Genomic DNA, 72089 nt, shown 5'->3' with positions numbered 1-72089 from the left:
ATTTCATTCACCTGGGTTCATTTCTTCTTACCTTTCGGAAGTCAAATTTCAAAATTTTGGGGTGGGTTCTTTTGCCCCCTAAAATAGATTTTTGGCCGAAAATAAAAAACTGTATTCCTTTACTTTTGCGTATTGTCTATACACAAAGTTTCGTTGGAATTCTTCATGTCCTTTACACACATCTGACATACTGTTAATAGCACTTTTGATTTTTCGTAATCAGAGATTTGGAGGGTTCGGTGCCTCACCCAACCGTTTTCTGAAAGAAAATTAGAAAAAACGTATCCTTAGTTTACGTCTGCATTATCTGTGCACTATTTCATTCACTTCGGTTCACTTCTTCCTTCCTCTCGGGAGTCAACGTTGAAAATTTTCACTTCGGTTTTTCCCCCTAAAACCGTTTTTCCGCGCAACATTAAAAAACCGTATTCCTTTATTTTTGCGTATTGTTCATACAAAAATTACGTTACAGTTCTTCATGTCCTTTACACACATCTGACATACTGTTACTAGCACCTTTGATATTTGGGGATCAAAAGTTTGGAAAGGTCCGTGCCCCACCCAACCGTTTTTTCCAGGTAAAATACGAAACCCGTATACCCTCATTTGATGTCTACAATTTCGTACACTTCGGTTGACTTTTTCTTGCCTTTCGGGCAGCAACTTTCAAAATTTTGGGTGGGGGCTTTTGAAAGCTAAAACCGTATTTACGGAGAACATAAAAGACCTGTATTCGTTTATTTCTTGGGTATTGTCCATACGCAAAGTTATGTTGCAATTCTTCATGTCCTGTACACACATCTGACATCCTGTTACTAGCACTTTCATATTTCGTGATCAAAGATTTGAAGGGTCAGTGCCCCACACAACCCTTTATTTCAGGAAAATACGAAACTCGTACTCCCTCATTTTATGTCTACAGTATCTGTGAACAATTTCATTCACTTCGATTCAATTCTTCTTCTTGCCTGGCGTCAACCTCAAAATTTTGGATGGGGGCTTTTGAAACCTAAAACCGTTTTTATGCAGAACAGAAAACCCGTATTTTTATATTTCTTGGGTAATGTCCATACGCTAATTTATGTTGCAATTCTTCATCTCCTTTACACACATTTGACATCCTGTTACTAGCACTTTTGATATTTCGTAATCAAAGGTTTGGAGGGGTCCGTGCCCCACCCAACCGTTTTTTTTAGGAAAATACGAAATCCGTATACACTCATTTGATGTCTACATTATTTATGCACAATTCCATACACTTCGGTTGACTTCTTCTTGCCTTTCGGGCGTCAACTTTCAGAACTTTGGGTTTGGATTTGAAACCTAAAACCGTTTTTACGCAGAACATAAAAAAACCGTATTCGTTTATTTCTTGGGTATTGTCCTCACGTAAAGTTATGTTGCAATTCTTAATGTCCATTACACACATGTGACATACTGTTACTAGCACTTTCGTTGTTTCTTAATCAAAGTTTGGAGGTGACGGTGCCCCACCCAACCCTTTTTCCAAAAATAAAACGAAACCCTATACCCTCGATTGGTCTACAATATCTGTGCGCAATTTCATTCACTTTGGTTCACTTCTTTTTGCCTTTCGGGTGTCAAATTTCAAAATTTTGGATGGGGGATTTTGTCCCCCAAAAACCCTTATTCCGCAGAAAATAAAAAAACAGTATTCGTTTATTTTTTGCGTATTGTCAATACACAAAGTTATGTTGCAATTCTTCGTCCTTTACGCACATCTGACATACTGTTACTAGCACTTTTGATTTTTCGTGGTCCAAAGTATGGAGGTTCGGTGCCCCACCCAACCGTTTTCTGAAGAAAAACTCGAAATGACATATCCCCACTTTACGTCTGCAATATCTTTGCACAATCTAATTCACTTCGGTTCACTTCTTCCTGTCTTTTTTGCGTCAAATTTCAAAATTTTTGATAAGGGCTTTTGTCCCTAAAACCGTTTTTCTGCAGAAAATAAAAATCTAGTATTTGTTTCTTTTTGCGTATTGTAAATACAGAAAGTTGTGTTGCAATTGTTCATGTCCTTACACACAACGGACATACTGTTACTAGCACTTTTGATTTTCCGTGATCAAAGGTTTGGAGGGGTCGATGCCCCACCCAACCATTTTCTTCTCGAAAATTCAAAAAACCGTACCCTCATTTTACGTCGGCAATATCTGTTCAAAATTTCATTCATTTCCGTTCATTTCTCCTTGCTATTGGGACGTCAATTTTCAAAAATTTAGGGTGGAGGATTTAGCACCTATAAACGTTTTTCCTCAAAACAAAAAAAAAGTGCTCCTTTAGTTTTCCGTGTTGTCCATACAAAAATTTATGTTGCAATTTTCACGTCCTTTACACACATCTGACATACTTCTATTAGCACTTTTGATATTCCGTGATCAAATGTTTGGAAAGTTCGGTGCCCCACCCAACCGTTCTCTGAAGGAAAATACGAAAAACCGTATCCTCAGTTTACGTCTGCAATATCTATGCACAATTTTGTTCACTTTGGTTCACTTCTTTTTGCCTTTCGGGTGTCAACTTTCAAAATTTTGGGTGGAAGTTTTGGCCCCCTAAAACCGTTTTCCCGTATAAAATAAAAGACAGTATTCGTTTATATTTTGCGTATTGTACATACAAAAAGTTATGTTGCAATTCTGCATGTCCTTTACACACATCTGACATACTATTACTAGCACTTTTGATATTTTGTGATCAAAGGTTTGGACGGGTTTGTGCCTCAGTTAACCGTTTTTTCCAGGAAAACACGAAACCCGTTTTTTTTTATTTTACCTATACAATATATGTGCACAATATCATTTACTTCGGTTCACTTCTTTTTGCCTTTTGGGAGTCAACTTTCAAAATTTTGGGTTGTGGCTTTTGCCCCCCTGAAACCGTTTTTCCACAGAAAATAATAAAACGTATTCGTTTGTTTTTTGCGTATTCTCCATACGTAAAATTTCGCTGCAATTCTTCATTTTCTTTACACACATCTGACATACTGTTAGCAGCACTTTTGATGTTTCGTGATCAAATGTTTGGAGGGGCCCTGCCCTACCCAAGAGTTTTTTCATTAAAATACGAAACCCGTATTCACTCATTTTACGTCTGCAATATCTGTGCACAATTTCACTCACTTCAGTTCAGTTGTTCTTGCCTTTCGGGTGTCAAATTTTAAAATTTTGAGTGGGTCTTTTATATTAAATCTTTACATTATATAACTCTTTTTCTTTTTTGTGAGATTCTTTTTTGGGGATGAAGCAGAGAAATTGTTTCCTCTGATATGTTTTTTGCCATTCATCTTGTTTGAACTGCTTAAGTAAGATCATTTTGTAACTTCTGATGTCATCCAACTCCGTCATGATAATAAAATTCTCATTATTAACAATTTGTTTCATTCTCTTATTTGCAGTTTGCCACACTGATATATTTGTTACAAAAATGGTGTTTTGTCCAACGCCTTTCGAATTCGCAACCAACCCAACCGCCCAGGTTTTTGGGTTGCCTGCTATTACAGGAAAAGGAGAATAGCAGGTGGTAATTCACTTTTGGAGTCGTGTATACATAATGATACTACGCAAGAGACGTGTTGCACGTAACATATTGCCAACACAACTATTGAATTATTAATTGCATCACTAGTTATGTTCTTCGGCTTTAGTTATGCCCAGTTCTTTGTCAATGACATCAGAACTGTTTTCTAGAAGTTTGTGTTCGGAATGCTACGTTTAGTTCTATGTATTAATACAACAGTTGAATAGTTTCCAATATTGAGATGTGGCAAATTCAAACGCATTTGAATGGCCAAGAACGGTATTTATGTACTGTTTTCGTAAATGTATAATGAACTGTTTTGTTAGTTGTAGGACTTTTAATTTTCATTCAATGGAACTGCTTTGTTAGTTAGTTGTAGGACTTTCCATTTGGGTCTTTGCTTCAATTCCAGCTCGCGCCGTGTGGACTTTGTGGTGGACAAACACCATGCTCGTGGGTTTTCTCGGGGTTCTTCCGTTTCCTTCCACTTTCTTCATTCCACCATTTTCACTCATCTCTCATCATCACCGTCTCCTTTAGCCTAACCGGCATACTCGTGGGACGTAAAACTAAAGATTTCATTTCATTAGATGCAATGAAAGATATAGCCATTTAACACAAACACACTTGCATTTACACACTTTCGAGTGACTAACTCAGTACTGATCAGGAACTTTTACTCATCATACACAGTGTGAAACTACTTGAGCAAGTACAGATCTTTAAATGTGACATCTAATCAGAAACCTGTTACCTGATTGACTCGTAATAATCAATCATCTTGCAGAAAAGAAAGTTACACAAAAATTCTAAAATCCCCTCCCTTTCCTGCTCTACCTTCGCAAATACATAGAAATAATCTAATTACATGAATATAAACATTATTTCTTATGCCCTTTCAATAATTTATCCTACTGACAAGAGCAGACTTGCCTACCTGGCTACCCGGCAATCATTTCTTTCAACTATTTTAACGTATTAGCATTCATTTTTTTAAAAAAAGTACTTCATTTCATACTACATTCTTCATTTGCTGTAGGCAGGGGGTGTGCTTGGGGATCCGAAAACCCCTCCCCGAAATCACGACTTTTCTTAAATTTTGTTTAATTTTAGGGGCGATATTACAAATTTTAATACAATTTGTTGTCATATTGAATTTGGAAACCTTCCCTCCGAAATGAATTCCTGCTCACTCACATTCCTGGCTGTATGTAAGTATTAAACAAGTTTAATTAATATATAACAAGCGAACCCTATTTGGTAGGATATGGTTTGAAGGTCCAGCTCCTCGTTCCACTCTCCGATTACCCTTCTGTGTTGTACTCCTATTGAAAGTTCTTTGTTTCATTTTTTTTAAATGTCAACTTTACCAAATAAACCTATCCTCCCTTTCGGTTGTGGAAGAGTTCATTTATATTTTTTTCTACCTAAGTATAGTCGTACACTTTTCGTTTGATATTTCTTGCATACTATGGAACGTTAGGTTCAGACCGTTTGATGTCTGGGAAGTTTTGTGAGTCGGAATTTGTGCAAAAATGTTTTCATTACGCAATAAATGAAACATGGTTATCAGAACTATCATTTTAATTTGTCTCTTTTCTTCACACATAAGTATTGAGCGTCGGTGAAGATCTTTTTCACTCTTCTAAAATTTTCTGCGTTCTGATCCGAGTTAAGTTGTTTTCGAGGAGTTACAATTCTATTTCTGTAGGCAGAATAAACGATTGATATTGAGGTAAAAGAAATAAAATACATGTAAGAATGTTAAAAGTGATTCTACTGCTTTACATACAAAAACAAACACTTAAGCACTCCAGAACTTGTAGAACTATGTTTATGCTGCTTTTCTTTTCTTTTTTCTTTTTTCTTTATTTTTTGTAATTAGGTATAACTTTGTTCCCGTGAATTGCAGTAGGCTGGCGAAAATCCGGATTCGTTTGCCATAATGGTCGGATTCATGGGTCAAAATTTTGATGAAGGGCCAAAGTTCGCCAGTCCACCCCTGCTCTGTGATCATTAATTCTAAGTTCTGATATCGAATCCATTACATTGTTACCTTCTTTTTCAATGAAACTTATTTCTTTGCAATTTTTCAGCATCCTTCTGATGAACATTTTAATTACATTTATATTTGCTAAAGCAGGGCTACCAATATATGAAAATTATTGTAAGGCGAAAGAGGAATTCCCGTTTGCCTTACCATAACAAGTCATTAAGTACCAATTTTTGGTTGACGTATCCTGTGATAGGAATCATAAGGCAAAACAGGAAAAGGCGAACAGTGAAGATACGATTGGGATCATTTCTCCATCAACTACTTGTGTCGCCAGGATTTTTTTGTGCTTACAAATCTAGTTGTGTGATATTTGTATCTACATACACACACACACACACGTTATATATATATATATATATATATATATATATATATATATATATATATATATATATATATATATATATATATATAATGTGTATGTGCATTTTGTATGTTTATTAATAATAAGTAACCTTAAATTCAAAATTTTCAGTCATCAAGAAATTAAGTAGGTACTATAATTTTAAACATATGTAGTAGCCAAACTATATTTTGGATTTCAAGTACAAACATTAAACATATTCTTCATCTCTATCGATCAATATTAAGAAATTCGCAAAGAAGGTCCCTTCAGAGCTTCCGTTACATTTCACAAAATATTTTTTACTGTAAAACAATCAAAATTAAAATCTTCTTTGTGTGGTCACATACAGAATAAAATTACAAAAGTTTACAATTATTACTGGAAATTGATGCTGTTACCCAGTTCGAACATTTTTTTTAAAGCACATGGTTTCAAACATATTAAAATTTCATTTCTTATAGATAGTATGAAACGTAAATATTGTAACTTTTCATATTTATTCTCAAAGTGGAATTGTGTACAGCCAGAGGCAGTTTTGTAAGTTCAGCAAAAAGTCCAAAATAACCCTCTTGAAAACAGCTTTTACTTGTAAAAGAATAGAGAATGATCACGTTTGGATTTTGCAATAGTCTTTGCAAGCAGCTTTATAAAGATTCAACGTAGCATAACAACAGCTGTTTCTCTTATTTGCCAAAAAAAAGAAAGAAAAAGAAAAGAAAAAGAGAGAAGAAAAATAGAAAGAAAAGAAAAAGAAAAAGGAAAAGCTTGATATGGTGAATGTAGGGTCGCCGAAATCTCTAGCTACGGCTCTCTTTTTTCATCCCCCTTCTAAACATTTGTCTAGTTTACTGGCACTTATCTATTCGACTGTGATATTCCTCATTGTTTTAAAAAAAATATAGAAAATGTTTCAAACTGTTAACATTCCCCTTCACCGGACGCAAATTCTTATTAATTAATACACTGAGAAAAGTCCGTTATCCGGACAGCGGTATATTGTACAAATGTACGGAATCATTATCTTTACTACAGAAATCTGCAAGGAACACACGTTATCCATATGCTACAGACTTTCCTCACTTAGATGTTACATCATGCTGTTTGAGGATGAATGACATCTAACAGTCTTCCATATATCACATACGTATACGTATGTTACATACCCCAGCTGTATGTTACATGCGTATATATCTGTGTGTGAGATCCTGACCATTTATATACAGCTCTTTCGTTCGTACAGAAGGTACGTTTATTCGAAACATTTATACGGAAAGTATGTTTTAGTTATACTTTTTTTAGTTATACGTTTTTTAGTTGTACCTTAAGTCCTAAAACTACAGGATTTACACATGTAACCTACGGTTTTACGCACGCCACATACATTTTTTCTGAGTGTATAATTTCACAATACGACCTATGTCCGCCTCTCATGTTATAAGAAATTTACAGCATTCAATGTAAGGTCTACTGAAAACCTTTTGACACAGTAAGCAGACACTTTTGATCGATGTAAACCAACTTATAAATTAAAAAATGATTGATTCAAATGACTGGAACAAATCACATGTTCAAATTAAATATAACAAATTTGGTGTTTTTTAAAAAATTAATTTAGTTAATTGTAAACAAATTATTTTAAGTTGTTGGCCAATGTAATGACTGTTAGTGAATGTTCTATGTTTAAACGCATCGTTGGATGACTAACAGTTAACGAAAATATAATGAAACTAATTGTAGATCTGAAGTGAAGTGATTCAAATAAAAGCCTATAGATATAATTAAATACTACTAAAGTTATTCCTCAACAATGTCTTAAAATTCAGTTAAATTGGGAATGTTATTAACAAGTGTGCTGTCCATCGGCGATTAGGGGCGTGGAGGTAATTGCTGCCCCCACTTTTTTCGATTTACACTATAACCTAATTACATGCCCCCTTTATATGAGTAATGTTTTTCCCCCTTTTTATTGTTCATACTCAATTGCCGTACTTTCCATTACAAGCGAATGGATCTGTGTTTTTGCGCAACTACAATTGATCACGGAAAGTAAGATAAATTTAACGCTTTATTAAAGTTGTTATAGTTATTTAATATGCTAAATATTGAAATTTTCTAAAAAAGAGAGGTTTGCACGTGTATGTTATATCGGAACAACATATAATAAAATGTAGGGTTGTTACAAATGATTGTAGCTGTTTCATGAATTTGGCGTAGCTATGATATTTGGCATATTATCACGAAGCTTTACCATAATATAGACTTTAATTTATTTAATTTCGAACTTATAGTAGTCAAACTCGGTCCAAACATTAGCTAATCACAACTTTCTATCCTCCAATTCAACTCAGATTAGGTTATTTTCGGCTTAAGTATAGAGTTGCCCCTCCAGTCTGAAGGTGCCCTTGGACTTTGCAACATACAAAAAACAGTGCTAAAAGTATTAAAAACTTTTACATTTCACTTGATTTCAGTATTCCGTGGGTTTCACAAAAATTTAAAAGGTTTTCTTCATTATTCTTGCGCATCCGTTACACCTGTTCGCCATATTCGCCATATTTTGCAACCACCATGCTGCTGAAACCTTCCGCGAATGCTTCCGCATCCGGCAAATAGCACATATCTTTTCTCGCATTAAACATAACTATCCTGCCGAAATTACATTCCTAAACACCAAATAAAAACTTCAAATTATCATTTCTTACCTCATTTCTCTTGTAAATTTTCCTGATTTTTATAAAAAGCGGAGGGGTAACTCTAAATTTAACCCTTATTTTCAAACAAAGTTAAACTATTCTGAACTACTAATTTGTTTAAATTTTACTACATGTTGATACAAACATCAAACTGCTTATTAAAATGAATTGAAAACTACCCAATCTTGGTTTAGATTTTTTTTCAAATGATTAAACCGTTATCTCATTAAAGACACTTTGAACCAAATCCATTCGTTCGTTTAAATTTATTTCTTTACTACATTTGTTTAACAACTTATGAACCAATGATTTCAAGCAATCTAAGTCGGAAGAGTTTCCATACTGGTTCAGAAAATAATCAGGTTTGTTTTTATTTTAAATTTTCATTTCTCTCAGTGTAAAGATCACGTCGAATTGTGTTTTTAATACTCATGGTTCTTATACTCATTACATAAGGCATATTTCACTGTAAGAAAGCGTAGTTATAAAGAATTAAGCAGAAAGTAAAAAGAAAAATGTAAATAAACTTGTATCTTATACGAAACTGAAAACAATTAAATGTCAATTAATTTCGAAGCTCCAGTAGTTAAAATACCACTAAAACAACACACTATTAAGTAGGAAGTTGCGTCAATTATTACATAAATTCTCCTGACAGTGATGAGCATGCTACTTATAAACAGAGTAAAAGGATATAACTAGAGTTGATTTTGAGTTTAACGTTCCTTTCATCAGCGAGGCTATATGAGACAAGACCTACTGATTAACGTGGAATCCGAACCACATGACTCTCACCGGTAGGCGGACTCGGATCTTCCACGCCAAAGACACGTAAACTAACCGTTTAGCCACAAAGCAGCTCAGTAAAACGATTGAGTCGTTCGTGAAATAAATTATTTAAGTGTCAGGTATTCATTGTTATTTAACATTTTGTGGTAATATACTTTAAGTTAACGTTTATTTGGATAAGATTGATAGTAACCACACCACAAACGTTGAAAAATGCTTTAATGGAATACTACAAGTTAACATGAACTATTATGGGTGTATTCCTATTTCCTGCAAATGGGCGTCATTTCAATTTTGGTGTTAGGTATGTTCTGTTTTGAACCTACATAAGTTTTCAAGTAAGTGTTGGTACAGTCCCCATCATGACGAGATATAATAAAATGTTGAAAAAGTATTCAACATAGCTGGTACCCTGAATTGAACTAGAACTCTTATGGCTGGAAAGCAAGCACACTAAAACTAACAGTACAATGCTATTGTGCTATTTAGACTTAGTATGTGAGCATCAATGGAGAAATACTATTATTAGGTCTATTAAATTTAAATATGTGTACAATCTGAGGTTTGAAATAATATACAAAGAAAGAAACATTAGGCTATGTATTGTGGTTTACCACATTTTTTTTCACGAGTAATGTTAGTCACGTGAAACAAATAATGACTTTCTGAACCCATTTTGCTACAAGTTCTTGTAAGATTGAGAAGGTACTTAAAATAACAAGTAGCAGGTGCTCGAAATAGCAAAACCTTTTCAGGAAATTTCGATACTCAAACGCAAAGAAGTTTCTTCGGAAGTTTCTTTTTTGTTTCTTTTTTAAAATTGAAACCGATTTTATAGATTGTGGCACTTGTGAATTATGTCATTCGAAATTCTGATCTATTTTAAAGGCAATAATGAACGTAATTAATGTGTAATGTAATTACTGTAATTAACGTGTGGATAGAATGATCCAACATGAAAGCTTATAATTTCATTTAAAACCCCGTTGTACAAAAATAAATAAATAAATAAAATGGTTTCAATTTTAACAGGTGTGTTCACGTTTTTCGGGGAAATAAAATAATTCCATTTTCTTCACGAACGTGTATCTAAACATTTAACCATATTCGTAATTACCTAAACAATTATTGAACTGATTTTGTATAAACATTTAGTGATGTTTTAAAACAAAAGAATAGCTTAAATAAGGTTTTAAGCTGACCATATTCTATGTAGATTATATTGTGAAAATGATATTTTATGCATTCAAATTCATTGTCAATTGTCTCTCTATCCGTGATATCATTCATAATAAAAATTTAGCTGATTAGTTCATAATAATTCAGAGAATGATTTACGCATAACATTTCTAACTTTTCGAAAGTATTTGAAATCGAATTAATAAGTTTTATCAATTTTCTACTAGGAATAATGACAAGCATAACAAAATTTTTACTTACATTTGACATGATCTCAAATGTTTCCGAATATTATTAAATTTTTCACTTTAAAAGATTTTTACTACTGTAAGTAAGTTTTTGTTTTACATTTTTTTATTTTTCTTGTTACATGTACAATGATAATTTTCTGTATATTAACCCTTAAAGGATCCTGGCTTTTTGGGCTATTTTTTAGACTTTCAGTCAAGCAGCTACTGTATCGATACTATTTATCCTAGGATCATGGCTCATACCTCATTCTCTTCAGAATAGAGCTGGCTTTCAAATGGTACCACTTGCATACTCATACCATATACCAGAAGCAGGAAAAAATGTCAAAATGAAAATTTCGAAGGGAAAATTTTTTTCTCTAACTTTGGCCCCCGTGGACCCCCCTGTACCATCGTAGTCATCTAAAAAAAATCCGATAAATAGTACTTGGTATACTGAATGTGTGTGCTAAATTTCAACTTTCTATCTTGAATAGTAAGGGCGGGAGAATTTTTATCAAAAATTCCCACAATGCCCCAAATTACCATAAAACACTATGATCTCAGGGGAAAAAATCCTGAGACATCCCTAATAACCCTAGGACTATAATCCGCCAATCATTCTCTTCAGAATAGAACTGTCTTTCAGGCGGTACCATTCACATGTCTCCATCATGTATCTAAGGCGGGAAATTCCTGAAAAAAGGGATTTTTGGGGGCAAAATTTCCCTTTTTTCAACTTTGCCCCTCTGGACTCCCCCTGTTTTTACGCAGAAATCGAAAAAAAACTTTTGGTAAATACTACTCGGTGGACTGAATGTTTGTGCAAAATTTCAATCTTCTACGTGGAAAAATAGACCTGCCAGAAATAATTTCCCTACCATGCCCCACTTTTACCCTATACAGAAGTATATTTGGATAAAAATTCACTGAGACGGCCCTAATTACCCTAGAATAATAATTCGATCGTCGTTCTCTTCAGAATGGAACTACCTTTCAGACGGTATGACTCCCGTGGTCCTATCATGTATGTGAGGCGGGAAAATGACGAAAAACGGGATTTTTGGGGTAAAGAATCCCTTTTTTAACCCTTTGCCCTTCTGGTTCCCCCCTGTTTTAACAGTGACATCGGAACAAAAATTCTGGTAAATACTACTCGGTGGACTGAATGTTTGTGCAAAATTTCAATCTTCTACGTGAAAAAATATGCCCGCCAGAAAAAATTTCCTTACCATGCCCCACTTTTACCCTATACAGAAGTATATTTGGATAAAAATTCACTGAGACGGCCCTAATTACCCTAGAATAATAATTCGACCGTCGTTCTCTTCAGAATGGAACTGCCTTTCAGACGGTATGACTCAAGTGGTCCTATCATGTATGTAAGGCGGGAAAATGACGAAAAACGGGATTTTGGTGGTAAAAAAATTCCTTTTTTCCCCTTTGCCCCTCTGGTTCCCCCCCCCCTGTTTAAGCACTGACATCGGAACAAAAAATCTGGTAAATACTACTCGGTGGACTGAATGTTTGTGCAAAATTTCAATCTTCCACGTAGAAAAATAAGCCCACCAAAAAATATTGAACATAGGCTTAGAAAATGAGAAAAGAAATTTTTGACTTTTGACGTCATCACCTGCTATGTCTGGACGCAGGACGGTCTGAAACCATACGTAATGTCTTCTACAAGGCCTCTGGACTTGGAAAACAAAAAAACCGGACGAAAAGGCTCAAATGGAAGAGAAATAACGCAATGTACCATGAAAAACGCGTATGGTACAAATTGTACCATAGGATCCCCAAAGGGTTAAAAATAATAGTGTAAGTGAGTGAAATATTTATGAATAGCTAATATATCGGATATAGCAAATAAAAGCAATACATTCCGTATACTTTTCAGGAAGTTTCAAAAATCTTACTGATGTGCTGATAATAATAATAAGAAAAAGAATAGTAAGTTCTATTGCTACTACTACTAATAATAATAATAATAATAATAATAATAATAATAATAATAATAATAATAATAATAATAATAATAATAATAATAATAATAATATGAATATGAATATGAATAGTAGTACAAAGTACTTATTTGCTAAGCTTATGAATAAAGTCGTAAATGTACGACCCTTCCACCGAAATAAGGTCCTGCGTACGTCTCACGTTTTAATGATATACCTGCTCAAGGAACCCTAAGAGCAACTTAAAGTCGGAAAAAATAACTACTGATAAAAATACCTCAAATATAAATATAATTATTTTCAGAAGATCAGGCAGAGCATGATTCGAAGATTACATTGAAAACTATAAAGTACTGGTGGACCGTTAGGCAGAACAGGAAGATATAGTTTTCAGATTAGAACTACTTTGGTCAGGATAAGGGATTAAAACAATATTATAAGACAAACTAAACCAGGAAATGATCTCAGACTTAAGATGTAACGTGATACCATATTTCATTTTCAAAACAATTAACAAACATCTCATTAAAACTTCTAAAATACTAATTTTCACTGATCGACAAATGTATTTTCTGGAAAACGTTATCATTTCTATAAAGAATTAGAAACCACCTTCCGCAGTAAACTGAAACTAAAGTTGAAACAGTATTCAATAATTCGTTCAACGCCTCTGCTGTTTTGAACATTAAACAGAACGTACAATGAAATTTTGCTTTTAAGTAAATTAATTGAAGCAAACATTTTAGCATGACCCTTCGGCCCACTTTACTTATTTAAATTAAACTTTTTAACTTTAGTTTCTCCAACAGCCACTGCAAATTCAACACTGTATTTATGAAAATATTTAGAAACTTCGTTATATAGGCAAGAGATAGCGGGGTAGCGACATATATTATTAGTATTATCTTGATTAACCGACTAAGACGTTTTCTAGCTATTATTAAGATTCTACTATCTACTTCGAGAACTTTAAAAAAATCGTTTGCAACCCTAGCTACACAAAACTTCTCGAATTTAGTGTTAACCTATTATTATTATTATTATTATTAATAATAATAATAATAATAATAATAATAATAATAATAAAGATTACATCAATGGAAAAGTTATTAGAGTAAACTTTTCGCTAATGTTATAAACATCAAGGTGCAGTATTCTTATATGAATACAGTTTGCTTCAAATTGTTGTAAGAGTTCCACCGAGAATTTACCAATAACTACATGGAAAGATGTGCATTTCGTTATCACTAAGAAATTGTCATTTTTTCTGGATAAACAATTGTTTCAAACTAATGGGAACCACTAATATGATTAATATTTAAGCATCCGACAAGTGTTTGAAACATAGAGTACATGTCGGTGTAGTTCACGCGATATATCAGTATTTATTAATCAAACACAAAATAAAAAGCAGAAGAAAAGTCCTGATTTAATTTTGAAAAAAAAAATAGTAATGTAGTTGCAATTTGTTTCACTTACCCTTGGTTCGGCTTATACAAAGACAGTATTCTGATAATGGGAAATGTTTACCCACCATTTAAAAGATTCACGATTTCACATATGTAGCAGTACCATATTGCCTTACGTTTAACAGCATTATGTCTGATATGCGATTAAGGGAATGCGAACAATGTCAGATACTTGGTAAAATGGTTCAAAAAGATGGAATTAATGAAAGAAAGAGTAAATATAATGTAAACTAACGGTCACGGAAAGTTCTTGCATGCAATATAATACTTTAAGAAATCAAGGTGATTTGGGTACTTCATTGGCTTATGTTAATTTTTGTGCCCATGAGTATTTTCAGCGTTCTTCTGTTTCTTCCCTTACTCTTATTTGACAAATCCTTTTATAATCATTGACTTCCATTGATTATCCGCTTCCTTTAGCCTAAAAACATAACCAGGGAACATAAAACTAGACATTTTATTGAAGTTATTTGTAGAATTATTAATATTAATTAGCGCCCTTCTCAATCGCGCCTAGTTGTTAGCGTTTATGGCTTTAGTGCACGAGATCTCAGGTTCGATTTGGGTAAACGTTGAACAAATTATGGTGATTTGAATCCCACCTTAAACTGAAGTTTAAAAACCCTTGATGACACTAAAATGCAGAAAACGAAAGAAAATGAATATTAATTCTCCAAGTGAAATAAAGTTCTGGTTAATTAACTATCTATGCTTATATTAAGATATGAGACATAGAGAATATGGATTATTGTCAATGTTGAAAATACCATATAATCTATATTCCACACACTCAGAAAATTAATTACTTGTAAAATGTTTCATAATATATTATATTTGAATCGTAAAAAAGTGATATTAGGTTCACTTTTGAAAGATTTAAAACCGAATCTAGAAAAAAACTATGTGCTGAAACTTAATCAGACATCCTTTGTTAAGACTTTACTTTGTGTGTTAAAATTAAAAATATTCGTAGTTTTCTGCTGAGACAGAATTGAAGTTCATATTCAGTAGAAATCAGATGTTTCTTTCTTTCTTTTTAATTTTGGTAACTGATTAAAATGGAGTAAGCCTAATTTATTTTTTAAAAAGCGAAAAACACACAAACAAGTGAATTAACATTAATTACGGCAATGATATAGTCATAATTCAATTTTATTTATGACTGTTATTGAATAGAGTTTCAAATATTCGCCAAGGATTCTAATGGCTTCTTCGAAAAATTTATACTTTTTAATAGCCAATTCCGTGTTGCTGAAATCGATTTTTAAAAAAGTCATAAAAGGGAGAGAGTTAACTTGAATCTAGAAGTTTGTAGGCACACTAATTCTAATAAAATATATATTTATCATTATAATGTCTATAAAAATCTACCCGATTTTGATTAAAAATTAGAAGCATTGTCTTTAAGAATAAAATAACTAACATTGCTTTGTGTTTGTATTGCTAAATAATGAAGGTAATAAAAGAGTAATCAACAGTAAATTAGCTGGTTCCGAATATGTATGAAAAATGTTACCAAGATAAATTGGTAAAATGTAGTTGATTTAGTTCAAATAAGGTTAAAATTTAATGCAACATTCACAATCATCATTATCGTTTATAGTTAAAATCTCTTCAGGGTAAGGGAATAATTTGTCGAGTCAGACAATAGTTCCACGACAAATTCCTTAGAAAATATCCGAATGTGACTAAACATAGTGACTCTACTACCTCTCTCGTACCTTTAATAAAGGTCTGATTAGAAGATTATGCATCCGAACCGAATTCCTATTAGTTGTCGCTTAAATGATTAGGGAAAATAGTATTTAAACTGTTTCTTTTGTGAACAGCACTACTAGATATTATATTGCCTCAAATGAGTGTTGATACAAGAACATTTTTAACATTGTTAGACTTCCCCTCTGTTACTGAAATGATCAATCAAACCTTGCATTTGTAGTAGCAGAGTAATAGAATATTTGATTGTATATATCTGCATGTAGACTAAATTTATAATATAAATTCAAATACGCGTAGATTCCAATGTTTGTATTATATCATCTCTAAAAACAATAGTTTTTAGAAACTTCAATATATTTTTCATAAATTAAATAACAAATACAGTAAGAAATAACTCAAAATTCAAAAGATGAAAAATATACTCTGTAAATATAACTTTACGTACTCTTAAGTCTGTATGGAATTTATCGTTATTCAGCTAATAACAATTAATACTCCTATATATAACAATTCAGCATATATTCAGACTTGCTACTGTCTGTAAAAGGTTTAAAAGTTAAACGACTAAAGACATTTCAAACAAATAATAACTAAGAAAAATGTGCATTGAAATATTTACTTATGTATTGTTTCAAAAATCTTTAAGAAAATCATCATATGCGAGTCTAGTTTTTACACTGGAATCATTTTTAGTCACACGGCACCCAGTGAATTTCAACAAATATCGTGATTGCAAGCAAATTGACATTAACTAGCATACACGCACTCGATGACTTTCAGCCGGACTGCGATGGCTCAGTGGTAGAGCATTCACCTCTGGTACATGCGGTCCCGGGTTCAATCGCAGTTCCCGACAAGTGAACTTTGTGGTGGACAAATACCGTGTGCGTGGGTCCAACTTCCTTTATTCAACCATTTCATTCATTTCTCATCTCCACCGTCTCCTATAGCCTAACCAGCATAATCGTGGGACGTAAAAGTTAAAGATTTCATTTATTTCATTTCGATGACTTTCAGCGCTTCTTCCCTATGCGAGGTTGAATCCTTGCTTTGAAGATTATTACTATAAAGTATTGTGTTTTCACTGCGCTGCACGAGGCTCCGTTTTTCAATTATAATTATTCATTTTTATATAAATTAAATTATCAGAAACTATCTTTCATTATCTGATTGAAAGTCACATGTTAACATCAAGGCAAAAATGAACTAATAACATGTTCTCTTTCAAAACAATGAAATAAAACTTAATTTGGATTTGACGAGCGAGCAAACATAGAACCAAGGGAAAAAGAAATGTACCTTCAGTTCTATATGTAAGAAGAAGAATGAATATGAAATAAATGAGATCTTTAAGTTTTACATCCAATGGTTATTCCGGCTAAGCTAAAGGAAACGGTGATGAATGAAATAAAGAAAGTGGAAGGACAAAGGAGAACCCCAAGAAAACCCACGCACACGGTGTTTGGCTACCACAAAGTACACTTGGCCCGAGCTGGGATAGAACCGGGGACCCTATTCACCAAAAGTAAACGGTCAACCACTGAGAAATCGCAGCCTCAAGAAAAGATAAGGGTAATAACAAGGAGAGTAATAATAATGAACGTAATAAGATCAATAAGAATAAGAAAGGAAATAATATATTTCATTTGTAATAACTTAAAGTTATTAGAAAATAAACATTTCTTACCTTTACAAGATTTCATTTTTCTTATTTTCCTTTACTTGACAATTCGTTGCACTTTAAGAACTTCAGTAGCAAATACCACAAGTGAAATATGGTAGAGCAGGCCAACACATTAACAGTACAAACTCAGATAAAAAAAAAAAATATATATGAACGTTATCGTTTGGGATTCTTTCTTTTATACTTTCTCTGAAAATTGAGCTTCGGGGTACATAAAAGGACTTGAAATCTGGAGATTTCCTGTCCCCGACGAACCTTAGCAGACCTAAGCTACATTACAGGTCATAAAAACATGAGGTGGTCGGTGGCCTGAGTTTCTCCCATGGGCGTCTCTGGCGGGGGGACGAGGGGGACGCGTCCCCCCAAAATTTTGAAGTACAAAATATTTAATATTTTATTCTAATGTAATTTATTTACTAACCACAAAATAACATATAAATAATAATAATAATATTTATTTGAAATACAGTATTCAGGCTGTGGAACGATTATAACAGAGTTCTTGATATAACTTAGGGGGACTGTAAAGGTAAGCAAAGGTAACAAATGGAATCAAAGGTAATAAACAAGTTGGGCTAGGTAGTACCATTTAAATAACTTTCTTTGATGCCCCCCCTTCCCCAAATTTTATATGCCAAAGACGGCAGTGGTTTCTCCAAACACTAATAATCCAAATACAAGCCAGTTCATGAGCATCCTTGGTAGGAAGCACATTTCTTTTTTTTCTCTCTCTTTCTTTTTTTAATTTTTTTTATTGAAAAATAAGAACTTTTAATATAAACTTATAACAAAATAATTGCGTCTTTAGTTTTCGCAAGTTTTAGTAATAATTGGAAACACCTATGTGCCCACGGGGTCAAGAGAGCTAGATCATTTGTCACAGTAAAAATAACACACGATTTTGCGAAAGGACTAAATATATTTTGCTTCCTTCCCAATCATATTAATTTTCAAAAAAAATGTGCCGTGTGGAACAATAACCAAAAACAAACTTCTCAACAAGCATATAGTATGATTCCTATATAGTAAAAAGTGTGATTTCTAATATAATTACTCACTTTTCATATAATCCAAGATTGTGCTGTTTCGAACCTTTGTCTCTTTGAATTTCCATATAAAATAAAAAACAAATACAAAAGTAGTGTATGTGTGTTTCTCGAAGTGTGGGTAAGGGCCGCGGTGGCTCAGTGGTAGAGCGTTCACCTCTGGTGCATGGTGTCCCGGGTTCAATCCCAGATCCTGCCAAGTCAACTTTGTGTGCGTGCTATTTCCTCGGGGTTCTTCCTTCCTCCCACTTTATCAATTTCATTGATTTTTCATCATCACCGTCTCCTCTAGCCTAACCGACATAACCATGGGACGTAAAACTCAAAGATTTTATTTCCTTTCATTTTCAAAGTGTGGGTCGCGGGCCGTTTTTTGGTGCGTCGCGAAAAGTTTTTCTTTTTAATTATGAAAATTTTATTTTGATGTAGAAACATATGTTGTAAAGTACTATTCTGAAAAAAAAAATGGAACTCAGAGTCTTGCCATGTTGTACAGTCAGTAATCAGTATAGGCTGGATTAGGATGGAAGTAGAGTGGGTGAGTCAAAATCTGTCACTGGGCTGGGCACTGCTCGGGAGTAGTGTTAGCTCTGTGTTACATTTCTATGGAAACACTTTAACCCTTTTTGCGCATGTGTACAATTTCATATGATACAGTTATTGAGAAAGAAAATTATATTACATTTGCTCGATCATCATCGACTGATATGCTCGTACCGGCAGGGTCACTATGTTCATATATTTACATTACAATTTAATTTGAAATTGAGATATTTACGATAGACATAAATGAAACCTATTAATTTTTATTTATTAAAATTTAAGCATCGAGCTGTATTTTGTAACATTCGTGGTCGCTCGCGGTGTTCAGAACATCCCAAAATAAACTTTATGGTAATCACTAATATGGACTATTATTGAACGAATTCGAATTAGATATGATTTACAAAATTGAATTGCTTTAAAATACACCACTGTTGCGTAGAATGTCAATGTGTATTTGAATTATAGTAGGTGGGCCACAAAATACTTTTTTTATTTAATGTGGGTCGCAGTAACAACAAGTTTGAGAGCCACTGTTCTATGTAGTAGCCAGTGGCGTATTTAGGGGGGACTTCCGGGCTTGAGCTCCCCGAAATCTTACTTACTATAGTAAAGTATATGAAATATCTTGCAGAATTTTCTCATTTTCAGACAAAGTCCCCCCCCTCGAAAGTTATCAAAAACCCCTCCGAAACAAAATCGCAAATACGCCACTGATAGTAGCAATTGACAGTATGTAGTGGTATCATTTCTGTGTAGTGGTATCATTTCATGTTTGAAGCTGTCAATAGTACTTAACTGGAATTCATTAGAAGTAGTAATATGAACTTAGAAAAAACATGAAAGAGCCGTAGATGGAAATATGAAGTAGGCCTAATACTAAATCTGATAATGAAATGGATTATTTATCTATAAAGGTAGAATTACTTTAAAGGATAAGTGAGATTGAATCTTCACATGGCTCTAAACCAACAATGATAAGCATTTACTCCTGTATGATATGAGGCGTTCGACTTACGACCTATTGAGAGTTCATTAGAGAGTGCATGCAATTACTTAACTGTTCCCGACGTTTCTTTGCCCTGAACTTTATTTATTTATTTTAGATCTCTGTCCCACAATTATGCTTCCAGGCTGAGGAAGATGGTAATAATGATAATAAATGAAACGGTGAAGAGGATAAGAAAACGGGACAACACCGAGAAAACCAAAACACGCGGTGTTTGTCTACTGCAAACCATGATTGCGAGAGCTGGGATCGAATTGTTTCCTTATTGGTGTCCCAGTCGTATTAGAGTAAGTAGAAACCAAGGATGTTATAAATAGAGGATCTGCCCATATGTATCTTCGTCCTATTAAATCGATGAAGCCAAAAGACAACCGAGTATCGGCACGTCTGATTGGCTACTCTCGTTTCTGCCATTGTCTGATTGGATACCTTCGTTTCCGCCATGATTGTTGGCTCAAAACATTGCGATCTTATTGGGCAGAGTGGACAGAGCAGGGATGGCGAAACTGTGACGTATGGCATCAAGATTTTGTTGTAAGGGCAGATCCTCTATTTCATACGATCCTTGGTAGAAACATTGTTAAGTAGAATAGCATGGGAACCAATTCCTTGGTTGCAGTGGGAAGAGATCAATATTGTAGAGTACTAATCTCGGCGCGAGAGGTCCCTTGTTCGATTACAGGCTATGCAAACTTATAACGGATAACAGCGTATTTGTAGATATTATCGTTTTTGTGTCGTCACTTGTCTCATTACAACAACTCGTATAAAATAATCCACCTCCTGAAATGATCCATCTATTTTAGCCGAAAGGAAACAATGGCGGAATTTTAAATGAAATATTTCCCTTTTTTAGAATTTTTAATGGGCTGTTACTGTAATTCTGTAAGTTATGTGTTTTATCATATTACATAATACATTGAAATAGATATAGCATAATCTTTGTTGATAAAGAATAATAAACATGATGGAACGTGAATTAGTGTCGAAGAAACAGAAAATCGTGGTATTATTTGCTTTTACCTTAATTAAATCATAGTAGAACGTTCTTTTCTTATAACTTTCACTATTGCCAAATTGAATAGTATATACGTATATATCAGCGTTTTTTAAAAGCGGTATCCCATTGCAGTTTGCGATGCAAAAACATGAAAATGCAATACAAATTGAAAAATACATTTCAAATTCCGATGTATCTTTGCATCTTTCATTATTTTGACAGAAGTTAAAATAAGGAGCGAACTAAAAATATATTATTATTATTTCAAGAAAATTTTCTTTGAAGGGTTCGCGGGGGTTACATGCACAGGACCGACACTGCGTAGGGCCGACACGGCATACGACCGAAACGGCATAGGATCGACACGGCACAGAACCGAAACGGCATACGACCGAAACGGCATAGGATCAGCAGCAGAACTTTCATACGATCGAAATAATAAAAAATGCGTTATTTTATAATTACGCAATATTAAGTAACAATTATTTTCTTAAGGATATATAGGAGAGAACCGTCATACGATCGAAACGGCATAAAAACGAAACGGCATAGAAACGAAACGGCGTAAGATCGACACGGCATAGGACCGAAACGGTACAGGGCCGACACGGCATAGGACCAAAACGGCGTAGGATCGACACGGCATAGGACCGAAATAGCATACGATCGTCATTCTGTAGGGTGGTCAACACTTTCTGAATATATCAATATCTCATATCACTCACTTGAATTTAGGGATATAAAAAATTGTAAGGATAAATAATTCTAAACGGTCTATTTTAATATTTATATATAAATTGTATAGAAATACTGTTCGTAATATATCCATGTCCCACACTTTTAATTTTGTGATATTAAAAAAAATGACGCTAAATAACTCCAATAGTTGATTCGAGGTTTTCAGTACCGAATAAATAATATTATTTGTCTGATATTTTTACAATTTTGTAATTTTTTATGTATACCAAGTTGAAGTATGTACATGTAACTGCAAGTTTAAAACTGTATGCATAGAATTTGCGTTTGGAAATTTGGAATTTTTAAGCGAAGCAATGCACCTATCTGAAGTTGCCGCCTTTCAAATTTCGACTTGAAATCGGAAGCCAATCGTTTGTTTTTCGTTTGTTATTGACTTTTTTGAAGAAAAAATCGTATCTTTCTTAAAACATAAAGAGACGTTTACAAAATAAAGTTGGTGTATGGCCAAATTTACCCTTGTTCCTCCACTTAAAATTTTGATTGAAAACCAAAATCAATCGTTGATATGTGTATGCTATTAATTATTTTGAAAAAGAATAGTCTGTTTCGAAAAACATAAAGAGTCTTTTCAAGAGAAATGGGTGATGCAATTTCATATTGGCGCCACTTTAAAATCTCGAATCACAACCGAAGCTAAGCGTTTCTTATTGGTTATTTTTAAGAGCAAATCGCTTGTTTTGAAGAAATAGAAAGAGAGATTTACAAAATATTTTTAGAATGTGATCAAATTCAATCTGATTTCTTTACTTACAAATTTCGATTCAAGACCAAAATCAATCATTTGATATGGATTTGTTGTTGCTTGTTTGGAAGAAAGGTAATTTGATTCGAAAAACATAAGAATGTATTTAAGAAATAATGTTGATAAAGGTTTTGTTTCGGGGCTGGTTGCTCATTTTGAAGAAAAAATCACTTGCTTCAAAACAACCAGTAAAATATATCTATTTGTAGAATACATTTGGTGGTCAACTTCATACTGTTTTTTCTGCTTTTAAATTTCGATTCAATACTCAAGCTAATAACGTGTTTTCCTTTCTTATTGATTGGTTTGAAGAGAAAATAGTTTGTTTTGAAAAATATTAAAAGTCATTTACAAAATAAGGTTGGGTGGGCCAACTTTTCACTGGTATTTCAAATTTCGATTCAAAATCAAACTCTATCATTTATTTTTCGTTCGTTGTTGATTGTTTTGAAGAAAAACTGAAAAGCTTTAAAGAAAGTTTGATAGTAAAGGTGGTCACCTTCACAGGGTCCCTGCACTTCAAATTTGGTTCAAAGCATAAAATGGTTAAAATAATAAGAGAAACACAATCAGTACTCTACGCAAATGTTAAGGGGTTCAGTAGCTTTAGGAACATAAGTTTATATAATATCAAGTGTTTATTTATGTATAAACGTGCTAATATGATAAACGTGCTTACTTTTGCATAATACCTTGCTCAAGGGGGGTTTCAAAGTCCGAAATCCCTTTCCTTCAGTACGCCACTAAACATCAATTATAAATCATTCTTATCCAAATTGTATTTGTTTTACTGCTTCAATTCTTAGTTTCAAAGTTTAAAATTATATGAGCACTTATTATGCTACTGGAAAGGAGCACATACATTATGACAGTGCAATTAAGTTTCTTGTTTTAACAATTGAAAGAAAGGAAAACACAAATAAAATAATAACAATACCTGACACGAATTCCAATTCGATAGTAAATCATATTTCATTATCTGATTTAGAACTTTGAGAAAATTGAAGCTCTACACCGAATACAAATTGGAGAATAAGCAATGCTTTATAATTGCTTGATACATTACAAATTGAGAACAAAGAGAGTAATACTGTTTAAAAGAAAGATTGGATAAAAACAAGAATTTTAGGAATGATCTAAAAAATGGATCAAAATATTATGAACTTGGCTAATATTAATTTTTGGATCAGAGACCACAAAATATTCGAACGGTCTCTAAATCGAGTTTTCTCCAGATATGTAGTTCTCCAGGTATAAGGAGTACAAGAAAAATTTCGATTTAATGAAATATTTTTAATTTTTTTATAACGGGCCACAAAATTTTTGGACGGTCCCTAAATCGAATTTTCATATTTTTTTTACGCAATAAGCATATCACACTAAGTTAAGTGATATCTTGGGTTTGGTTACACTATATGTAGTTCTCCAAGGCATACAAGCAAATTATTGATTGAATGAAATATATTGGATTTTTTGGATCAGGGGCTACAAACGTTTGGACGGCCCCTAAATCAAGGTTTCGTATTTCTTTCGGAATAAGCACATCATACTGACTTAAGTGATAGCTTTGGTTTGGCTACACTGTATGTAGTTCTTCAGATATAAGACGTACAAGATTTTTTTTTCTTTTTGAATGAAATAGGCTATATTAGATTTTTTGGATCAAGGGCAACAGAATTTTTGAATGGCCCCTAAATCGAGTTTTCGTATTTTTCAGGCACTAAGCACATCATACTGAGTTAAGTCGTAGTTTAGGTTTGGGTACACTATATGTTGTTCTCTAGATATAAATCCTACAAGAAATTCATTGCCTGAAATATATTGGATCTTTCGATCCAATAATAGTCCTTCATCCTCCATTTATACATTAAGCAAGTAACAGTATAACGTGTACATTACGTGATACAGTTTGGATTTTATAGTGTGATGTTTAATAATAAATTATTAACAGAATACCCGTTCCTCGCACGGGGAGAATACTTTCATTTTGAGCATAAAGGGCAATGGAAGCTGAGTATGGATTTAAACTGCATCGGAAGTGTTCGTTTGAGTGACCCCTAATACTATGTCATCGACACTATTTAATATGTATGTATGTATGCATGTATGTAATTATATATATATGTATATATATATATATATATATATATATATATATATATATATATATATATATAGTACATATAACAATGGACAATAGATCGCCCCCAGAAAGCAGAAAGGTTCTAAGCGCCATTTTCCTTGATTTCAAACTAAGTGTATATCTTGACTACCCATTTCATGTGTAATGAGCAGGAAGGAAAGAAGTGGCAGGAGATAATATGAAAGGTCTGCAGTGAAAACTGAATTCTAGAAAGGAAGAAAGAATCGGAATTAATCAGTGTTTCATTCGTTTTTAATGCTCTCCAGAGAAGATTGGCATTTTGGCGCTTGGAATCTTCCTGCTTTCTGGGAGAGATATATCCTCTCAAATGAATAGTCTACACCGTCACTGCTAATTAGGGAACAACTTGTATCCAGTACTTGTTTACAGAGCTAGAGGGGAGAAAGAAGCCTCAAAACCGTGATTATAATTAAATAGTAACGATATACAGCAGACGTGGATATTATACGAAAATTTCAAGTTTCTGCGATGTCAAATCCAAATATGTAGTGGACAATTTATTCTTGATTATCTTGCGAGGAAGTAAAGAAGTTTTGGATCTTGTATCCTAATTTCGTATCAGGGATTCTTTGTTCATAAATCTCTGAATATAATGAATCACATTATCTTTTTTATTATTATTATTATTATTATTATTAATAATAATACTATTGCTTCAACTACTACCACTATTACTACTACTACTAATAATAATAAATATATTAATAGATCCAATTGTTTCATGGATGTCCTTACAAATATTAACGTTTTCCTGTGTGCTAGACAGTAGAAAATAATAAAAATTACCTCTGATTTACACTGTTTCATGGAAGGTTATGTACTACACTCATATGGCGTACATTCAACAGAGTCATGTGTGGCCGGCACACTGGCTTTTACGTAACGTTAATTCTCCCATTGCAGGACGAAATCTGCAATATACAGGGTGGCTCATTTTAATCTTTCAACGGAAATATCTCGAAAACGGTTGAACATAATTAAACCGAACGAAAACTCAAATAGGAAATTCTATGGGGCACATCGAATGGTGTTGTCGCAGTGCCCACAGGGCCGCCCTTCATGGAGGCCTAGAGACCAACTTTAAAATTTTAAACGGAAACATAGGACGAGTGATACCTCGTTCGATAGATTTTTAAAAACTAAAACGCGTTGTGGCAAAAGATTTGTCATATATTGGTCACCGTATTCAAAATGGCCGCCAAAACATGATGCCTGTATCAGATAAAACATGCAGTATCACTAATATGAAAACGATTGGAAGTAAATGAACAGAACAGAAAGTGAAACAGGCAAATGGCATAGGGATACGTCGAATGATTTTGCGGTTATCCCCAGAGCTACCTTGTGTGGGGACCCAGGGCCCAACTATAAAATTTTAAATAGAAACATGGGGCGAGTGATACCTCGTTCGATAGATCTTTCAAGACTAAAGAGCAACAGGCCCGTGCTGACCCACCGGGTCACCGGGACATGTCCCGGTACGCCCTCCAAAACATCACATTATATATAAAGGTACAGCTTTTAATAATAAATTCTTACTGTTATTATTGGTAAAGAACCTATGATAAGTACAGTGAGACCTTTACATAAGACGTCCTTGCGAAAACACATCAAAAATAAACGGTTTCATTTATTCTTCTGTATGGCACAGTTCTGTACAATGAATGCATACTTTACTGTTGAAGAACCCGTGAAGGGTACAGTGCGCCCTTTGTAAAGGCACCCTTGCGAAACCACATCAAAGATAAACTGTTTTACTCTTCTGTGTGGCACAGTCTGTACAATGAATGCATAGTGTTGGTAAAGAACCGGTGAAGGGTACAGTGCGCCCTTTACGTAAGGCGCTCTTCTCATGTGATTATTCCTGTGTGTTTTAGAGGAGATTCGAATAATCAATGTCTATTGTATTTCTAAAATATAGCTATATTGATTTATTAGTATATATTAAGCTTCATTGTGTTTGCCAAAAAAAAATCTTACAAGAACTAAAAAAGTGTTTCTCTAGTAAAGAAGTTTTCACAGTTTAGCTATTTACGTTATTAAACAAACTTTGGGTTTTAATACATAAAATGACACCAGTATGTATACAGGGTGTAATTTAACATAAACTTCAGGAGGTGACTGCTGACACGGATATAAAACGAAAAGTATACACCAACCTGGGTGTAAAAATGCCTCCTTTTGACGCATTGATCACACGAAAATTTGTCGAAAAAGTGTAAGAACAGCCATAACTCAAGAATAAAACATCGGATCGGAGTCGGGGAAAAGAAAATGTCCATTATTTTTAGTCGTAGATCTCATTAGTATACAATCGGATACAGTGCAGTGGCGACGCAATGATGCCTCCCAAAGAAATCCTAGTATTCCTTCGATTACTTTACGAAAATTTGAATGAGAGCAATGAACAACAATCAAGTACAAAATTTAAACAATCAAAAGTAATAGTGCATTCTTCAAATTAGAACTCTTAGAATTCGAAAGAAGGAGAGATAAACATGTGGTGCCTTCCATTTCAACTCAGGCAAAAAAATATAAAATTGTACCATCACCATCTCAGATATTGTTGAAACTTTTTTTATAGCAACTAGACATGTTTTTAAGAGACCCATATTTTTTTGTTTTGTCGAAAAAAATTTTACCGCCAAGTAATGGGCCATCAAAGACCGGGAGTACAATTTATGAATTGTAGAAAACATGGAAAATGGTCAATTTCGGAGCCTCACCATTCGGCTATGGAGACAGGTAGAGTTATAATTCTTGTTGTGGTATGTACATAGGGATATAAATAAACTATATTTTATTATAGTTTGGTTTGCACATGCGTATCTTTTTGTACATAAATTAACAAATGAACGTCAATTTATCTGAAAAGTCGAAGTTTGCGAATTTTTTTCGAGCACTTCCGGTTCGAATTTTAAAATTCTGTTTTTACGGTTGGTAAGACCTAGTTACCCGCTTTCCGAAAAAAAATTTGTATCGCTTCTGTGGTCAACCGTTTTGTCGCAAAAAATTCGAGAAATTGTAAAATTTTCAAAAATCGCCATATTTGGGCGCCATTTTCTCGAAAACACCGTTTTTTAAAATTCTGAAATTTTGTCAGATGGTTCAACTTTATCTGAATAATAAACACACCAAATACCATTCTCGACCAATGCTTCATGGATTAACTGCAACCTTTTAAAGTAAGCGAAGTTTCGCTAATTTTGATGTCACAGTTAGCAACACTGGGAACAATAAAAGTGCAATGATTTGATGATGTTTGTGGTTCACATTCATTAAATGAAGAATAAATGGTTTTCTTGGCTGTTTTTTTTATTATTTTGATTAAAAAGGCTCTCTGAAATAGTAAAATGAGCCTCCTTTTTTTTTTTTTTTTTTTTTTTACATGGACCAATCATTTGCTTGGTTATTGTCTTCTTTGCTAATAGCATGTAACCGTGCAGATGCTCCAATAGATGTTGGTTCACTCATAACTCATCCAGGAGTGGATCTACGGGGACGATTCCCCCCCCCAAAAGAAGAAACTTTCTTATATATATATAAATAAAACCCATCCCAGAGTTTGGAGCTCTTAAAAGTAGCTCTAAGTAGCAGTATTAGAATCCCCCCCCCTCCCAGAAGTCCGTCCTGGATCCGCCCCTGCGTAGTACATTGTCGATAGTCACAAAACACTTATTTTCACTTCTCTTATGCTCTTCTGGAAACCTGTACCCTGCTGAAGGTTCATGTGGAAGCTCACGTAATTCATGATTTATTCATAATATTTCTGCTACGCACCACTGGTTATCATACATATATGTATATAACAAAAGTTCCTTTTTGCAGATTTCTTAAATCTACACTTTGAATTGCAAAAGTTCGATTTTGGGGGAAGTATGAAGTTAGTTCATGGTGACCCGTTACTGCCATAAAAACTTCGCAATTTTCTGAAAGCCAAAGATAACTTCGTTGAATACCAGTTACCGGTCGCATACTTTCCCTTTTTTCTTCCGGAAGTCGTCGAATTCAGTTCCAGGTAACAAAACGAGAGTAATACCCGGAGTTTGTACTTGCACTATACTCACGAATTCTCCTGCGGTTTTAGTGGGGACGCGGTGGCTCAGTGGTAGAGCGTTCACTTCCGGTGCTTGAGGTCCCTGGTTCAATCCCAGCTCGTGCCGTTCTGCATTCCACCATTTCATTCATTTCTCATAATCACCGTTTCCTTTAGCCTAACCGGCATAACTGTGGAACGTAAAACTTAAAGATTTCATTTCATTTTTTCCTTCTGCGGTTTTAATACTGTGTATCTGTTTTAGCCTAAGGCTATGGCGCGTTGCCACATTCTTTTCCCCCCACTACCGTCGCAGAGACCCTTGCATGGCCGGTTTCACTGCAAAAACACTGCTTTATCGGACCTGTCTGCATCTCGAACATCTGAAAGCGATTTTTAAAGTGGGATGCAGCACCATCAGAAATCACTGACACGGTTTGGGAAATTGTAGATACCTATTTTCATGTATTCAAACCTTTTTCTATAAAATATATTTTCGCTTTTCTTCGAATATGTTTAGAATCTTGTCTATGACTATGAGTACATGAGCCGAATCGTGTGTTTTATCGTCGTTTATTACAACAAAACTATCAATTGTTTCATATTTCGGTGATAACTCTGAATTGCACTTTGCAGTATAACAGTCCAGTTTTCAACGAAGTCCACATGAAGTAAAATAGAATTTGTATCTTGAAATTTTATACGGTGGTTTTCGGTAGCAATTGATTCTCTTTCGATTTTCTTGATGTAGTCATGAATTACAATTCTTACAGTTAAACCGGCAATGTACGATACGAAAACAGAAAGTGGCACAGTTTTTTTTTTTTTTTTTTTTAAACGAGATCATTATTCTCCCATATGGCATACGTAACCACTTTCATTTTCATCAGGATCAATAATTAAAGACACCACACTTATTTCTTCCACTCCAGGACATTCACCACATTCTTGAAGAAGACAGCTGTCATTTTCTACGGATCATACTACTAAAGAAAATAGGTCACTCATGACAGCTTCAATACAGGTTGCACCTTTGATTTGTAGCAACGCAGTAGCAGCTAACTTAAAATTTGCACAATACACAAACACACACACTTCCCTCTCAGGTTGCGGACTAACACACTTTAGTCGAATACTATAAAATTCCGAGTGACCCATTTTTATGCTGGGATTGTTCTGTTTAAAAATTCAGTAAATTTCTTTGGAACGTGTAAGAAAACGTTTCGATTTCTTTTAACTTTTTGTCATTTTTCGATCACTGTAATGACATCGCATTTAATTGAGACTTTGTCTGGAGCATTTCAAATCATACTGAGGTAATAGTTTAGGCCTTTTATAGATCATCAGAATTCATTGGATGGCCATTTCAAGTAAACTTAAAATTTGTGTGTCTCGTAATCGTAATTTCCACCTCAGATTACTTCAGTTTAAGAAAACGGAGGAGTAGGGGGGGGCTCATTTTACTATTTCAGAGAGCCTCTTTGTTCAAAATAATAAAAAACCAGCCGAGAAAACCTTTTATTCTTCATTTAATGAATGTGAACCACAAACATCATCAAATCATTGCACTTTTATTATTCCCAGTGTTGCTAACTGTGACATCAAAATTAGCGAAACTTCGCTTACTTTAAAAGGTTGCAGTTAATCCATGAAGCATTGGTCGAGAATGGTATTTGGTGTGTTTATTATTCAGATAAAGTTGAACCATCTGACAAAATTTCAGAATTTTAAAAAATGGTGTTTTCGAGAAAATGGCGCCCAAATATGGCGATTTTTGAAAATTTTACAATTTCTCGAATTTTTTGCGACAAAACGGTTGACCACAGAAGCGATACAAATTTTTTTTCGGAAAGCGGGTAACTAGGTCTTACCAACCGTAAAAACAGAATTTTAAAATTCGAACCGGAAGTGCTGAAAAAAATTCGCAAACTTCGACTTTTCAGATAAATTGACGTTCATTTGTTAATTTATGTACAAAAGGATACGCATGCGCAAACCAAGCTATAATAAAATATAGTTTATTTATATCCCTATGTACATACCACAACAAGAATTATAACTCTAACTGTCTCCATAGCCGAATGGTGAGGCTCCGAAATTGACCATTTTCCATGTCTTCTACAATTCATAAATTGTACTCCCGGTCTTTGATGGCCCATTACTTGGCGGTAAATTTTTTTTCGACAAAACAAAAAAATATGGGTCTCTTAAAAACATGTCTAGTTGCTATAAAAAAAAAGTTTCAACAATATCTGAGATGGTGATGGTACTACCATGAGCAAAATAAATGACGCGTCTCTTTATTTTGAAGTTTTTTGAAAATATCTCCGTTTTCTTTATATGTTCGAAATTTCGGAAGGTTTCCCCAGCAGGCCAGGTTAATAACAAACCCGTTTTTTATATTTGTGTTAGATATTAGCTTAAAATAAAGAAATTAGAAGCAAAAAACATTAAATCGACAGAAATCTCGAGAATTACCAACTCTGCTAAAGTGGGAAATTTTCAAGAACACGAGGGAATTCTGCATTTCAACACGAAGCAGCGACATCTATGTCATTGAGAGAAATCTGGATTAAATCTACAAACTAAACTTTCAACGAATATTTCTAGTATGTCTTATTATATGCATTATCTGCAAACTCCAAATATATGAATATATGCTAAGTATTAACATAAAGATAGAGCAAATAGTGGAAATTATCTATGGAAAAGACCGAATTGTTAGGACGATCGTAATGAAATATCGTCTTTACCGGAACAGGCTCAGTTCACGTAAAAAGCAAATAGCTCAGTTAGTTAAAGGAACGAGTCTGTATGCTGAAGGTAGCGGGTTCGATCCCCTGGAAATGCCGTTGTCATTTTTATCACTACACTACGGTTATTTTATTTATTTTTTTATGTGGGAAAGAATCAAATTGTAACGTATGTGTAAAACTCATGACGATACCAAAAGAAGAAAAAATGCCGTTGTCGCACTTGCACTAGCATCCCTAATTTTGTTTGCAAACAGTTTCGTAATTATTTCCCCTGTGCTCACTGCTCACCATATGCTCGCTGGCGCATAACGAATGTTTCCCAGTAAATGTTAATTCTAATTTGGAGAATTTTATAAAGTTTCACAATATTTCTCACTAGATAGTCTTCTATCTACGTGTTTGGATATTTTGATAACAGATGTCCCTATTAAATGTTTAATTTTCCCTAGATGTTTAATTACGGAAAAGTTTTACAATGTATTTGTATTGAATTGAAATTGTTTTGAATTTACTACATAAGGTAAGTAGACCCAAGGAGGAGATCTCAAGTAATTGATATTCTACGTAAAAGCAACCTATTGTAGAATGATGATGCTTCTTACCTTCAGCACATAATCTTTACGTTAGAGAGTCAGACAGAGAAAAATCCTGTTTTTCCTCCTCTATGACCACCCATCTTAAACCTCTACATATCATTGTTCGTCTCACAAAATTTCGGTGCTCCAAAAACATTCAAATAATAATAATAATTATTAATAATAATAATAATAATAATAATAATAATAATAATAATAATAATAATAATAATAATAATAATAATAATAATAATAATAATAATAATAATAATCCTGAATATGCCATCCTTACATAATGTAAGGATATCTTAGTTTCCTAGTTTAAATCTTAAATATCTTAGTTTAAAATGCTTTCTTTAGTACTTATTCGAGCAACCATGTAGGAGGGGGTACGACTTTTTATTTTGCCCCTCTCATTTCAGTACCCTTCCAACAGAAAGTAATTTTTGATAAGCAGGACAGACAAAATGAATAAGAAATATATTTACAGCATCCTCTCCCCTTTCATGATTGGAATATCACGTAATATTTTTTATTCTACGAAAGATGGCCCTGTGCGGTTACGGGTAGGTAACTAAAAAAATACCTAATATATAGCGCCCCTTGATTGTAATATTACCGCTTCTTTATTTGTACGAGGGAGCCCCTACACAATCAAGGGTGACAAAAAGAATAGGAAGAGTGTCTATTGATTCCAGTGGTGGATCCAGCACGAACTCCTGGGGGAGGGGAGGGGAAGTGAAACATTCTTTTGATGATGTGCAGCTGTCACAAATTACCACTTAACTAAACTAAACAATAGTGGGGGGAACCGGAACCCAGTCAGTTTAAATTGATGTAAAAGTTTAATTTTTGGCTTCATATTAAAGTTTTGGTTTCAAATGAGAGTTTCAGTTCAAGTGGTCAATGATCAAATCTCGTGGGGCTCTTCAGTGTAGGCTAATACGGCCCCCTTATGAGAAAAGGCAAAATTATTAACATGTTTATAACTTTCGAATTTTTCGTCTATTTTAAAGAAATATTTTGCTTCGTATTAAAGTGTTGGTTCCAAATGACAAATTCAGTCCGAGTGGACAATGATCAAATCTCCGGGGGGGGGGCTCTTCAGTATAGAGGGCTACGGCTCCCTTATGGGAAAAGGCAAAAATATGAAAATGCTTATAACTTCCGAATTTTCCGTCTATTTTAAAGAAATGATTGGCTTCATATTAAAGTCTTGGCTTCAAATGACAATTTCAGTCCGTGTGGACAATGATCAAATCTCGGAGGGCTCTTCGGTGTAGGGGTTTCGGCTTCTTTATGGGACAAGATTCACGTAGTTGATATTGCAAAATTGTTTTATATATATAAGTGGAATCTTGCACCATTTGGTTAATTTTACCTCTTATGTTTTGCAGATTCATATTCCAAGCAATAGTTACTCCGCAGAGCTAAAAGAAGGCACTTACTAGTTTCATTAAAATGAAATGTCTTTTATGAGAGGAGCAGGCGAACGAACAGGCACCCAAACGTTGGTTGAGTCGTACGGTTGAAACTCGTTAAGCTCGCTTCAATTATTATTATTATTATTATTATTATTATTATTATTATTATTATTATTATTATTATTATTATTATTATTATTATTATTATTATTAAAGCTTTTTGCTCCTAATTTAGTTATTTTACTTTATTATTTAACGAATATATTGAAAATTGTCAGAGACACGTATGCAGTAATTTATTTCGGGAGGGGTCCGACTTCAATATTAGGATAAATTATAATAAAATTTTAAAAGATAATCCCCAAAATTAGGCTAAATTTACAGAAAAGTTGGGGTTTCAGAGGGGGTCGGGACCCCCTGGACCCACCCCTAAATGCGTCCTTGTTTGTCAGTAACATTTCCTCATTTTGAAACCCTCAAAAACTTCGGATAGACTATATAAAGGAAAACGAGTTATTTTCGATAAAATATCACTTCAAGGAGACGCGACAGTTTTATTGCACATGGTGGTATCCAACGTTCACAAGGGCAAGAATTCCTTCCCTTTTATTCTTTTGCTATTGTGCTGTATCGAAAGGTCAGGTTTGTAACATATTACTCCTACGAACAAGCATGACTGGCAGATAGGAATACTGAACACAACTCCAGAGAAATGCATGCTGAACTGACGTTTATAGCTACGCTTTGGTGATTTGCCCTCAAGGTCAATCGAGTGGTAATTCAGTTCCGTCTCTGTTCTTAAGCCATGTTCGTATTACTTCGAACAGTTTTGATAATGAAAAGCATGCCTCTTAATATAACAGACTTCTTTCGCGTAAGAAATCGAAACTCAGTTGGTCAGAGCAACTAGTCTGTAAGAATTAGGTTGTTAGTTAGGAGCCCAGTACGAGTAAGGGTTTTTATTACTATTGTTTTTATCTTTTTTATGTGAGGAAAAATCAAATTGTGAAATCCCGATATCAAATGTATTTGATTAGGTAGCTTTGTCTTAGCTAAACTTTAAACATCAGTAAATGTCGAAATTATTTCACTAACCGATCACTTACTGAAGATTTCAAACACGTCAAACCAGTGGCATAACATGAAGGTTAACCTCTCCTCCGCAGTCCTTAGTTATGCGTCCGTACTTTCAAGGGCGGACTAAGGGCCGGGCGACTGCCCAGGGCGCCAGAGAAAGAGGGGCACCAAAACGAGCCTCAAAAAGTAAATTTTATAATGTGCTTTCTACCGACGTTTTTGGTTTATATTCTTGTAAAGTAGTGGCAATTATATGATCTTTTTACATTTCACTATGGAAGAAGAGAGTTTCATAGTACTAAGGGGGCTGTATCGAAAAATTGAGAGATGGCATGTAGAATAAAAAGTGCCGGGAATTAAGTATTGTTTGTTTGTTTGCTTGAGTTTAGCGTTCCACGGTTATGCCTTAATGGGCAAGGGAGATGTGGATACTAATTATAGTGGAATCCGAACCACTTTTATCGTTCAACAGTAATCCACCGGGAATTGGACCCGGTACCACAGAAGGCAGGCGTGCTAGCCACTAGACCAGGGGTGTGGAGTTGGTATTATTTATAGCGGGCCATATTCTTTGTGAAGTTTTCCTAGGTAAGGATTTCTTTTTGAAAATGGGTTTAAAACAGGGGCGTCATTTAGGGAGGGCAGGGAGGGGCATTTGCCCCCCTGAGTTTGAGATGTATATAGATTTTATCATTAGAATAGTAGTAAATCAGTGAAAAACGCGAAATTTTACTTATATCAAGAGGTCTTGCCCCCCCCAAAGCAAAATCTGAAATGACGCTCCTGGTTTAAACTATTAAAAACACTATGATAAAATGTAAAATATAGGCTACTACTAGGGGAAGGGCGCCAAAAAGTCACTTTGCCCTGTGAAAATTTGGCCTGCTCCGCCCCTGCGTACTTTCTGTATACTTTTTGGCCTTGCAGCTTGTGCGGTCCCCACGCCACATTGTTGCGGGGGCGCTATTTACGCCTACCCTTCGAACGTAATTCAATAACGGTTTAAGAAATTCTACCATCAGCGTGGAAACGGGAATATATTTTTCTAATAGTCCCATAGAACTTTCACTCAGAACGCCAGATGCAATTTTTCAGAGTGGGCTCTGGCTAAGTAGAAGGAAGATCTGTTTCCTAAGTAAGTTCCTTTCAGAAAGTTTGCTATTTCTTTAACAGTCTATCATAATAATAATAATAATAATAATAATAATAATAATAATAATAATAATAATAATAATAATAATAATAATAAATATGAATGTCTTTGGAGAGCCGAAATAATGTGACACGAATCATTATAGGTAGAGCTTTAAGATGAGTGGTCATAGGGGAGGAAAAACAGGATTTTTCTCTCTCTGACTCTCTAACGTTAAGATTATGTGCTGAAGGTAAGAAGCATCATCATTCTACAATAGGTTGCTTTTACGTAGAATATCTATTACTTGAGCTCTCCTCCTTCGGGCAACTTTGCTTATGTAGTAAGTTCAAAACAATTTCAATTTAAGACAAATATTTATAGAGAAAATTAAACATTTAATAGGGAAATCTGTTATCAAAATATCCAAACACGTAGATAGAAGACTATGTAGTGAGGAATTGTGAAACTATAAAATTCTCCAAATTAGAATTAACATTTACTGAAAAACATTCGTTATGCATCAGTGAGCACAGGGGAAATAATTACGAATCTGTTTGCAAACAAAAATTAGAGACACTAATGCAAATGCGACGATATTTTCTCTCTCTTTTTTTTTTTTTTTTTTTTTTTGGTATCGTCATGAGTTTTACACATATGTTACAATTTGATTCTTTCCCAAATAAAAAATAAATAAAATAACCTTAGTGATAAAAATGACAACAGTCCTTCACGGGATTCGAACCGTCTACCTTCGGTACACAAACTCTTTGCTTTATCTAACTGAGCTATTTGCTTTGTTACGTAAGCTGAACCTGTTCTACAGTAAAGACGATTTTTCATTACGATTGGGCTAACAATTCGTCTTTTTCCATAGGTAATTTCCACTATTTGCACTATCTATACGTTAATACTTAGCATAGATTCATATATTTGGAGTTCGCTGATAATGCATATAATAAGACATACTAGAAATATTTCGTTAAAATTTTCGTTTGTAGATCTAACCCACGCTTCTCTCACTGACATAGATGTCGCTGCTTCGTGTTGAACTGCAGAATTCCCTCGCGTTCTTGAAAATTTCCCACTTTAGCAGAGTTGGTAATTCTCGAGATTTCTGTCGATTTAATGTTTTTTGCTTCTAATTTCTTTATTTTAAGCTAATATCTAACACAAATATTAAAAACGGGTTTGTTATTAACCTGTCCTGCTGGGGAAACCTTCCGAGATTTCGAACATATAAAGAAAACGGAGATATTTTCAAAAAACTTCAAAATAAAGAGACGCGTCATTTATTTTGCTGATGATAGTACATGCTCTGCCTGAATTGAAATGGAAGGCACCATGTGTGATTGATCTATTTCGTCTCACAAACAACGTACAGAACAAGGCACAATCAGATCCGACTCAAACTTCGCCCAGAGAACATATAATAGAAAAGAAGAAAAAATGCCAAATTGGAGCTGCTCCCGTCCAGAAACACCGGAGATATGCTCCGCAACATAACGCACCACGCGACAATATAAGGTAAACGTCGCAAGATACCCGTTTATGTCGGAAACGGAAAGGATGGGCAGCACCAGGATATCAAAATATTTGATATGCTATAACATTGACTTGGCGGCCATCTTGGATATAGCGTAAGGTATTGAAATGAGAAGCGGGTTGTATGATATATCAATGTAAGGTAAAATGCAAAAAGGAAAACCAATGATGTAACCGCGAAAAACATATTGTGATGGTATGGACGGGACGAAGTGTAGAAGACTCGGGCAAAACAAACGTGTATTCGAAGGGCAGAATAATACGGCAAGACTCCACGATAAATGGTACGCGACAAGTAACTGCAAAGTGTCTGTGCATGCAAATGCATCCACCTTGACAGATTATGCCTTCCAAAGATATTGGGGTTCCGTTTGGAACAGTGAAAACCACAAGTGCAACCCGCGATACGAGCACTCGTTTGGAGACTACATAAGCTACAAGGGACTATCTCTTATGGAACAGCAATTCGGCACCTCACTCCGGAGTGTAGGACATATCATCTTGGATTGGTGACAAAAGCACAACCTACCTGTGATTGAAGCCCACTCCTGGACACCATTTTGTACGTTTCTTTTTCAATTTTCTTGCTGTTTCGTGTGAACAAGAGACATTTCGGCCCACGTTTGTTTAAACAACACTATCTGAAACAAAGTTTGTACAGATAAAAAAAGGCCAGTCCTGTTCTAGCTTACATTTCTTTACGAATGTATCTTTTCCTTTGCACGGTTTGTGACACTGTTTCACGACTGTCCCAAACAGTCACAATATCAGGGAAAGGCAGTATTCTGCATTGACTCGATGAGTCCCTGAGTTGTTGTAGTCTTCCACGAGAAGGCTACTTTACCACACAATGAAACGACTCGAATTGTATCTACTGGTCCCGAAAGTCTCATCCACATACACTTCTGTTACATCGTGGTTGTTCAAAATCTCCACCATATGTTCAGTTCCTTGTCGTTCGTCCACTGTTGGTTCTGCCGATTGGACTTACACTTGCTTTGGAAGTACACTTTGCATCAGTAACACCACATTCAGAGGGTTCACCATTGCAGCTCTACATTGGTGTTTGTAGATGAACGATACTGCGGACACATTCACTACACAAAATATTGCGCGTTTTGGCTTGCGAATGCCACAAATACACTATAAATTCTCACTGGCCGGCCCCTGCTGTCACGTTCACTTCGTTCATATGTGTCAGTGAAACCAGTAGACACAATTTAAGTCGTCTCGTTGTGTTGTAAACTAACCTTCTAATGGGAGACTGCAACAACTCATGGAATTCATGGAGCCAATGCAGAATGCTGCCTTTCTCTGATGTTGTGACTATTTGAGACCGTCGCGAAACAGTGCAGCAAACCGCGCAAAGGAAAATAAGCATTCGTAAAGAAATGTAAGCTAAAAATTGCTGGTCTTTCTCATGTGTACACACTATGTTTCAGATAGTGTTGTTTAAACAAACGTGGGCCGAAATGTCCTTTGCTTACACGAAATAGCAAGAAAATTGAACAAGAAACGTACAAAACGGTGTCCAGAAGTGGGATTCAATCACAGGTAGGTTGTGCTTTTGATCACCAATCCAAGATGATATATCCTACACTCCGGAGTGAGGTGCCGAATTGCTGTTCCATAAGAGATAGTCCCTTGTAGCTTATGTAGTCTCCAAACGAGTGCCCGTATAGCGGGTTGCAATTGTGGTTTTCACTGTACCAACCGGAATCCCAAAATCTTCGGAAGGCATAATCTGTCAAGACGGATGCATTTGCATGCACAGACACTGTTGCAGTTACTTGTCGCGTACCATTTATCGTGGAGTCTTGCCCTATTATTCTGCCCTTCGAATACACGTTTGTTTTGCCCGAGCCTTCTACACTTCGTCCTGTTCATACCATTACACATATGTTTTTCGCTGTTTCATCATTGGTTTTCCTTTTGCATGTTACCTTACATTGATATATCATACACCCCGCTTCTCATTTCAATACCTTACGCTATATCCAAGATGGCCGCCAAGTCCATGTTATAGCATATCAAATATCTTGATATCCTGGTGCTGTCCATCCTTTCCGTTTCCGACATAAACGGGTATCTTGCGACGTTTACCTTATATTGTCGCGTGGTGCGTTAGGTTGCGGAGCATATTTCCGGTGTTTCTGGATGGAGGCAGCTCCAATTTGGCATTTTTTTCTTCTTTTCTATTATATGTTCTCTGGGCGAAGTTTGAGTCGGATCTGATTGTGCCTTGTTCTGTACATTGCTTGTCAGCACGGAATAAACTCTCGTTAGAATAATATAAACGAAAAGAAGTCTTTAACATATCACAGTTATATCTGCTGAGCTATTGATATCAGGTGATAAGTGAACGGCTTTCTGTCCATGTTACGAGTGTGTGGAAATAGAAAAAATAACTTTGATCCAGATTAGGTTTAAAATGACTGTGCATAGGACAGTCAGGTGGCATGTAAAGAAACATAACATGTAGTGTTCAAAAATGCAAAGATCATATGTGATCCACGAGTGTACAAGGACTTCATTTACGCCTCTTGTAAGAACCAACAAAAAGTATTTGCAAGATTTATCTTCGCAAGACGTCACAAACCTAACTTCAAAAAAATTCCAAGCGGACTTTCTTTCTCACTCTGTCTCTTTGTGTGTGTGTGAATGAAGAAAGAACAGCCAATGCATTGTTTTCCTGAGCCTAATTGTTAAATTTCCAACTGTGGTAAAACTCATTTCGCTAAACTTGATAAATAGTATAATAAAATATAAAACATGCCCAACAATGAGATGAGAATGCAAAGAAAAGCAGTAAACTCTAAAGTTCTCCTATAGCCTCTAACCGAAATTAAATGCGTAGATCTAGTATTTCCAATTCGAAGTCATGTTTGCTACTAGTTTAGTATTGACGGACGGAGTTCTTATTCTTTGTAGTCGTAATAATAATAATAATAATAATAATAATAATAATAATAATAATAATAATAATAATAATAATAATAAACAGATTCTTAAAAGAAATTCAAAACATATGTACTTTCATATTTATTTGACTTCTTTTATGGATCTACATTTACTCATTACAGAACAGGAAATACGATTCAAAATACAGATTGCAAAACAAATTGGAAGAAAAATTTAAATTTTCAAAAAAAAAAAAGAAAAAAGAAAAGAAAACAGGGTAGCCCATTTTAATCCTTCCACAGAAACATTTCGAAAATGGTTGAACATAATTGAACTGAACAAAAACTCAGAAAATACCATGGTGCAAATCCAATGATGATGTCGAGGTGCCCCCAGCGCCGCTCTTTAAGGGGGCCCGCGGCCCAAATTTTAAAATTTTAAATGGAAACATGGGTCGAGTGACACTTCGTTCGATAGACCTTTAAAAACTAAAAAGTGATATGGCAAAAGAGTTTTTCATATCGGTCACCGTATTCAAAATGGCAACCATGATCAACGTATCCAATGTGTGTGTAATTACACAAAATGTGTGCAATTTTTCCCTGTGTGTGCATTTTGTGTGTAATCCCAATCTGTGTGTATTTTGTGTACACTTTGGTCAATTAAAAATTTTTACCATTGATGATTTTTGCCAGTGGCGTAGCACACTTTTGCGGGGCCCCCCGCAAAGTATAGAGAAGGGGCCCCACTTGTAAAGCCGACAGAAGTAAGGTTGAAGTTCTATTTCTTTAGAACTTTATTCATCGCAAGACTTCGGGGCCCCTTTACCTCGGGGCCCCCCCGCACTACGGGGGTTGCGGGGACAGCTGCTACGCCACTGATTTTTGCGAAGTTCCTTTCATTCAAATATTCATTATTTCTACTTTACTGAAAATTGCCTTTCAAAAACTACGATTGCTAACGTCTGACTCCAGAGCGGCGCAATAAAACCTACCTTGCTTCCTTGTTACCTCACATCCCCAAGCAAAGCCTCTTTGTTCAAGCCAAGCAATATGAATGAATGTTGATTCTCGATGTTAACCAAAACATGAGGTGGAGGGGAATAAGAAGTCTTTTTTGTCTTCTCACTACTAGTCAGAAAAATGTCCTTTTTCAAGCAGATGAACGGCAGAGTGAACGAGAAGGATGGGATGTTTTTTATTGAACAAAGTATAAAAATAAAAAAGAGAGAGAAGTAAAATCAAAGATTCAATACTCTTTCTGCGACAATGGGCGTGAAGAAGGTGTCGGTTTTGCTATAATAATAATAATATTAACAATAATAATAAATCAAACTCTGAATCTTTGAACAATGGTTGATCGATGTACGTATGGTATGTACATCATCAGATATAATATACATATATATAGGTTATTATGTATTGTGCAATTTTATGTGCATTGTCTTCCAGTTTGTGTGTAAAATTGTGCAATTTGGACGGAAGGTGTGTGTAATTTCACTTGCCGTGTCTGGCAACACTGATCCCGATCCTATGTATGATTCGAAGTATAAAGTTGCTTCTGTGAATGTTCTTGTAAATCATTTCATTAACACTGGCAGCATAAACTATACAGGAAGTATAAGAACAGTGTCAAATTCTTTTTAAATTTTAGTCATAATGGCTGATGAGGCATCTGTTAAGTTGGAATTGATGTGCAAAGAAGAATTTGATTATGACTTACCTCAGGAAGATCCACTAGAAAGTAAAGGTTGGACATACGACCTGATGACTGACAACAAAGAATTAATATTATCTACAACGGAAGTAGAGCATACAATGGACAACGATACAACTATGTATTCTTCGAATGTGGAACTAAACGTTGATAGGGTGAAATCAGATTTTGCAGCAGAAGGAGGTCCTGCATTTGAAAGCAACATAGAAATGCTAAGAACAGTACTGGTTCATGAGACTTGCGCGTGGTACTCCAATGACTCCCAACAACTAACAACAAAAAGTTTAAATTCAGTTCGGCCAGAGAGGTAATGTTTAATTTTTGATATAGTAATTGGCTCAGATTGACAGTACGGATACATGGGTTCGATAAGTTTATAGGTTAAAAGGAATATTTCACGATAAATATTAAGGTATGGGAAATACCTCGGCCTATGTTTAGCAGAAGGGGTCAGCTCTTTTCTCTAAAAAATGTTACTGTTTTGGTAATTTCTGTTCACATTCGGCTAGTTTAGGGTAGGATTGGTTTGTTATATTAGTGTAGGAGTCCCGCATAATTTTCCAAAAAATTATAGAATTTCGCTTATTTCTACTAATATTAGCCTACGTTAGTTTAGGTAGGTTTAGATTTGGTTTCGTTATGTTACGTCCAAGTACTTGCATCACTCCTGTAAATTTTGTTTTTAACGTGCTTCTGGACCCCTTGTACAAAACATACTTCGATACCTCGAACGTAAAATAATAATCCACAATTTGGAAACGACATGGCAAACATAGACTAACTGTATGCTTTACCAAATAATAAGATCAATACCGCCCATACAAATTTTATGTTATTTCCTATCTTCATGGAATATTGATTACTTTATTATTGATTTAACGTTTCTCACCAATTCTTGTATATATTTACAATATGGGTGCTCGGCGACGGTGTTTCATTTATATAGAGGCTTTTGTAAAATCACAGATTGCGAGGAGGAAATTTATCTTTAAATTTTCTAAATTTAAACGTGAAATGTGTTATACTGGAACAAAAACTATGAATGTTTGTAATTTACTCAGGATTTAGCTTGAATGACTCTGGCCTGGCTTTTTCGGAGAGACATTAAGAAAATACAAGAGAATTCTAACCATCAGTGGATGTTTGTTAATTCTAGAGAACCACAACGATACTCATTGCTTTTCACGGAAGTCGATTTTTTATATTTTCAGCAATCATTTGTAGGGTATGCACTTTCATTTGTCGTGCTAACTTCCGCAGATGGCGGCCCTTAAATATTAAATATACGGAGAAATGAATAGAATCAATCGAGATGTGTGAATGGGGGTAATATAGGTTAGAAAGATTATCGCTGTAGAGTCAATAATAAGGGAGAAATGCTAAATTGTGTATTATATATGTTCGTGGGTTGATGCGTCATGAGGTGAGGAGGCAGTAGCGGACGATCTGACAGTGTTTCAAACCCAGTGTATTATTATCTCGGGTTATGTACCGTGCTGTAATGCAGGCCAATATATAACTGTTAACCGAAAAATATAATAAGAGGTTAGTTGGATGTAAGAGAAGTGTAATGAATTCTGGAAAATGTGTTCTTGCGTGCGATATGCGCATGTACACTCATGTCCAAAATTATTGTCGCATGTTTATGTTTTTCTAGAAACATAATTTGATGACGAATTCGCCCGGTATTTCTTATAATGTCAGTATGTGTATAATCGGCAAAGGTATCTATGTGGCAAATTTCGTGTCAAAAGAGTAGTAAATAAGAACAATAAAACGATAATGAAACTTCCTTGTCCATCCAGCAACATTTTTACTCATTCTAATTTTCTCATTTATAATTCTTTCTCTATGAAAATTACCACAAATATACATTTCCCGATTATACACATAGTATCAGCATTAAAAGTGCCCCGCAGCATTATTATCAAATTATATTCTTACAAGAAAACAGTCATAGATATGCGACAACCATTTTGGACATGAGTGTACATAAACATACAATAATGAAAGATAATTAATTAGGCATTGATTTGCCTGTAACGAAGCCTTTAATTACAGTATACAAAGTGAAGTGAAATGAATTATCTGAAGTCAGTGTGCTAACTCATGACAAGAAACTGTAGAAATATCCCGAAATTTACAACATCTACATATGTGTGAAATGTACGTTACTGATGTGCTATGTTACTTTGGAAACAAATGTTCAAGCAATAAAAATGACCGGAATATGAAAAGGCCTGTCAGATATCTGTATATCATTAAAGTAGAGGATATTCCACAATCCTAGTTTACACCTGTACCCACCATTGCTGACAGGCCAGATTCCTACGGACGCTCGCGCAGGTGCCCCTTCCCTTATTAGGTTAGCTAGCATCTCTTCCTTTTAGTGGCAACCTAACCATTTTTTATTTCCGCATAAGAACTTACGAAGTGAATATGCCCGGGGAATGCTAGTGTACACCTCTATTGCTTTGCTATCACACAGGAAGAGGGCATTTTCGTATGCGTTTTGTATACGATAGGGTACTGCGCCTCCAAACGCCCTTGGCATACGCAGACTGGGCGGATATCGTTGACGGATTTTTAGTGTAATTTCAAAGGACTATCGTCCGTCACAGTGGCATAGTCATATGACTCAATTAGATATTGATTTTCTTTATCGTCAGGCAAACTATGCAATAAATTTGCGATAAACTATACCGATACATTTAGTTTTTCATAAAGTCAATTTGGGAAGCAAAAGAAAAATTTTGCGTTGCATTGCGATTGCAAAGTTGGGAAGACACGATCTGCTCTAATGTTTTAGTCATTAATGGGCAGTGTTTAATTTGCAACACTTAACAGTTTCAAAGTACTAATGTTGCGCAACAATGCTATAATAATGCAAACAAATGTAGAAAATAGCAAAAGAAGCATGGAAATAATAAATATTTGTGATCAAGAGTGGATAGTGAAGGCCATAAATGAATCAGTGGTAATTGTAGGTAAGGTATATGAAAGTAAGAACATTTATTTTGTAATACAACGTTGAAACCAGGTTCATGTGGCTCTTGTCCCGCGGCCGCTATCTGCGGCAGTTTAGCCCATTTCTCCATACAGGTTCACTATATGGGCTAATTGCTCGTACACCATATAAGAATCATTGTACTAACAGCACTAACCAATATGTGCTAGATGGCCGGTAAAACAACAAGGTTCCTGGGGCAAGGCGCAAGATGTTAGTCTAACTGGAAGCAAAGGGATGGGTCGGTTCGGATCAGATGGTTCACCAAATGTAAGTATACACATAAAGGAGGATAGCGCAAAACACTGTATATACCATAAAATTACATATCTTACGTCTTCAATATGTATTTTTATGTTCATACAAATTTTACATTAAGATCCTGAAATGTTTTCATTGCGTGCGTATGTGTTCCGAAGTAACACAATACATTAGGAAAGTAAATTTCTTAACTATGTAGATTCCTTAACTCTCAAACATTTTTCTAGTTCCATGTCATGAATTTTGATACCTCGTTTCGCTTACAGTGATTACTAGCTACTTTTTGTGCGAATCCGTGCATAGCATGCACATTACGGTATTATGTAAAATGTTATTACGAATTTTTTCTGTAAATCTCGACCAGTTAATGTTTGCCTATTGGTTGATTTTGTATACAAATTCACACCGTAGAGCTTGTATACTTCAAGGTAGTTTTATGCAAGACACCGTAGTTTTAAAGAAACGGTAGGTTATATATCATTATTTCGTTTACCCTAACTGGGGAGAAGGAAGTGTTAAAGAAATTATTAAAAATTTACTTTCACTCTCTCTGTTAGGAAGTTAGAAAAATGAAACTCGGTTCGTATACTAATTTATAATAGCAAGTTAACATACTGAATATTCTTCAAAAGATAACATTTTTTCTTTTGCTAGTTTTTCGTAAGTGAAAAGCGATAATGATATATAACTTACCTCACTACTAGATAATGTTACTCTGCACCGGAAAATACGACTCGGAAGAATTTTCAGTGTTGCCATCCATAGAAATTACAGTGTGACCAAAATTAGAAATACCCAAAAATCTAGATTATGGCAGCGACTAGAAAAATGAACTCAACTGCAGTTGATGAGTTATCACGGTGTCTGTGTTCCTTGTTAATTACTTTTTAATAATATTTGTAATTTAATTCTACTGTACTACAATTATTTATTTTGTACTCTTTATTACAAAATAAATATAAATGTCTTATGCCCAGGAAAAGCATTCTCCAAAGTGAAATATATATAAACTGGGAGGTGAACCACGACGCAATTCACTCCTTGGTAGACCCTCGAGTGGACTGTGATGTGGTTCTCCTTCCAGTTTGCATATTGTGTTCCGGAGAATACTTTTCTGAATATGAATAAACCTTACTGGTAACGTCATGTATAACTTCCCTCTGTAGTATGGGACCCTCAGTTGCACTGTCTGAAAGCAGTGAAATAAATGCACATTTGAAATATAAGTAACCAGATTGAACTATGTGGTTTTTCATGGTTTGTGATAAATTAGTACTTTCGGAAAGAGCTGAAAATATACTCGCATGAAAAGATGAGGTAAAACTTTGGCAATCTACTTTTTTACTCTCTGATATCTTGAGTTTGAAGTTTTACATGTACTTGTCGATAACTAGAAAATTGAGTTCGGATAGTTCAGTTTCGTTTCAGACATTTTATTTACTATTGATTCAGTGCCACAATATATATATATACACCGGGATTCAATAAGAACGTACCAGGTTATATCGCTGCTAATGCTACACGTAGAGCCTTCAAGCAAAAAATTGCATTACCAGATCCCCGTATGTGTAGAATGCAATAAAAATAGCACTGAGACCAGTGACGTTTCCTGAATACTTCCAACGGGGACAACTTCAAAATTTGCAATGGAAAGTGGTATAACTGTTGGAATCGTTCGAAAGGACATTAAATGTCATGCAACTTTTAGAGGACAAACTTTGTCATATCCTTTCCCATTTACCCGCTAGATGCGTTGTTGCAGAGTTGTACCTGACTATCCGTAGCAGGCTTTTATCTCAGTTAATAATGCACATAGAGCCGTCAAACAAACAATTGAACAACCAAATCATATGTGTAAAATGCAATAAAAATAGTAGCGACACCAGTGGCATATCGTGAATATCTCCAACGGGAAACATCTGCAAAATTTGACATTGAAACAGGGGTTGGTTGTGCTTCCATTGAAACAAGCGCACAATGGGAGAAACACCAAGAGGAAACACCTTGGCATATTTCTTCCTCGTTGGCAGCAACACGGTCGCATTACTAGGTGAGAGTCAGATGGTGCGAGGGTGTTTCGTCTATAACTTTCTATTTACTTCTATTTAGCTTCTATAACTTTGATCTGTTTACATGACAAGACACAAGTACATTCTTACCTTATATTAGAAATCTTTTCAATTCTGCACTATTAAGACACATTTATTCAGTATATTCACTTAAGTTAGTAATGCCCGAGATTCGCCCTTAAACCAGATTTAATAATCTTCAGTTTGGAAAACGCTTGTTCTCAACTTACTTGTGTAAAAGAGATCGTAAGGAGGAATTATTACACTTTAAAGAGCTATGTATAACATAAAGCATACATGCGTCATTCATATATAATTTTGAACGCACAGTGAGGCAAGACTTTCAAGGATTCTTTAAGTTGGTTTCCTACATCGCTGGTTCATTATCGACTGACCATGTTTCCTCTTCAGTCACTACTTAATTATTTACTCTCATTTTCACTCACAACATCCCTTTACAATGTCTTGGACCAAACTTCTGCTGATAACACTGTTCAACAAAATTCAACTTCAAAATATTTTTTTGCATGAAAGCAGGTGTTCTTTATAGTTTACGAGCTGCTGAAAACGAATCTAATCTTAATTTTGGTGCTGCACCCTCAGATTTTGAAACAATTTCAGCTATAGTAGATTTTTGGTTAAAATTTTAAGGAAATCGCAGAAGGGCAGGTTTGAAGTTTCTCTGCTCCTTTCCTAACTATCCCAGAATAACAAGTGATACCTTGTTGGAAAGGGCATGGAACACGCATTCCAACGGTAAACATTTATTACCCATCGCGCTCAATGTGTACAAATAGAAGAGAAAAATATTTAAAAAAACTGGTCTTTTGAAGAAATTTAGAGAAGTTTGCAACTGACAGTCACGCTACGCAAACATAAGCTCAGTAGCCCATATTTCATACATTCAGGTGTGCTATCTTAAAAACTCAAAGAGATATCTCAAGCACAAGGGGAGTAAAACAGTGTGAAAATAATATTAAAAGGAGGGAAAATTTAATATTTGGGGAAATTGAAAAAAGTTTGCAACACTTACACTTGCGATACTCATACATAAGCTCAGTAGCATGCATCCAATATATTCATTATATTAAAAGATTCATAGAGATTGCTGTTTACTAGGCTAGAAAAAAAATGTTAACTCGAGTAAACAAAGAAATATATGTACAATATGAATATGCACATTGTGATGCAGAAAGAGATATGTGACCAAAGAACACTACATATGATTCACCTAGTTCATAGTTTTGGATTTGACCTTCCTGTGGGTGTCTTCGGTGTCCCAAACCAGTCCCCAGCAATAGTCCGCAAGCATATTCGGCTTCCATCCACTTTGGTAACGTATTTCTATTGCTGCTATTGTCTGGTGAACCTTTTTGCCATGCTTATCACTTACGTCGCCCAGATTCGGTGGAAAGAAGTCTAGTTGACTGTGTAGAAAGTGAATTTTCAGCGACATGTATGCATGCTTTCGGTAATTATTCAACAAGTTGTCCACGGATGTTTTTTGTAGTTCTCATCCTTTGTCTTGCCCAAGAAACCGGAACACAAACTCTTGAATGATAACCCAACATTGCAGCTTAAGAGGGCTAAGCACTGCATCAACGTTATAGTCCCGCATTAAATCTCTTATCTAGGTATTGACAAACACAGCAGCCTTTACTTTGTTAGCGCTGACATTCGGAAATTTAGGTCAAATTCTAAAATCCAGCTTCATTCTTGTCCATTTCAACCACAAAAGATTTCATAAGGCCAAATTATATATGGAGTGGAGGGAGATATACGTCTTCAGATTTAACTAGAGAGGGGTTGAAACATTCTTAACTCCTACCTGCACTGTACTGTGTCGTGGTCATTCTTTCCTCTGGTAGTGACTATCTAGTTCTCGAGAGCCTTATTCGCATAAGAAACAGCAATGTTTTGAGTATCCATTCTGTAGTCCTGTAAGTGTGCTATAACTTTGAAATCGGCAACAATGTGCCACTTAAGAACATTGTACTGAACATTTTCTAATATAAGTTTCATTATGTCTTAAGTTTCTTTAACGCGTGTGTCATAAGCAATTGGTACAGTTGGGAGGATATTGCCATTGTGTATTAAAACTGTCTTAAGACTGCTCATTGAGGAGTCTATAAAAAGTTTGCACTCCCGTGCCACATGTGTCGTACCAAGAGCAGCAAACAAACCATTGACATCAGAACAGTAACAAAGTGTATCTTCTTGTTGAAAAAATTCTGAATGGTGCATGTCGTCTCCTGTATGAACAAACGGTGGCACTTACGTCAAGTAAATTCCATTGTTTAAGTCTGGATCCAAGAATTTCAGCCTGCCACTAGTTTAGTTTCAAATCTCGAACAAGATAATTTAAATCACTTTGTGTTACAAAATGTGGGTTGTTTCTGTCTTCAAATTCAAAATCTGACTCTGGGCTCTCCGATTCTGAAGAAGCTACGTTTGTTTTCTCCTCTTCCAGAGATCATGTTGCTCGAGGTACAGGAATTGAAGGCATGAAAATGACAACCAGATAAAGACCAATTTCTCAAAAATTAGATTTCCATATATTCGAAATCTATGTTCAGTGGTCTATCAGCGAGTGTGAAAACAAGAGTTGTATGCTTACCAATTCCCCCACCAGAGAGCTTTTAAACTTACCCGTTTTTTTGTTGACAACGACAACCAGACAAAGACCGGATGTATCTGGTTTTCGTTCTCAGTTTCTGAATAAATATGTTCTGGCTTGGTATAAAGGCTTGCCTGATAAAAAAGGTCGGTAGCACGCCTCCGATGGATATGAGAGAGAAATCTGAGGGTTCCAGGGTTAGTAAAAAGCCACAGAATGTTGCGCGTCAAGTAATAGAATACATCAGATCTTTTCCTACTAGGAAATCACACTATTCTCGAAGAGATTCTCAGAGAGAATATTTACAACCGGACCTTACTGTAAAAAATCAAAAATTCATGAACTTTAATTGGAGAAACATGAAACAGAGGTTTTCCATAATATTTCTCAAGGGATCAAATGTAAGCCAGATATTTCGTACGAATATTATAATAATGGTTTTAACACCACATTCAATTTAGCTTTTGGTAAACCTCGCAGTGATGTGTGTCCTACTTGCGACGAATTAAAAGTCAAAATAGATAGAGCAATCGATGAGGATAAAATGAACTTGCAGTGTGAAAGAGAGGTGCATTTGTTAAAAGCACAAAAATTCTATGATAACTTGAAAGAAAAAAGCAAGCAAGCCCAGGAAGATCCATAAGTCGATATTTTATGTTTAGACTGTCAGCAGAACTTCCCTCTCCCTGTTCTACCTGTTGGAGAAATATTCTACAATAGATAAATATGGATTTATAACCAGTGCATTTACTCTGCCAACACAGGAACATCAAAAATGTACATGTATGATAAAACAGTCACAAAAAAGGGAGGAAATGAAAGTGTGTCTTTCCTACCATTACATCAAAAATTTCGTGGACCCTAGTGTAAAAACTCTATACATTTTTACAGACAACTGGTGAGGACAAAACGAAAACGTAACTCTTGTCCAGTATTTGTCCTTACTTGATGCTACTAAGAAATTTGAAAATATTGTTCATCACAATCCAGAACGAGGACACTCGTTTCTCCCATGTGACAGACAGTTTGCACAGATTGAAAAACTCAGACGCCAAAAAGAGTATATAACTACTGGAGGAATGGTATTCACTTGTTCAGAGAGCATCCATAAAGTTTTGCGTCATAAAAGTTCAGCAAAACATGGTCAAGGAATTTTATAATTTCTTGGCACCTTGGTTCGTTAGGAATAAGGAATGCGGACAGGCGTTCAAAATCTCTACTTACAAGGTTTTCCAGTATGAAGACAAAAACATTTGCGTATCCCACGGACACTCTCCGAAAATAGAATATGATTGTTTTATCGGAGTCAAGAAGATTGCAGACATTAGTGAAGTAAATCTGAGCAATGCACCTCGAGCTTACTACAACTCCCTTCCAATTAGCGCAAAGAAGTTGCAAGATGTGCGCAAATTGTGTTCCAAACACTTCCAGACATTTATAAAGGATGGTATGTCAATCTTCACTGTGTAGAAATTGAAAATAACACGAGTGATACTGATACAGATATGAACAAGTAGCAGACATTTTCAGTGAGTGTGAAAAACAGATATCTCCATTTGAATTTTTGTATTTCTGTAATAATGTTCCGTAATAATAAAAAATAAAGATTTTTTATTATTAACTATAAGTATGTTGTACAGTTAAGAGTTACACTTAATTCCAACCATGTTGTAGCAATTATATTGGATATACGTAAGTATTCTTTGGTCTTTACCTTGTTATCACTCTCACTCAGTTAATATTTTTATCTGGTTTTGTTTTCTACGTCTCGTGTAAAATTAGCATTTTGGTCTTTATCTGGTTGTCATTTTCATGCCTTCAATTGGAACATTATCACCGTGTTTGACAGGTCTTATTGCAATCGAAATATTGTCAGGATTTTTTTTTTTTTTTTTTTTTTTTTTTGTTTCTTTCCTTTCATGCCTTGAATGTATACAGCACAGAAGTAGCAGTCCCTTACGTGGTCGGCTGGCTCACGCCATATCTTCGGAACACCAAATGACATTTTACCTTGACGTTTGTTTTTCAACCACGACCGGAAATGCCAAGCACACTTATTACACATTGTACTAAGTACCTACTGCCTATCTTCATCAATTTTGCTGTCGAAGTGTATAGTTTGTAAGCCTTCTTCGCCAAAAGTATTAATTTTTCCATTTTAACCTTAACTATGTATTCTCCACAGAAAACAAAAATTATCTGAGTGGATAGCACAGTCTCGAGGCATTGTGACAGTCACAAAAACATTTACACGATAGGAAGACGTGTACAAACTCCCTGCTCCACGCTCAAACCTTCAGACAACTGAGCAACAGTAGAGTGATGACTGGGAGGGAGGAAGAATACAATGTTGCTAGGTTTCAATATGCCACTTTTTTCCCCACAAGTTGGAATATTGGATGTAATTCAAGAAATTCTGAGCATCTTTCTTTTTGCCATAAAAAAGATGAAATTTTTCAAAACAATGGTTGACAATTTACATGGTAACTTCATTTAGCAAAATTTTCTAAACTTCTGTTCAGGTAGCATCTGTGAGTATTTTGTCTGAATGTATTAAATGTTCGTTACTGAGCTTATGTGTGAGTATCGCAAGTATCATGTTGCAAACTTTTTCTCAATTTCTCCAAATATTAAATTTTCTCAGTTTTTAAAAATTACTTCCACACTATTTTATTCCCCTTGTGTTTGAGCTCTGATTTTTTAATAGAGCACACCTGAATGTATAGGATATGAGTTACTGAGCTTATGTTTTCGTAGCGTGACTATCAATGTTGCAAACCTGTCTAAATTTGGTTTTAAAAAAAAAGTTTTCCCAGTCTTTTTCAATATTTTTTCTTCTTCAAATTGAGCACGAAGGGTCCTAAATGTTTACCGTTGGAATTTGTGTTCCATACTCTTTCCAACGAGGTATCACTTCTTATTCTGGGATAGTTAGGAAAGGAGTAGGGAGGCTTCAAACCTGCAGTTATGTGGTTCCCGTAAAATTTTAACCAAAATCTAATATAACTGACATTATTTCAAAATCTGAGGGTCCAGAGCCAAAACTAAGATCAGATTCGTTTTCAGCAGCTCGAAAACTCTAAGGAACACTTCGTTTCATGAAAGAAAATTTTTCACTGTCGATCAGTGTAATTTTAGCTCTTCGATGTTTCCCTTTATTTCTTCTGGGGCTCACATATTTTGTTCATTGCATTTGAGGGTAGTTCACCATTTAAATCAGAAATCTGCAGTGGGTCGAAGCATACCAAGTCGTGATAAAGGTTTTCGTGTTTCGAAAACTTGTAAGTCATATTTTGATTTTCTCAAGGACATCATTTGAAAACACAATCTGAGACGTTCCTCTTCTTTATTCCCTCTTATTTCATGAGATGTCAGTTCAAATCGCAGGATTACATTCTATTGAAAGAAAAGTTTTACATTATCGTAGGGAAAGGTAAGCAGAATTTATATGGGTTAATCACAGCGAAAGGTGTGCCCCCTCCTGGGGTCTTCGGCACCTCTCCCTCTCCAACTCCCCACTACCCGTACAATCTCACGGTCCTTGCGAGACCCAATGTTTTATGCACTTTGTGGCTTACAAGGACATTGCGTTTGCTAAACCAATGTTATCTTATTGTCAACACCTGGTGTGAAATGTCTCGTAGGAAAATTCTCCGTGATGAACAAAGGAGTTTCAGAGCTGCAGTGCACTAAGGAATGCAATATATTTTCAATTTTCTTTTCAGGTACTATTAAAACCGTCAAGGTAATTTAAATGATATTTTCAATGCTTGTTTATCGTAATGTATAATTCCTTAAACAATTCCTTTATATTTTATCTCAGTGTGATGTGAAAAGTCACGAAATATCAAAACTGAATGTGAGGTGGCAATAATCACTATAATGACATGGCAGCACATGATTCGGGTACCATTTTTCTAGTGTAATCATTAGCGAAAAGAACTGACACCTGGGGATATATTTCCAAACAAGCAAACGGAGTGAAATGAATTGTATACACGCAGTCAGGAATGTCCGTAGAAATAGTAACTGTATTCATATCAATAGTAACTTATTTAAGCGCAGAACCCAATCTTAACAAAGTTGAAACCAAACTTAACTAAAGGACCTAATCATCTTTCCTTCCTTCAGATACTATTACGTTTTCACTTTGAATTTCACCATGAAACCATTTCCATGAGGAATCTTAAAAACACACTGATCTTGAAAGCCAAGGTTTGTAACTAGTCTTTACAGCTCTTATACGACACAGGTTCTGTACGATATTCATCTTTTCCTCTTTTTCCAAACATAATGTAGTGAACGCAGCGAAATGATAGTTATTCCATAATAAGCTACTACGTTTGGAAATTTGTCGAAACAAAGATACCGTACCAAGTCATCAAAACTGCCGAAAGGCAATTTTGTAAATTTTAGGTTTGAAAAGAAATGTTTAATCAAATATTTATGTTACACATCCGGGATAACAGTGTTACCAACGTGAAATGTGCAGAATATCGCTAGAGAACGAAATATTTAAGCATGCACAAATTTGGGCCTGAAATTCAAATTAAATAGTTAAATATAATAGTCACAAAGAATGAATAGTCGGATACGTATATTACTTTATCTCTTTGGATTCAAACTTCGAAAAGGGAGGCGTGGTGGCTCAGTAGTAGACCGTTCACCTCCGGTGCTTGGTTTCCCTGGTTCGATCCCAGCTCGCGCTCGTGGGTTTTCTCGGGCTTCTCCCGTTTCCTCCCACTTTCTTAATTCTACCATTTCACTTATCTCTCATAATCACCGTCTCCTTTAGCCTAACCGGCATAACTGTGGGACGTAAAACTTTCATTTCATAGAAGATTTAATTTCAAACTTCGAAAAAATGATCAGGCGGCAATTCACTGTATTTGACCAAAAATTCGTTGCTTGTAGGGAGCGTAAACCGTGGGCTGCTAGGTTGGTCCGACGTTGATTTCTTGCGGTCTTTGGCCTATTATGCACTAACATGTTTTCTGATCATATTTGATATTTTATATTTTAGTATAAGAAAAGGAACCATGACCTGTAACAATTTCATTGTTTCTTCTATTTAAATCTCTTTTAACTTTCCCAGTTTTAATAGTCGCAAAATATTATTCCAATTTGTCCTTTTTTGATAATTTTTATCATGTTATGTTTTTTCTATCGATGATTTCGTTTAGCTACATTACTAATCGGATATTTTCCAATTTTTTTCTAAAATGTTCGCTAATTCTTTCTTTTTGATGCAATTTTTTTATCACTTGTCCTGGTCAGCTAACCACTAAAGTGTATGGAGTTTGGCTTTCTAAGAAATAGTAGCACCTTACATCAGTTGACTTATTTCAAGTGTATCTGATACCTGGACACTGTTAATGACAACACATACATGTCCGAAGACATGATATCCCAGGCTATTTCTGCAATTCAAGCAGGAATGAATTAATATTTCGGCATCGCTTACAGAACCAGTAGATAGAAAGGATAAATTGCCTTCATGTTGAGTTCTATGAGATGAAAATTAATGCAAAGAAAATTATAATAATAATAATAATAATATGCGTCGTGCACAGACAGAGAAAGCATGGACAGAACAACGAAATTTTAACTCTTAAGCATTGACAGTCTGCATTTTCCTCCTGTCCATCTTTGTCTTGGGTTTTCTTTTCGCTCATTTAATAAATATCTTTTAGTGGCAACAGCGAACGTAATTTAGAATGTTTAGTTCTCTGAGAAACAAACTGTAATTCCCGGCTACGAATCTAACCGAGAGCCTTTAGAATGAGTCTCAAACGTTGTCCCAGTAGGTGCACAATCTAAGGCGTGTGATTAAATCAGCCATAATACTCTACTAATATAAAGCTAAAATATTCAAGCTGGAAGAACTTGAAATTTGGCATTGGCGCACAACGCTGCACATATCTTGGACCGAAAGAAAAAGGTATGAACAAAGACTAAAGGAAGCTAATGAACGACAATAGATCACGAAAATAATAGGAAAAAGAAGAGGGAAAGACAATAAGAATACCAGTAAGACGAAAACCAAGGATACAATATATAGACAATTACGACGTTGAGACCTTATCAAGGTATAAAACTGACCTCTCAAGGGAAAGAAAAGTTGCAAAATTTCTATGTTCCCCACGAACCAATGGTTGGGGTAAACAGCAAAGAATCTAGGATTTAAAGAGTGATTTCCTAAATTTACGATATGAGCACTAGTTCTTTAAGGTTGATTAAAAAAATGATTTCATAAATCTGCGAAGCCAGTCCTAGCTCTTAAAAAAGGAGTTCTCAACAGCAATCCATGCGTGAATGACATCTCGTAGTTTTGTTAGGTAATATACGTGCAGTGTAAATAAAACTTGCAATGCTATTTCCAAGCTCTCACATGAAAACGTCAGTACGGTGTCGTGTTATTTTATGAACGAAATAACAAATATTCTGTCTTGACAAGTCTTGACAAGTCGTTTAAATGAGCAGCTTTGGTGACATAATCCGGTATGAAATTTTGACACCAATTAAATAATCCCAATGCAGATTGCAGACTTTTGATATTAGGGTTCGTTGGTAATTCCCTGGCTGCTTTAATAGTTTTTTCGTCCTTCTTGATCCCCTTTGGACTAATAATGTACCCTAAGAATAGTACGTCCGGTGCTCAAAACATGCATTTATTAATGTTATATTGTATACCTTGAACTTAGCAAAAATTTGATCCAATGGCTGTAAATGGTCCTGATATGTAGCGTTCGTGACCAAATTATCATGCAAATATCTTATAATTTTAATATGTAACTTAGGGCCTCATAGCATCATAGCACACACATGGGACATCATAGCATTCAAAGCTTGTCCCGCATTTGGAAATCCAAAGGGTACTCTGATATTGGTAACACTGTGCTTCAAAATTGAACGCCGTATATGGTTGGGATTTGGGATGCAAAGTACAATGATGGTACGAGGAGTTTAGGTCCAAGACTTTAGTAAATCGTTTTTGTAATTTAGCTAGCAAATCTTCTATTCGTTCCGGTTTTATCTGTCTCAAAACAGTGTTCATTAACAGGTCTCAAATCGATGTATAATCTCTGTTTATTATTCTTTTTTGGAAAAACTTAAATAAGATTACTATGGATAGATTGACTGTTAGTGATGATTCTAAACTGCAAACAACTTTTTGATCTCACCTCGTACAAACAGTAAATGTTTATACGCAATCGGGTACTGTTTACGAACCTAATGTTTGTTATTGTCAATTTCCATTTCATATTGAAGGCTCCTACACTTGCCAGAATAATTTGTAAAAATCTCTCTATACTGAAACTATAAATTAGACAACTGTTCTTTTTGGATAAGGTTTAACGTACTAGCACGATCAACAGTAGCTCTGAATTATTCTATTGATGTCTGAGGGCACTATCTTCTCGACTACAGCTGACGTTACCAACATGAAGGTGTTTTGCGCTAGCGTTTTCTTCATTAGCTGATTCCACCGAGGACTGTGCTGTCATTACAATTTTTTGATTCAATGGGGAAAAGGGAGACTACCACTTTAATGTTATCATACTCTAATGAAATGTTACCCTGACTAAGATTAATCATACTTTGTAATTGTTCTGCCGCGTTCAGACCCATTATAAATTTCTCATTAAGCTCGGCCTGAACAAAAACTTATAACGTAAATGTAAGCAGATCTATTTCAACGGGTATGATAGTCCTGCCTCTACACTTTCTTTTAAATTTACCACTATAGTCTACAGTAAGAACATCATCAGCTGTTTGTAATTTAGGAAATGAGATCTCTTTCGTAATTTCTTTCCACAAATCATAAGAAGCCAACGAGGTTTCCGTCCCCGTGTCACACAATGTTTTCACTTCCATTCCATTTACGCGCGTGTTGATATTAGCAGCATACTGCCTGCCATACGCTCTGACTATTGTTTCTTCAAATTTATCTCCTTCAGTATCGCTTCCTTCATCCTGATCTAAATCTGAGTCAGACTCAAATGTAAAATTTCGAACGCGGAACACATTATTGGGGATTTAATTATTCATTATCTCGACGGATGTCCCACCTCGAAACCCGTCTTCACTCAGTTTTCCAAATCTTCGCGTGATTGTTCCTGGGTTGGATTCTGATTTGATCCATTGTTATTTTGTTTTCTCCAATTCTGCCGATTATTTCCGCGGCCTCTCTTGTTCCCTCGGGGTTGCCCTGACCTATGATTATTATTGCCACGCCAATTGTTATCCCCATCACTACAAAGTTCTTCCGTTCGATTCTGTTCATTATTCGTCTGCGTATTTTCCTTATTATTCCCCGTGCAATCTTGGTTTTGTCGAGTACCATTGCTGTTATTTCGTCTGTTATTACGATGCTGACTATCGTGTAACGAATTGGTTGTCTTAGCTTGCTGCACACGAAACGAACAATTATCTTTGTAATTCTTATTATTGTATGTATTGTAACTCCTTTTCACATTATTTTCTGCTACCCTTAACAATTCAATCCGAGCGATACTAGCCAAAAACCGGTGAAAAAAGTGCACGGACGCAACGCCAATTCTTCATGATACCTTCGTGGTAAAGTATCAATAATACTTGCAATGATTTTAGTAGGAGAACTTTCCGGATTTAAATCTCTCAATAACTGATGCTGTTTCCTGGCGAAATTGCGAACATTATCATGGATCTTTGGATGGAACCGCCTACTTCCACAAGAAGGGATCTGGCTAGCAACAATAGTGTCTGAATCAAACATATCTATTAATACCTTTTCAAACTTAAAGAAAGTTTCAAATTCTCTTGGATAATTAGCAACCCACTCTTTAGCCACCTGTTCGACAAGACACGGGAAAATGTGAACCAAATCATCTTCATATATGCCTACTACTCTGGCTTTTTCTTTCAAATCCTGAGTATACGAACGCGCAGTTGTACTATCGGGGAGCCCTGTATACTTTGGTAAATATTGCAAGTCTCTGACTTGAATGATACGCTTAGGCTTTTAAACTACGCGAACATACTCGTTTTACACTACTGTCAGATCCGTCGGATTCGAATCCTTCACTCTGATAATCTGAGTCGTGGTACTCGGTATCGTATTGATCCCCTTTACGTGGTGACGTACGTGCGTTAGTCTGTAAATGTCCCAATTTATCCTCGATATGTTTCTGACGTGCTAATAGTTCGCGATTGACTTTCTATTCTATGCATTTCCTGAGTAACATTTCGATCATGTTCCGATTTTACAATAACATCGGGATGTTTCTCAAAATGCTCAATTATCATTTGAACAGTAGCTTTATGGTGTTCTCTAAACCTTTCTAGGGTTTGTTCGATCCCATCTGATCGTTCACTGTTCAGTTTTAAAATTTGTCGGTACGCTTGCACTTCCTCACGTATATCGCCTGTCTTTTCTGCGAGTTCCTTTACATATCCATTTAACTCGTGTATGTCACCCTCCTGCCTGTACATGCGAGAACTAATAGTTTCACATTTTATATCTGTATGCACCTGTTGTCTTTCCATTTTTTTCTACTTGGTCTTTCACCCCTTGTACTTCCTCTTTCAAACATCAATTTTACGCTGTTGCGTTTCAGCAGCCTGTCTACACTCAATCTGCACCGCTTGTATAGATTCCCGTAATTGCTCAACGCTTTTCTTATATTTTGCACTACCTGACTCAACGCGTTTGGTTAGACCAGCTAATTCCAGACGTACTTCAATAATCGTGTTATTGGTTGATATAAAATCACTACTGAAATTATCAAATCTACTGTCAAATCTACTTTCTAATTTGAGTTTATTCTGCGTGCAATCGTTCGCTAGTTTAACTATGGATCATTTACATCCATTTGCTGATTCTGTTATAGACTGCATTCCCCTATTAACTCATCTACTCGTTCGCTATTGCTTTCTAATTTCTGCTCTAACTTAGTAGGCTGTTTCTCTAATTGCTCCGTCAACATAGCTTGAAATTGTTCTAAAACGCTAGCCTTCATATGTATATAGATTATGAGCAACTAATTCACAACAGAAAAACATAACTGTCTAAGTTTAATACGAAAATAAGAAACAGGCACTTAAAAGATGAAACTCTCTAAGAATTTTGATATTACAACCATTAACAACCAATCATTTTTATTCTTTTATTTCGAAACTCAGGTTTCACTTTATGAAATACTTCAATGTAAAATTAATACAAATATAAAATAGTACTCTATACAAAACATTTTCTCTTATTCATAAAAGCATAAGAAAGTGCATGGTGTAAAACATGTATGTGTGTGTGTGTATACTCAATCAGCTGTTTGCTATCCACTCACATCTACATAGCATCAGAAATCAATATAAAATTTTCACGAGCTCTACTTGTTTTCTTTCTTAATATCGAAATAAGTTTACTCATATGAAAAACTTTACATTACGTACTTTTTGTTTATCTGTCCCATTTCTTTATTTTAATTAATTTTGTTCCCACATCAGCTGAAGGAAATTGGCTTTCAACACTACGCTAATCAAGTTCAAAACTCAACACGTTATATATATAACTAATGGTACTGTAAAAGCAATTGTCCGAAGATTACTATAATTTTGTCCGGAATACGGTCCCCATGTAGTTTAAATCGTGTTTTCGCCGTCATTAAAATTTTGTAAATATAATTATAACACTTAATTTGCTTTCTCCCTCGCTTGACGATTTAAACTTCTCTCTCTCTCTCTCTCTTTCTCTCACATATCGATTCCAGCTCTGTCACGACGAAGAACGATTTCCTTCCATATCTACTTTGTTGTCATAGTCCGAAGCTGGGAAGACAGCAGGCAAAAATATAAGTACCATAAAATGAAAATGCGATCAAATAACTAAGCTATGCACAACTAACAATAAATCGAGATTATCCTGAGGATGAAATCACAAACCCTACCTAAAATGTGTAAAGACTGTAATGGCAGTTAATATGATTTATACTACATTAAAAGTAACATCAAAGATCACAAACAAACAAATAAACGTTTCCTCCCTATAATGATGGAGGCTTTTACGTCATTGAGGTGGCAACGCGATCAATAAATTTCTTAATTACTCACAATAATCTTCAACCGGTCACCTGATTCGCTGTTGGTGCCATTGTCTTCGCGTCGAGTCCTACTTGGATGGAGGCGGTTCACAGAAATGTTCCTGATCCGCAGCCTGGATAGTTCCAGGAGTATATTGTTAAGCTTTGTGACAAATGACTTAAATTTCTCCACACAGAAAAGTCGCTGCACTCTTGCTTCAAACTTACTCTTACTTCCGGTTTCAATACTGATTTCCGTAAGGCGAAAATGGTAAGAAATATGATATCTGGTTTCCTACAGCTTGCTTGGAAACGATCTATCTTTCTCGTTGAAGCTCTGTTCGTACCGGAAGTGGTTAAAATTATCCGTCTTCGGTTTCAAAATGTATCGTTATAAAACGAAAATTGTAACAGGACTCGAGGAGTTCTTGTTTTGCAAATGATTGCTACTTCTGTTATCTGATTTTCATAGAAAAATACTGAGTAACATGTCGAGAAACTCTTGTGGGATCGGATCAGCGTTCCAAAGATTCGTTCTGCCTCCTTCCTTAATTTTCTGTTCAAATTGGAAGTGCTTCAAATTAACGATTCTTGCAATATTTATCTCTGTAGAAGTAACAGAGTAACGGATGGCAAGTAATAGCTTTTTGAGATAGATCCAGCATCCAAAGAACAGATTCTGTCTTCGATCTTGTTACTCTATGGCAAACAGTTGATACAGATGTAATACTTCAAGTTAGAGTATTTAATTCGCATATTTTGGAAGTCCTAGTTTCACATTGTGTAAGAATATTCACTTGTTTACCTACCATATTGATACTGTTAGTCATACATAAAAAACTTGTAGCAATGGAACAGATATTTGGCAGAAGTTGTGTGAATGGTTAAAAGAAATATGCCACCTTCATAGTTTGTCCTTCACTGCCATTAATTTAAACATTTATTCTCATTTGAAGTATTTTCTGAGTGCAAAGGGGTGTTATTATTTTGTTCGTCTTTCAGCCAATGATTTATTTTAACCCCGACAACCTTTTACCATTCTGCCATTTACGTTTATTGTTTCACACATTCCTCTAACACCGTATCACTTGTACATAAATTCAAATATTTTATAAATTTTGTAACATTTTCAACTTGATTATGGTTGTCTTAGTGTAAACAAAATGTTTCTGTGAATTTTTTAAACACCTTATTGGTCCTTCTTTCCATTTGTATGCATTATTTTGAACGCTTCTTTCCCTGTACTAACTACTTTACAAAGAAAAGCTAAAGATATTAGCTCGCTGGTAAATACCAGGACTAACAATAAAAGCGTAAATTCATGAGTTTGTGTCCCGTTTGGGTCAATTTTTGATATGTAATTGTATATTTCTTAGTGCATGAATAAATGTGTTCAATAAAGTTTCGTCCCGTTCATTAAACTTTTATTAAAATGTGTCTCCCTAAAGTGTACCAGTTTGCAAAATTCTTAATTTTAATACCAGTAATATCATGTAGAAGAAATTTGCTTTGGATGCATAATAATTTATGTAATTGTTGGTTGTTGCTGTAATCAAAGGAATAAATTTAGTTATTAAAATGGGGCTATAAAGCAGCAACAGTTTTACTTGCAATAGATCAGGAAGGAGAAAATATCTGTTAACCAGTTTTAAAACTGTCATCTCAACTATAAACAGTTCTTAAGAAAGGCCAAATTGAGAAAGGGATTATCTTCTCCTCTGCCTCAACTTAAATTAAACTTACGTGCAGGGTATCAATTTACATTCCTCCCCACAGGGACGTTTTTTTTTAATTTAGGAAAATGCAAAGATAAGCGTTTTCCTAATTCAGCATGATCTACTAATTATTATAAATATGACTTAGTTTTTTTTTAAACTAGTAGCTTTCGGAAACATTAACCTGCACAATTGTGCATATTCGGCCGATATTGTACATATTGGTGATTTTATCTACCTGCACGATTGTGTGTGAGAGCTGAAAGGATTAAAGATGGTTTTTAACACATAGGAAATACTGCTTAATTTTGAATAACTTACTTAGCGTGAGATGAACAAAAAGAAAGTTTGCGTCGCTATATGTATAGTTAATATTTACAATAGAAAGACATCACAGTTATTACAAAAGTTTTGATTTCGATATATCTACGATAGGCAGATCACGTCACTTGTATCAGTAATACGCATGGGAACTGCAGTTCTTGTGAAAGTTGCTTTGTAAAAACGATAAGATAATATATACAATACGATACTCTGAAAATGGTTGATAATACAAATTGGCATGGCCAGATGATAAGTTAAATTTCTAAGGTATCGGATTTCAGGTTTGGTTAATCACTGGGTGAATGACTTTCGTATATTCCTGAATGTATACTAATGTTTAAGATGAAGTATATATTTTATTTTGTTGAGCTTTTAATATTTACTGCTAAAATTACACAGTAAAATTCCTATAAAAGCTTCAAATGAAGGTCACGTTCGTTGCCAATAATTAATTCCTTTGCTCTTCATTAATAATTTCACGAACGTGTGTTCAGTACGTTTTACCCGCGAGTTACCTGCTAACACATATGTTCACGAGGGTGCGATCTCTGCAACAAAATGTGCAGAAAACAAATGCTTCACTTCAACATTGGAATTTCACAGGTCGTTCAGTAAATAACCGGGGGCAGGCTTCTGCTTATTGTCCCTAGTTCAGGATTTGTGCAAGATCTCGATTGCTTACTTTAATGAGAGGTGGACCAGTTTCAAGGCGCATTTCTGCAAAGGAAATGGACCTTGACTGAAATAATATAAGTAAAATATATACTTTCTTCGGAATGCTTTGGTAAATTCGGGAAATGATTTTCTTACAACTTTACTGTAAATGTGTTTTTCTGTAGTTTTTTCGTTGTAACGGTTTAGAAATATCTAGTGGTAGTGTCAACATTAGGCATATAGCATTATGTAACTTTTATTCCGTCAAGTTTGTGTTTAAGGAATATTGCGTACAAAACGCTTAAAACTACGTAGCTATACTTAATGTAGTAACGCTGGAATGAAACAGGTAGCATCAATGTGAATTACGGTAGAAGAAATAGTTATTCTTTTATGTATTTTTCTAAGAAGTAGAATGCTCTGTATAAGTGAAACAGCACGTCGGGAAAGGATAAAAGCGTGATTTGAAAGAGAAATGATTAAAATACTTTGTTTCCCTTTAAATAACTTTTAAGTCGTATTCTAGAAACTTTTTTCCAGTTTTTGACACTCCACGTGTAAAAACATGTAAAGAAGCCTATAAATAGATTTGAAGTTGGATTGGTTTACGCAACATCCACTTCAAAACGTAGTATTACGAAAATTTATTGCAGACTAGCAAAATTGTAATCACTTAACTGCATTAGAAAAAGCGTGGTAAAATTCTATACATTTCATGTTCATTTTATATCATACGGTAAATTTATATATTTAGAAATCTACGGAAATTCACCGTTTTCATCTCTTAAGGCGTAGAACACCTGCTTCTTGATATTGAGAATGGGCGGCGATTAGGGGGGGGCAAAGGGGGGCAGTTGCCCCCCCCTACTTTTTTGAAATGACCCATTAATATATATAGTTTCATTTGGAAATACTAAGTTTTTGTATGTATTAATGGTTCATAGAATAACAATTGTGCCATAAAATATTTGCCGTCCCGTGAGTACGTATTAGTTTGCTTCCGGTTCAGTTAAGAAAGCTACAGGAATTGCGTTTTAATTGCCACGAAAAATGGCCCAAAATTTAACCTATTGGAGCGCCTTAATTCGAGTGTATTTTCATTCTTCTTACAAGGGCTCAATATGTTAGTTAGCCGCTTTGGTACAAATTGACATAACATTTCGTACAAAAAAGAAGTCCTTCACAACTTGTGAATCACAAGTTATTCTTTAATTGCACAAAAATCGAAAGTTCCTAAAATGTCTTTTCATCTTTCTAATACTAAGGAATATTTTGATTTGATTTTTTTTAAAGTTTAACATCCTGTTCAGCAGTGAGGCTATATGAGACGAGGACCTACTGATTAACGTGGAATACGAACCACATGAGCTCCCGCCAGGAATCGAACCCGGGTTTCCCACGTCAAAGCAGCGGCAATGTTTCCTGTGTAATATACGAGTTTAGGGGTGTACATATACATATTTTGTATATACAATTGAATTTAGTGAATTGAACATAATTCTATGTTTTAGGATTATTTTGTATAACTGGAGTGATTCTAAGTATTGTTGAGTTTTGATGTACGTATTCCAAGAAAGTGAAAACTGTACATGCAACGAACATGCTTCGGGAAGCTGCAAAAGTACTTATTTTAATGTCGGAGCATATGCTTCTAGTATTTACTATCTTTCTAAGAGTAATAACATACGTTTAATAGCATGTGTGGAATTAAAAATATAAGTTGTTCATTAATCCTTGGCTTCAATGTAACTTTTGCAAAAGAATCCTCATTTTTCATTACTATTCGATTAATATTATTTTTTTCTGTTTATTTGTTTTCCAAATTTGTTATTAAATAGGCCCCTAATCTGATCACATAATTTTCCAGACAGAATTTTAAAATGTTCTTGAGCAAGGAATCAAATCTCTTACTTTAAAAAATATGAAACACGATATACGGTATTTTAACTGGAAAAGAGAGTATCCTAATAGTTATACAACCTTTCGTCAAACAAAATGTTAAAAGAAACCAGGAAAACTAACATTGATATACAAATATTGAGATCATGTCTTGCCCCCCCCCCCACTTTTAACGTCCAATCGCCGCCACTGATATTGAGTAAAGATTTTGTATGGCAAATTTCACCTCTCTAACATAAACCAATCTTCAGATGCTCTGCTTTTCGCGTTAAACTTAAATCTGCTTTCTTACTTGTAGGATCTTCATTCTAATGATAGTATCATGAAAAAAGAAAAAAGTTTTCTAGCTGAGATGCAGGTGCTAGCTTCAGTGTAACATTTAATTTCACTCAATTCACCCATTTCCATAGTAACTGCCAGATTAGCTAGATATCAGTTTTGTGCTCTGAGATATAGTATGCAGTGTTCATTATCTCCCTCATGAATGTTTTATTTCCCAAAAGACTGGTGCTTGCGACAGTTTTTTTAAAAGTAAAAATACAACATTCCTCTCTAGTGAGAGAGACCCGTCAGATTATAATTTTTGACCTACAAATTTAACTCTTAAATTATGGCTTTTTTGAAGTATTTTGTAGACTTTCGCTCAATCATCTATTACTTTAAGACTATTTATCGTAGGATCATAGCCCGTTTTATTTCTAGTAAAGCAGTGTTTTCATATGCGTCCGTAAAATTTCCCTAAAGTGTACCAAATGCTTGAAATTTCTGCTCTAATTGGTTAAAAGGTATTTTATTTTTAAAAAATCCCTTTTTTATCGCGAATATCTCCCCTTTGGTATAGGATACCATCATGCGAATGTTACTAAAAAAACTTTGCTTCATGGTGAAGAGAATGGCATACAAAGAGTGGCCCTGGGATGAATAGTTTTGATGCTACAGCCGATGTACATATTTTCCCTTGATAATATATTTTTAGTGAATTTCTATACTAATATCATCAAGAGTGTTCAGTGTAGGAAGTGAATTGTACCTCATTTTCTTTGCCATGAACCAGTCTTTCAAACGATACCACTCACCTTTCTCTAGCATGTACCATTGTGGAGAAAATTAGCGAAAAAGACATTTTTGTCAAAAAATCCCTTTTTCCCCTTTTTGGTCCCCTCTGGCCGGCCCCTGTGCCAAACCACAGAGCCCAAAATAATCTCAATTATACTACATACTATGTGCAATAACTGTACGACGTTTCAGTGTTATATCTTAAAAAACAAGAGAGGAAAAAATATTGCCCCATGTGCATACAGTATCAGCATTCCCTTATGTCAGCAATGGATAACCCATTTTTATATAAAAATTTGCTGATTCACACCTAATTATCGTAGAGATTGTTACACCGTTTTGTTTGTCCAAAATCAGTCTTTTGAACGGTAAAACTCGCATGTCTCTAGCATGTACCATAGTGGAAAAATTCGCGAAAAAGGGAAATTTTAGTCAAATATCCCCTTTTTCCCGAATTTTGGCCCCTCTGGCCGGCCACTGTGTCAACCCACAGAGCCCCAAAAAATCTCAAACAGACTACATACTATGTGTAATAACTGTACGAAGATTGAATGTTATATCTTACGGACGAGTCAGGATATTTGTATATAAAAATTGGTTATCCATTGCTCACATATGGAAAAGCTGGTACTGTCTGCACATGAGGCAATATTTTTTCCCTCCCTTATTTTTCAAGATATAACATTGGAACGACGTACAGTTATTACACATAGCATGTAGTATGTTTGAGATTTTTGGGGGCTCTGTCGGTTGACACAGGGGCCGTCCAGAGGGGCCCAAAATCGGGGAAAAAGGGATTTTTTGACTAAAATTGCTCTTTTTCGCGAATTTTTCCCACTATAGTACATGCTAGAGACATGCGAGTGGTTCCGTTTGAAAGACGGGTTCATGCCAAAGAAAAGGAAGTACGTATCATGAGTAGAATATATAGTGATAATACTGTAGATACTTTACTAAAGTAATTGACTAAAAATGTGTAAAAAATGAAAAAATAGTGAAATCGAGATTTCTTTGACACACGTCTCTTGACTCTAGTAACATGAGTCATACCTCATTTTCTTCAGCGTAAGACAGCCTTCAAACGGTACCACTCAAATTTCGCTATCGTGGACCCTTGAAGAGAGAAATGTGGAAAAGGGAAATATTTTCTTTTAAAACTCCCCTTTTTTATATTAGGACGAGATTTTCCCGCTCCTGGTGCCCGATAGGGAAATTTGATTGGTACATTTTAAAACACTGTCTCATAACGAAACCAAAGAGGTACAGGGATTTCTTGAAAAACATCTCAAATATACCCTATTTTAAACCCATCGTCTATGTTTTTGACGTCACTGCCCCCAGACAGAGCACGCCAGGCTGCTAAATGCCCATAAAATATGTTCTATGATGCTTCCATATTTGAATGAATGCTAAAAATCCAGTCTAAAAAAGCTTTACTAGAAAGTTATAAAGGAAGTTCCGAAGGTCGACGCCATGGCACAGGTGTTGTGCCATCATAATTTAAAAGGGTTAATTCTTTTCCCGTCCTTAAGATACCCATTTCAATGAACATAAAATGAAACGCCGCTTAAATATAGACACCCAATATATTAAATAATTTATTTCAAACAGTTTGGCTTCGTGTCTTTTATAATGTGATACATATTTCTTTTATTTTTCGGATTTTAGAATGTAGTATTTATCTTCACACGCCCTTTTTACATTTAACGTAAAAAACAATAATGACTAAAGTATTTCATAATCCTAATAACACTCGAGGGGCATTGTTTCGAAAGAAAACTTGTGATAGCAGGATTTCAAACCCAGTATAGAATTTTGATTTCTCCGAATGGCATTACACCGTATTAATACAAATTTAAATTCTATGTTTTGAGCACACATATACATGCACTAGTAATAATCTAAAATTGACGGATATGCTAATGCTTGTTCACGTTATCTTAACGTTGAATTACGGATTCGTAATATCATGTATTTCAGGTAAATAGATAAATTAGAAGAAATTCAAAATTTGCCGCTTCTCAAAAATATTTATTTAATAAGATTGCTTAAATGTGTATTAGATGTAATTACGTAGTTATATATCAATAGATGCGAAGATTGTAGTACTTACTAAAATTTACTATCTCAAAGTATTAGCATATATAAAAACGCCGATTTTTCCGATTTTCGATTCCAAAACTTCATCCGATTTTTCTGCTCCCGCCAAGTGAATTTTGTGGTGGACAAACACCGTGTGCGTGGGTTTTCTCGGGGTTCTCCCGTTTCCTCCCACTTTCTTCATTCCACCATTTCATTCATTACTCATCATCACCGTCTCCTTTAGCCTAACCGGCATAACCGTGGGACGTAAAACTCAAAAATTTCATTTCATTTTTTTCATCCGATTTTTAAACATTCTGACAAAAAATAGTTGCATATAAATATTTTTAGTGACAACGGATCCCTATTTTCACTTATAATAATGAAATGCTTATTCGGCATAGCACAAAATATACATGTAGACATGTACTTGAGTTACATCTTACATCGTATATATAAAGGATTGTACAATTTGAATTAGTAATGCAAACTACTTGCTCTTATTTTCAGAATAGAGAGATATGGAAACTCCTCAATATTTCTGCCATCCATATTTCTACAAGATTTCATGTAATAAGACCAAAATAAAATGTAATTTTATCATCAAATATAGAGAATGATTTTATTTCTTTATTGTTACCTATTAATTACCTCCATTAACATTTCGTTGTTTGCTGAATTTCTTACAGGCAATATAACCTATTTACTCCCCATGGAGAAGCGAATACGTCCATAACTTTCAAGGAAACAATTTCTCATTTAGATCAGAAATCTCATATTTCGAAGAAGTTTGCCAGAGGATGCAATCGGTCACGTTTGTCAAGATATAGGCTACCACATAAAAGTGAAAAGCGTGAAACGTACCGAAAGAGTGATAGACGCCATAGTCAAAATTCAATTTTGTCAAGTCGGGAGTTAATACATACAGGTGAGAGATCCCTCTGTTGCGAAGAGTGTGGACAGATATTTAGTCAACCTTCAGTCCTAGCAACGAACACGTTGACACACAGAGGTCAGAATTCCCACATTTGTGGAGAGTGTACAAATGGAATAAGTGCTCCCTTCAGTTTGACTGCACACATGTTAAACCACACAGTAGCAAAACCTAATACATGCCAAGAGTGTGGAAAAGAATTTAAACGTCGTTCATATTTGGCTGAACACATGTTAACACACACAGGAGAAAAAGCTCATAAATGCCAAGTGTGTCGAAAACGCTTTACACATCGTTCAAATTTGGCTATACACATGTTAACTCACACAGGAGACAAATTTCAAACGTGCGAAAAGTGTGGAAAGAGATTTTTTTTTCGTTCCAGATTGGCTACACACATGTTAATCCACACCGGAGAAAAGGCTCACAAATGTCAAGAGTGTGGTAAAGGATTTACACGACGCTCGCATTTGGCTGAACACATGTTAACACACACAAGGGAAAAAGCTCACAAATGCCAAGAGTGTGGTAAGGAATTTAAACGTCGTTCTGATGTGACTAAACACATGTTAATACACACACGCGAAAAGCCTCATAGTTGTCAAGTATGCGGTAAAGGGTTTAGACGACGTTCGGATGTGACTAAACACATATTTGTACACACTGGAGAGAAAGCTCACAAGTGCCAAGTGTGTGGAAAGGGATTTAGTTTTCGTTCCAACTTGAGAAAACACATGTTAATCCACTCAGGGGAAAGACCTCACAGCTGCCAAGAGTGCGGAAAAGGATTTAAACGACGTTCACATGTGGTCAAACATGTAAATACACACAGGAGAAAAATTTCATAAATGCAAAGAGTGTGGGAAATGATTTTCTAGATGTTCACATTTGGCTACACCCATGTTAATCCACATAGGAGAAAGTACTCATAAGTTTCAAGAGAATGGGAAGGTATTTATTCGACGTTAAAGTTTGGCCAAACGTAGTTGAAAAATCTCACACCTAAAGAGCGAACAATGGCATTTTCCTAATTTTACATGTTAATCCACGCAGGACTAAAGACTCGGACGTGATAAAAGTCTGAATCGACAGTTAGTGAAAGTTTATATTTAGCAAATTACATATTAAAACAACTCATGGACAAGACACATGCGAAAAGTTTGGAGGAGTGTTCGCATTCAAGTTTGGCAAGACATGTTACAACAAATAGATGCAAAACTTTTGAAAATCGAAGAACGTGCAAAAGGATTAGATTCGAGTGTAAGCTTAGCAAGACATTTTAATATACACAAGTGGAAATTTTCACACATGCGAAAAGTGTGGAAAAGTAGTTCATCGACGTTCAGGTTTGACAAGACATTTTAACACAGAGATGAAAATCTCACACATTGCATCACAGGTAAAAGGAATATTTATATGAAGCTCACATTTTGCAACGCACTCGTTAAAACACAAAGGGAAAAAACATACTACATATTAATGAATGAACTACAGCGCTCTAAGTATATAAAAACGATTTTATAAAAAAAAAATTATTTGGCAATAGATTTATTGATATAGATGGGTAGCAACTGCTGGTATCGAAACTTTCAAGGATGATTTTATAAAAGTTTGATTTTTGGAGAGACATCCAATACAGGTAAAAAATCGTGAAAAGAGTGCGAAAATCGTCCACTTAAAATCTATAATTTTTTGTGGAAAGACGATGTAAGGTATGTTAAAGAATTCACTGAACCATCATGTTTATACATGAAGGGTGCAACCACGTTAGATACGTGGTAACACAGAAATGCGAAACATCTTATTTGTCAAAAAAATGCGATAAAATTCAATATCGTGTTCCTTACGTCACGAACTAAACGTTTGTGCGTACAAAAGAAAAATAATTGAGGGATATTTAAGAAAATTTCTATAGAAAATAATAATTGATTTTCATGGAAGTATGAGTATGACTTTGGATCAATGTCCCGTTTCATTTTTCTACAGAAAACAAGTGATTCAAATTATTCTAGTTGATTTTCTCATTCAATGTATTATGTCAGATTCCCAGTACCAAGAAATCTCCCAGGAAGGTTTTATGGTTTGTTCGTCCATGGTATAATAAAACATATTTCACATCAATAATTGTAGTGTTGTGCGGTAAAATTTGGTCCTTGGAAAATAATGTGTAATCGTTGAGTAAAATAACTAACAATCATTGTGTCACTTGCGAAAATACTCAGGTGGAGAAAATATTGAACCGTAACAGCATATATTTAATAATAATATAAATAAATAAAATAGGGAAAAATAAATAAATGTAAATAAAGAAATCAGAATG

At 35.0% G+C, this 72089-nt stretch overlaps 1 protein-coding gene across 1 annotated transcript; it reads left to right on the top strand.

Moving 5' to 3' along the window:
- Positions 1-41916: 41916 nt before the first annotated feature.
- On the top strand, positions 41917-71709 carry LOC145690728 (uncharacterized). The gene is made up of 2 exons (XM_081765908.1): positions 41917-42401; positions 69525-71709. Exons 1-2 carry the CDS (start codon positions 42037-42039, stop codon positions 70615-70617), a joined length of 1458 nt encoding a protein of 485 aa, XP_081622034.1. The 5' UTR covers positions 41917-42036; the 3' UTR covers positions 70618-71709.
- Positions 71710-72089: the final 380 nt, after the last annotated feature.

This window comes from Thermobia domestica, chromosome 7 (assembly GCF_964235325.1).
Source record: "Thermobia domestica chromosome 7, izTheDome1.hap1.1, whole genome shotgun sequence".
Lineage (NCBI taxonomy): Eukaryota > Metazoa > Arthropoda > Insecta > Zygentoma > Lepismatidae > Thermobia > Thermobia domestica.
Note: the sequence above shows the minus strand (reverse complement) of the source record. Positions and strands in the feature narration are given on the sequence as shown.

What these genes read in the sequence shown, in the direction of transcription:
- LOC145690728 (XM_081765908.1), top strand. Translation starts at nt 42,037, where the DNA reads ATGGCTGATGAGGCATCTGTTAAGTTGGAATTGATGTGCAAAGAAGAA. An exon ending in AATTCAGTTCGGCCAGAGAG is followed by an intron (nt 42,402 to 69,524) that starts GTAATGTTTAAT and finishes AATTTCTTACAG; the next exon opens with GCAATATAACCTATTTACTC.